This window comes from Taudactylus pleione, unplaced genomic scaffold (assembly GCF_031769625.1).
Source record: "Taudactylus pleione unplaced genomic scaffold, aTauple2 ptg000189l, whole genome shotgun sequence".
In the NCBI taxonomy this organism is placed as follows: Eukaryota; Metazoa; Chordata; class Amphibia; order Anura; family Myobatrachidae; genus Taudactylus; species Taudactylus pleione.
In genome coordinates this window covers 2,646,004-2,718,092 of record NW_028284591.1, presented here as the reverse complement: position 1 = coordinate 2,718,092, position 72,089 = coordinate 2,646,004, and the positions used below count along the sequence as shown (strand labels likewise).

General features: G+C 46.0%; 1 protein-coding gene across 1 annotated transcript; it reads right to left on the bottom strand.

Moving 5' to 3' along the window:
• Positions 1–14,904: 14,904 nt before the first annotated feature.
• Positions 14,905–45,374, bottom strand: ST8SIA3 (ST8 alpha-N-acetyl-neuraminide alpha-2,8-sialyltransferase 3). The gene is made up of 4 exons (XM_088476524.1): positions 45,196–45,374; positions 40,139–40,261; positions 30,527–31,084; positions 14,905–15,210 (listed from the first exon to the last, which is right to left on the bottom strand). Exons 1-4 carry the CDS (start codon positions 45,372–45,374, stop codon positions 14,928–14,930), a joined length of 1,143 nt encoding a protein of 380 aa, XP_088332650.1. The 3' UTR covers positions 14,905–14,927.
• Between the last annotated feature and the right edge of the window lie 26,715 nt (positions 45,375–72,089).

The window sequence follows — 72,089 nt, the reverse complement described above, 5'->3', positions numbered from 1 at the left end:
GGGAACAACGGGCGGTTATTACCTCCATAGAGTGATTCTAGGGGACATGCAAATGCAGGAGAGATTCATTACAGATAGAATAATAGGTAGATATCAGAACCCCCATATGCCCCTGATATGGCCTCAGACCTCTCCAGTTGCCCCTTATATGCCAGTGAAAGCAAAGATTACGACACTGTGCCAGAGTCTTAGCTGTCTTGCGCGCATGCGCCATACTCCTGAATATCACTGGGAAGATGGCGCCGCAGAGTGTTATGTTAAGTCGATAGCTTTCATGCCGATATGCATTAGGTCAACATGAGAATGTCAAAAAACAGAAGTAGGAAACTGCGCTAATCTAAATAAATGGACTGCTCGGGGCTAAAACATATTTAAATCAAAATATAAATGTAATAATAGATATTAACATTGTTATATTGAATATTATCCCATCAACAGGAATTCACAAGGTAGCTAGTCCTTTAAATAAAAAAAAATGAACACTGCTATAAATAAGAAGCAAATATGTATATAAAATAAATACTGAAAAGCTGTTTATAATTAGTATCCATCCATTCCTGAATCAGAGAATTTCAATGAAATGATTTGTAGAACCACAAGTCCCAGAATATAACATGCAATTAGCATAGTCTCGGAACTTTGAATGAGGGAAAGTCACTCAGTGGTCAGAGACTGGGGCTGACGATATTAGTCCCACATCCGGTACCTGTGCAGAAGTAACAATCACAGTCTGGGAGAGCTCAATTACAGGAGAGTAACTAGAATTACCAGCAGCTCCAAAACACAGCAGCTCCAAACACAACAGCTCCGAACACAGCAGCTCCGAACACAGCAGCTCCAAACACAGCAGCTCCAAACACAGCAGCTCCAAACTCAGCAGCTCCGAAACACAGCAGCTCCAAACACAGCAGCTCCGAAACACAGCAGCTTCGAACACAGCAGCTCCAAACACAGCAGCTCCGAACACAGCAGCTCCAAACACAGCAGCTCCAAACTCAGCAGCTCCGAAACACAGCAGCTCCAAACACAGCAGCTCCGAAACACAGCAGCTCCAAACACAGTAGCTCCAAACACAGCAGCTCCGAACACCGCAGCTCCAAACACAGCAGCTCCGAACACAGCAGCACCGAAACACAGCAGCTCCAAACACAGCAGCTCCAAACACAACAGCTCCAAACACAGCAGCTCCAAACACAGCAGCTCCGAAACACAGCAGCTCCGAAACACAGCAGCTCCAAACACAGCAGCTCTGGTTGATATGAATGATACTGAATCCGACACATATAAGGCTCAGGTGCCCCTCACCACTGGGGTTTCTCCTATCCCAGCTGAACAAATGACAATCAGTGTGCCGCTGTGGACAGTAACTGGCATCAGAACAGTTGGGATATAAACGGCAAATTAGATGATACATTCCAGCCGGCAATCAGACCTCGGACATGTTTCGCCCTCACATACATGAGGCAGTCGACATGGTAGAAATGTTCACACACAGCATGTTGACATTCATCATGTTTATATGAATGATAGAATTTTGACCTAACATCCCTGGTAGCCCAGCGGTTACTTACCTTCTCCCAGTGGTAGAGGTGTCTCCAGCATCTCCCTTTCTCCAGGTCCCAGCAGCCATATGACCATCATTATTGGCATTTTGGTGAGTATACCTGCCCTATCCCTAACCTTAACCCTAACTCTCCCTCTAGTGCCTAACTCTAACCTCCTCCCACAGCTTAACCCTAACCTCGCCTCCAGCCTTACCCTAACCCTAAAGTCCCCCCCCACAGCCTCACCCACAGCCTTACGCTAACCTCCCCCCAGCCTAACCCTAACCTCCTTCACACCCTAACCCTCCCCCACAGACTAACCCTAACGTCCCCCCAAATCGTAACCATAACCTCCACCCATTCTAACCCTACCCCTCGCCCTAGCCTAACCCTAAAATCACCCTTACAGCCTAACCCTATCATTCCCCCTAGCCTAACCCTAACCCACAGCCTAACCCTAACCCTAACTGTAACCTTCCCACAGACTCTAACCCTAACCTTCCCCTTGCCTAACCCTAACCTCCCTGACAGCCTAACCCTAACCTACTCCACAGCCTAATCCTATCCTCACCCTCCAGCCTAACTGTAACCTCCCCCTGACAGCCTAACCCTATTGTCCCACCACAGCCTAACTATATACTCCCACCCAGCCTAACTCTAACCTCCCCCTCACAGCCTAACCCTAACCTCCCCCCACAGTCTAACCCTAACTTCCCCCCACAGCCTAGCTCTAACCTTCCCCCACACCATAACCCTAATCTCCCCCCTAGTGTATCTCTAACCTAACCCCCAGTCTAACCCTAACCTCCCCCCAAACCTAACACTAACTTCCCCCACACCCTAACCCTCCCCCCCAGCCTAACCCTAACCTACCTTCACACCCTAACCCTAACCTTCCCCCCAGCCTACCCTTAACCTCCCCCACAGCCTAACTCTAACCTACCCCCACACCCTAAATCTAACCTCCCCCGCAGCCAAACCCTAACCTCCCCCACAGCCAAACCCTAATCCTCCCCCACACCCTAACCCTCCCCCCTCAGCATAACCCTTTCCTCCCCCCCAGCCTGACCCTAACCTACCTTCACACCCTAACCCTAACCTTCACCCCAGCCTAACCCTAACCTCACCCCCAGCCTAACCCTAACCCTAAAATCCCGCCCACAGCCTAACCCTAACCTTGCCCTCAGACTAACCCTAACCTTCCCCTGCAGCCTAACCCTATTTTTCCCCACACAGTCTAACCCTAACCTCCCCCTACAGCCTAACTCTAACCTTCACCCTAACCTCCCCTCTAGCGTAACTCTAACCTAACCCAAAGACTAACCCTGTCCTCCCCCCCACAGCCTAAACCTAACCTTCCCCCACAGCCTAACCCCATCATCCCCCAGCCTAACCCTAACCTTCCCCCCACAGTCTAACCCTAACCAACCTCCCACAGCCTAACTCTAACCTTCCCTCACACCCTAACCCTAACCTACCCTAGCCTAACCCTAACCTCTCCCCAGCCTAATCCTAACCTCCCCCTACAGCCTAACCCCCTCCAGCCTAACCCTAAGCTCAACCCCAGCCTAACCCTAACCCTAAACCCCCCACACAGCCTAACCCTAGCATTGCCCTCAGCCTAAACCTAACCTCCCCCTGCACCCTAACCCTATCCACCACCCCAGCCTAACCCTAACCTCCCCCTACAGCCTAACTCTAGCCTTCTCCCACACCATAACACTAACCTCCCCCCTAGCCTAACTCTATCCCATCCCCCCAGCCTAACCCTAACCTCCCCTCACAGCCTATCCCTGTCCTCCCCCCAGCCAGGGGTTAAAGTGGGCAGGAATGGGGTGAAACTGAGTTCCGTCACCTCTAATGGTAGGTGGAGTTAGTTCTACCTCCACCAAGTGCCTGAACAGAAGTCCAACAGATGGAGAGCCACTCACTGTCTGCCTAGGGAGTCTCAATTTCTTCAGAGGTCCCTTATTTCAGAGAAACCAGCATATAGGTAAGGAAAGAATAAAGTGAAAGCAATACATAGGGGTTGCAAAAAAACATTGGGAACCCAAGTAACATAGGCTAGTTTGTGGGGACCCCATACAAAAACTCAGAGGCACGGCAGAAAAATAACACTGATGATATAGTGCCTAGGCAGCCCCCAGTCATTCACTTTACCATTTCCTATACACAACAGTGTGTGTGTTTGTGTGTGTGTAAAGAACAGTTTTCACACTTGTTTTAGACTAGCGTGGTGGGGGGTGAGGAGTAGGTGGGGGGAGGGATAAGTTCCACCATCTCTACAGGACCACTTTAACCTCCCCCCTATTCTAACCATAATTTACCCATCAGTCTAACCCTAACCTCCCCCGCAGCCAAACCCCAGCCTCCCCACAGCCTAACTCTATCCTCCCCCCAGCCTTACACTAACCTCCCCTCCAGCAAAACCCTAACCTGCCTCCACAGCCTAAGCCTAACCTCCCTCCACAGCCTAATCCTAACCTCCCCCCCCAGCCTAACCCTAACCCAAAAATCCTCCCCAGCCTAACCCTAACCTCCCACCACAGTCTAACCTCCCCCCAGCCTAACCCTAACTTCCCTCCACAGCCTAACCCTATCCTCCCCCCAGCCTAACCCTATCCTCCCCCCCAGCCTAACCCTAAACTCCCCCCACAGCCTAACTCTAACCTCCCCCCTAGCCTAACACTAGCCTACCCCCCAGCCTAACCCTAACCTCCCTCCACAGTCTAAGCCTAACCTCCCCCCCCAGTCTAAGCCTAACCTCCCACTCCAGCCTAGCCCTAACCCAAAAATCCTCCCCAGCCTAACCCTAACCTCCCCCGAGCCTAACCCTAACCTCCCTCCACAGCCTAACCCTTTCCTCCCCCCAGCCTAACCATATCCTCCCCCCCAGCCTAACTCTAACCGCCCCCTGCAGTCTAACCTCCGCCCACAGCCATCTCTAACCTCCCCCTTAGCCTAACACTAACCTACCCCCCAGCCTAACCCTAACTTCCCCCCTAGCCTAACACTAACCTACCCCCCAGCCTAACCCTAACCTCCCCCTACAGCCTAACCCTAACCCAAAAATCCTCCCCAGCCTAACCCTAACCTCCCCCCAGCCTAACCCTAACTTCCCTCCACAGCCTAACCTTATCCTCCCCCTAGCCTAACCATATCCTCCCCCCAGCCTAACTCGAACCTCCCCACGCAATATAACCTCTGCCCACAGCCTAACCCTAACCTCCCCCATAGCCTAACACTAACTTACCCCCTAGCCTAACACTAACCTACCCCCAGCCTAACCCCAACCTCCCCCCCACAGCTTAATCCTAACCTCCCCCCAAAGCCTAACTCTAACCTTTTCTCACACCCTAACCTCCCCCATCCTAACCCTAACCTCCCCCCAGCCTAACCCTAACCTCCCCCCATCCTAACCCTAACCTCAACCCCCCAGCCCAACCCTAACTATTGGCATTCTGAGAATATCGACATTCCACATAGTGACATCTTATTATTCTGTGGATGTCAACCTGGTGCTTGTCAACATTCTAGTGTTGACATTGTGGTGTCAACATTATGAATGTCGACAGGGTCGGACTGGCCCTGCAGGGTGCCAGGTAATTCCTCAGTGGGCACCACTGCTTAAAGTCTCTGTCCATTCCTGTGAAGGGGTGGGGCTTAGCAGGTCACAATCAGGGGTGGGAGGAGTACTGGGAATGCTACCCAGCACATATACTACTGTTCTCTCCTGGTGTAACCCAGGCACATATACTACTGCTCTCTCCTGGTGTAACCCAGGCACATACAGTATACTACTGTTCTCTTCTGGCGTAACCCAGGCACATTTACTACTGTTCTCTGCTGGTGTATCCTAGGCGCATATATTACTGTTCTCTCCTGGTGTAACCCAGGCACATTTACTACTGTTATCTCCTGGTGTAACCCAGGCACATTTACTACTGTTCTCTCCTGGTGTACACAGGCACATATACTACTGTTCTCTCCTGGTGTAATCCAGGCACATATACTACTGTTCTCTCCTGGTGTAACCCAGGCACATTTACTACTGTTCTCTCCTGGTGTACCCAGGAACATATACTACTGTTCTCTCCTGGTGTAACCCAGACACATATACTAATGTTCTCTCCTGATGTAACCCAGGCACATTTACTACTGTTCTCTCCTGGTGTAACCCAGGCACATATACTACTGTTCTCCCCTGGTGAAACCCAGGCACATTTACTACTGTTCTCTCCCGGTGTAACCCAGGCACATATACTACTGTTCTCTCCTGGTGTAACCCAGGCCCATATACTACTGTTCTCTCCTGGTGTAACCCAGGCACATATACTACTGTTCTCTCCTGGTGTAACCCAGACACATAAATTAATGTTCTCTCCTGGTGTAACCCAGGCACATATACTACTGTTCTCTCCTGGTGTAACCCAGGCACATTTACTACTGTTCTCTCCTGGTGTACCCAGGCACATATACTACTGTTCTCTCCTGGTGTAACCCAGGCACATTTACTACTGTTCTCTCCTGGTGTACCCAGGCACATATACTACTGTTCTCTCCTGGTGTAACCCAGGCACATTTACTACTGTCCTCTCCTGGTGTACCCAGGCACATATACTACTGTTCTCTCCTGGTGTAACCCAGACACATATACTACTGTTCTCTCCTGGTGTAACACAGGCACATCTACTACTGTTCTCTCCTGGTGTAACCCAAGCACATATACTACTGTTCTCTCCTGGTGTAACACAGGCACATCTACTACTGTTCTCTCCTGGTGTAACCCAGGCACATATACTACTGTTCTCTCCTGGTGTAACCCAGGCACATTTACTACTGTTCTCTCCTGGTGTAACCCAGGCACATATACTAATGTTCTCTCCTGGTGTAATCCAGGCACATATACTAATGTTCTCTCCTGGTGTAACCCAGGCACATATACTACTGTTCTCTCCAGGTGTAACCCAGGCACATATATTACTATTCTCTCCTGGTGTAACCCAGGCACATACTGTATACTTCTGTTATCTCCTGTATTAAACCAGATGCATAAACTAACTTTTTGGGGGTACATTTTATGTTTGCGAATTACACGCAAGCGCCAACCAGCTCTACATGAGCCCAGTAGTCTGCAACAGCAGCATCTACAAATAGGCCCCTGATTAGATAAACAAACAGAGAGGGGAATTTTTCCTTTTTTTTTCCTTAAGATGTCCCACCTGACCTTAACAATCTCCAATCTCCTCTTGACTGTAGAAGGACTTCAAAGGAGAGTAGAAAATGTAACGCTTCTTCGATTGAGAAAAACAAAAAACATGGAACTTAACTGAAGACCTCAAGAGCATACAAAGCACTAGGCTTAGCAACATTAAACAAATAAGGGCCATGCAAAACCTTAAAGGTCATAAACAGAATTTTAAAATCAATGAACAGCTTAAAAGCGAGCCTGTAGAGAGATTTCAAGTAGTGTAAATGTGATAGACTGATTTAATAATGAGTTTGTACTCACATACCACGCTGTTGCTGTGTTCTCTTCCAGAAGAATCGCCAGAATCTGTGCGAACAATGCACTAAATTAGCCAATTGTTTAGAGAGCAAAGACGGTGATCAGCTCTTCCAGGGAAGCCCTCAGCTCTGAGGCTGACAATGGGGCTTGTAGATAGAGACCAAGAATGAGCATCCGGGGGCAATAGCTTTATGACTTTACAGCAGTGGAAAAATAATGCAAGTATGGGAATGTGAGCAGTGGAGAGATACTGAGGTGATTAGGTTACGTGTGACATTTTGTAAATCTAAGATAAAAACTTTATTTATAAATATAAGAAAATCTAAATAATAGTAATAAAAATAAATCCTCTATTTTCAGTGCCTTATATGGTTGTATATTCCAATGAGCTTATGCAATAAATGAACGAGCACAGCAGAAATGACAAGTCTAATCTTAGGGGCCCATTTCACAAATATTGCGTATCAGCGAATATTGTGGTGGTTTGGTATTTGCTTTCAGGGATTTTTAACATTGCTAATACGCCGTTACACGGCGGATCAGCTACTGCGCATGAGCAGCCATCTTTTGCGTTCTTCTCTGAAAATAAAAATTGCAAAGTGTAGGCCATAGGCTATGAAGGGCTAACACCAGCTTGGTAAATGGGGCTTTTTCACAGTCCCCATACTAACTGCAGTAGCCCTCGTTAAATAGCCCAGATAACACTGCACAACAATGAAAATGTTTCCGATGTGAAAATAGTTACTTCTAATTGATGTCAGCATGCAAAGAATGAATATGACATTTAAAACTCTCAGTTAGCTCTGAGTACCGAGATATAGCCCATCTATGACGATGTAGGGGTATTCCTAGTGAAGTGGGCAGAATGGAGAGAATCTTACCAGCAATCTTTGTTCCGCACAGAGGGGGCGGGGCCTAATGACCCAATTAAATGAATCAGTTATTTGTCCCCTCCTCTATTCAAATATATGCGATTCACAGGATTACCCACACAAGATAACTGTGGTGCACTGAGTGACAAGCATAGTGAGCGATTCCACCAAGACATTTCATGAATGGAACAAAGATATCAGGGAAGGTGATCACTACTGTTTTACAGTGACAAGAGAGGCCCCAGAAGAGGAGGACAAGCGACAAGCAAAGAGAAAGCGCCCCCATGAATATGCCACTATATTACATAGTACTTTCCTATGCTGTATGTTTGTTTCCTATGCTGTATGTTTGTTTCGTATGCTGTATGTTTGTTTCGTTTTGTGTTCTTATTTGTGATTGATTGAATTAAAACAACTGTTATTTATTTTCTATTAAGAAAATAGTTTATTTTAAAATAGCTTTTCACTATGACTATATTACTAATGTACATACAGTATAGTGCAAGTAGTGTAGCTCAAAAAATAGAGCTAGTAAAAACATTCTGAATCATTTTAGTTTTTCTTGACCTCAAATTAGTAATGTATGACTATTTTTACAAAGGAAACAAATTAAAAGTATTAATTTGTTGCACAGTGTAATAGATAGTGTAATGGTTAGCATTACTGCCTCACAGCACTGAGGTCACGAGTTTGATTCCCACTGCGGAATATGTGTGCACTATATAAATAACTGGTAATAAATAATTAAAAAATATGTAAATTCTTCCAAAAAGGATTGGTCCAGTCGTCTGTCTGTCATTGCTCCCATATTGTGCGCACAGAACTAAGGCCCTCATTCAGACCCACTCGCGAGCGGCTGTCCGCTCGCAAGTGGGTCGATGGTCTGCACTGCGCATGCGCATGACGGAGGGAGCTCCGTCGTGCGTATGCGCGAGACGCGACGAGCCAAGGACTTTCTTTCGCTCGTAGTGTCTGATCAAAGGGGGCGTGCTGTCGATGTTGATTGACAGCACGCCCCCTTTGGTGGGCGTGCCGGGGGCGTGACTGCCAGACGGAGGGAACGCCTACCGTCAGAAGCCGGCCCCACTGACATCACTAGTGATGTCAGTGGGAGTGATTTTGGCTCTGATAGAGCCAAAATCACTCCTGGCCTTGCGGTTGAGAAACTCAACCGCAGGCTTCTGCTCGCAGTGGCGATGGTCAAGACCATCGCGACCATCATCCTGCACGCTCGTGTATGCTGTGGGTGGTGACCCACAGCTATACGAGCGTCCAGGAGGACGCTCCATATTTATGGAGGTGGGCCCTGATTCAGAGCGAGCGCTCTGGTCAGAGCGTCCGGCTCTGAATCAGGGCCTAAATGCATATATTTGTCGGTATGCAGAGTATGTACGTATATTCATCCTTCTCCTACCCGTAGTCTTAGTTTGATACTTGTCATCACCATCGTCGTCAGGGCGCACTTGCACCTGCCTATACTTGGTGCAAATGATAAGCCTGTAGAATGGCGTAATAATTAAGTTTCCGTCCGACTCTGATTAGCCCGCAGTTACGGCAACACATGCCCTCTGAGCTTCGCCTATTTGTATTTGACCACGCCCCATTACAGCCCAGATAAGTCCATTCAGGGGCCCATTTATCATCAAGTTTTATCGTACGTTTTAAAACCCGTTGCGTATGATAAATGGTGCTCAAGACAATCAGCAAGGTACGCGTGTGCCCTTATCGGTATCCGAACCTGATTATTTCTACACTCAGACCCTGATTGTTTCTGCTCTGCAAACTGACACCTTCTACAGTCCAAATGCACTATAATAATTTGCAGAGTATTAATTTGCAGAGTATTAATTTGGTTTTCCTTTACATCAATAATCAATAATGATCACCACACCTTTGCACCATGAAACTTTTTTTTATTAAAAACAAAGCATTCGTCACTGTGTTTGGCACACAATTTCAAGTGGTAGGCACGTTACATCGAGCAATTACCAAAACCGAAAGATGTAAAGTGAATCATCGCAGTCTTTATTCACAAAATACAGATACAATTAAATGTGTAGAATACTTCTACAATGTAAGAAATATAGATTCCATACTGGACAAAATATTTACATAAGCACTTTAGCTTCAAATAATACTTAATATGGCCTTTAAATAATTATTATTTTTGTACACATCGCATAGAAAACACTCTTGTGTCTAAATTTACAGATGAGTAGATGGAGATTAGCGGACATTCACAGGAAAGCTGATTGGTGGTGTCATTGTGCTGTGCAATTCAGTATTACTGTAGAGAACCTCCGAGGAAGTTTTGTAGGACAAACAAACAAACACAATTCTAAAATGAGCCAAAGAAATGGGTTTTATATCACTAACTAGAATCTCAACTGTGACATCCCAGTGTAGGCACCTTATGCAAATGAGTCAGCCCCTATTTGCATGAAGTGCTACATGATTTCATAAAGGGGAAATACATTGTTTTCTCAATCTCTACGTTTCATCCAGAGCAAAATTTGGATAAACAAATAATGATCTGTTTAGTCCTTCAAAGTGTTTTTGAATGATAAACTTAAGGTTTGTTTGTCAATATATAATAATAATAATGTTAAAATTATTTTGGCAACACCACTGTACAACATTACCATCAGCTCTTTAAAACTTTTTTTTTTTTTTTTAAAAAGAACAGATATTCAGGTTTCAAGGAAGGTACACTCTTACTTCAATGATTCCGTTTCATCGGCTACCAGGCCTATACATGCATATGCACACAGGTGGAGCAGCCTTTGTTGCAGAATATTTTCCAAACTGCTCACCTTGGCTCAAATATACTGATGGACATTAAAATAAACTTTGAAATTCAGTGTGCGGCACATTGGGACGTTCTGTGAAATGCGATTTAAGGGATACACTGAATGTGCAATAAAGCCCACTCCACTTAATGTTGGGCATTTTTGTGTCACTAGCATTAGCATAATCAGCATCAGAATTTTGAATTGCTGTGTAAAAATAGTACGTTAAATATTGTCAATATTTGACATTTTTTTTACCATGCATTCCCAGAGAATACCCTGTAGTTAATTACAAATCTGCAAAAAAGTACAGTCTTTTTTTTTTCTTTCTTTTAAATCAAAGTAATCATTGTGTCAGGTAGTAGATTTATTGGCAATAAAATGCAAAAAAATAAAATACAACTAGACCTTCATATGGAGAAGATAAGTGGTTGCCCCAAAGATTGTTGTCAAAACTATCATTAAATGTGAGTCTTTTCCATAGCAACATATATGTTATGGCGAGAATGCAACACACTCAATCAAATGATTAGTACTATGACACTCTATAATGCATGTAAGACACAGGCGTGGTGAAAACGTGGTAACTAATAATGAAATATACGGCAAAATCGTCGACAAAGTTCAGAAAATGTTAATGATTTAAAGATCTTGGCACGAATAAAAATATTTTGGGAACATTGTAGTTAGACTGAGCTGATAGGTACACTCCCGCCTCATTGAAGTGGGTGTTGGTGCCGCTCATTTTGGGCAGTGGGCAATGATGTGCAATGCCTGAGTGATTCATGCCTGCCAATCAATTAATCCAACTTTCATCTGATACTGTTTTATAGAATTGTAGCAAACAAATCAGCACATGCACAGAAATCACTCTGTCCGACATTGTCAAATTTAGATTGATAATCTGGTCACCATCAGTGGTATACTTGATACCGCAACTGCACCAAATTACCTTTGGAAAACCATAAATTAAAGTTTGTAGACATCAGAATTGTCTATGTATGTGCACCACTATGGCGATTGAATGTTTTTATTACATTGGTGGAAGGCGCACCTAGAAATCTCATAAAAAATTGCACCTGGAAGATGGAATCTCCATCCCAGTGGTTGGTCCCTGGCTCCTACGTCTCAGATATGAAAAACACAAGCTATTATTCCCAGAAACGTGTCATCTCCAACCCTTGTATCTCAATGAAATTAATAATATTAAGTCAAATAAATATTTTTATGCTACAAAACAAAATCACATTTTACTGTAGGATATGTGCAAAATCTGTGTTACATAAATGCAGGCACAAATAGCGTTTGCCACGTGGGAAGTAAATTTTTGCACAAATGACCCTTATTGACACTTAGCTTGGTGAGATAGTAGACTTTCGACTTAAAATGTTGTACTACAATCTATGCGTGTTGCAGTATTTAATTATAAAATTTAAATCGTCTCTCTGTGTGATTCCGAAATTCTGCACAAGTTGATCACATATTAGTGCAACACAGTGACTTTATTTCACTAAACAGGCCCTGCCCCTAGCTGGATTCTCTTTCTCTTTACAGCCCTGACAGAAAACTGCGGGAGGGGGGAGTGTCAAAAGGACCAATCACAAGCTGCATGCCAGGAACAGCAGCTTGTGATTGACCTTGCTGCTAACACCCCAATCCACACCCCTTCTGTAATTTAAAAGGTATTGACTAATTGATTTGCCAACACTGTGTTACAGAACCAGCTATACATATGGAAAAACGCTTGTGTGTAGCGAACCCCAGGCGCCTGGATGAGGGAAGGTACACGTTGGTATAATTTTATATGCAGGTGTACATGCAGTTTCAATATTTATTTACTAATCATCTTGGATAATTACCAGACAGACGTATGGCATAATTAGTGAGTTCTCATGTAATAACTTAAATATTCATTGGGAAAACTTGTACATTATAAGGAATAATGCACACCCCACTATTACTGATCATGGATGCCAAATCCGATTTTTGTGACCTGTATGAAATTAGTCTATATAAATATATATATATAAATATAAATATATATATATTATATATATGTATTAACTTGCTTTTATATGGTCACTGCACTATTAAGTTACAGTAGCGAGGGCATTATCACTTGTCATAAGTTGTACCGTTAACAATAGATTTCTGCCTTTATGAAATGTTGATTAAACACATCTAAGATTATAGGTAACTATTTACTACAGGCTATTAAAATAAATGGGTACTCGATGTAATACACATTATGAAAAAAATTATGACACATCACATATTATAAGATGACTTCCTACGGCTGTAGCCTATAATAACAACAGTACTTTAGCACCTTATTTTAAATTGTATTTTTTTGGAACAGAACATGTGCTTTTTATTAAAGGGCTATTGGAAAAAATGGTGCAAAGAGAACAGATGTACTGCAACCCACAGCAACTAGACACTTTATAGCGGCCTCACAGAAGCTAATATCTGATTGGCTTCTAGGTGTCACAGCATGTGTGTTTTACGCTACTCTAGTAAATAAGCCTCAATATATTATTTCCATGGACAGTGCTCAGTCTGAAATGTCCTCATTGACCCTTGGAAATAATACTGGTGGTTTGAGCCAAAATCAACCAACATAAGGAAAACAAGCAATATTCTGTAAAGGGTTCATTACTGATCAGTACATAAAATGTACTATTTCCCCAGTCTTCGATGATTGTTTTAGTTATGTTAAGGTAAGGTACGTTGATGATATAAGAATTCACATATATTTAAATACTTTGTCACAGTTCTTTCCAAAAATAGCTCTAACTTGACTATGTTTTTATGTCAACATCACAGTCTTTCAGTCTCTTTTCTATGTGTACGTATTTGAATATTTTTGTGTTGTTTTTTACACATTACTTAAAACTACATTACCTGTATATTTTTATGAAGAATATTTCAAACCATTGTTTGAATGATTTATAAAGGATGTAACAACTGCAATTTTGTTAAAATACTGTATCATCAACACTGTAACATTTATATCTAAGTATGAAATCTAATGCCCTTGTTCTAAATGAATAACTTTAATGCTAGATTAAAAAAATTAAACATATTCCCTTTTACCTTAAAGGCAGAGGTGTAGTTGTATCTAATACATTATCTTTCTTTTGTGACTAGTAAAAAACATAGACATCATTCTATATGTACATCAGTGTTACCCCCTAGCGACCAATCAGATGAAAGCTCATTTTCCACGGTGCAGTCAGAAACAAAAGTTAGCCTCTGATTGGTTGCTATGAGTTACAGCAAATTTGTACACATAGCACTATGGGGGAGATGTATCAAAGCTTGGAGGGAGATGCAGTGTAGAGAGATAAAGTACCAACCAGTCAGCATCTAATTTTCATTTTTTAGACACAACCTGTAACATGACAGTTAGTAGCTGATTAGTTGGTAATTTATCTCTCTCCACTTTATCTCGCTCCAAGGTTTGATATATCTCCCCTCCATGTTTTTTTAATAAGCTCCATATGAAATTTTCCAAGATGTTTTCCACAAACATAAATTTGCTATTTTTGTTCTTAAATTACAATGAAAAGGGAATCCTGCCTGGATGTTGTTTTGGCAATTTCCAAATGACTAACACATTGTCTAGTTAATAATAAATAACATTTAACAGTTTTTACAGAAATAATGGTGTTTATACCCCAGACAATCATTTTAAAGTAAAAAAAAATGCTAAAATGCTAAATAAATATAAAATGAAATGTTCAAATCAGACCTATTAAACGTCTCCACATTAAAGCTTGCATATAATGGTTTGTTCATAAAATATTCACAGTCTGATTGCTATTATAAATATCACCCAAAATAAATACATGTGCTTCACGGCTCGGTTGGATTAACATTGATCTCTCCGGATATCAGGGTGTCACCGATATTCCGGATTGGTCATAAAATACATGAAAACAAATATATAGCAGCGGATGTATGAATGTAAAACATACTTTTTTTTTTCTTCTATAAAATACTTTCAACTACTGTCATTCTCCATTGAGGGAAAAAAAATGAATTATTTCTCTGTTGCTAAAATCTGACAATTACCAAACGTTACACGGTACGGATAAAGGAATCTACATTCTAAGTCATGAAGTACATTTCTGGTTGTTTTGTTGATGAATATTCAATTACATTTGGGCACTTTAATAACAGTTGGCACTTCATGTTTCTCGTTTGGATCTTAGGCACAATGTGACAACGTTAGTTTAGTCAGTCCTTCCCTGTGCATTTTATACAGCAGTTTGAACTCTGCAGGCAGCTGGTGAGATTCCTGCCACTTTGTGGTGAATTTTGTTCCCTTCTTATCGTAGTAATGGTACGGAAGATCCTTCCCTGTATTTGGGTCCCATCCAAATGGCCAAAATCCATAGAGATGTATTTCTTCGCAGATGGAGGAGGCTAGGGTGTACATCAGGATGCCGGTACTTAGCCTTTTAGGCGACAAATGCTTGTTTTTCCAGTACCTATGGAAAAAAAACGTAAAAAACAATTGCATGAACCAATCCAACTGGTCAGAAGTTTTTTTTGTTTTTATTATTACAAAATGATAAAGATTCAAGGGCGCTAAAAAACATACACAGATATACATAATGTTTCTTTGCCATGAAAATTGACCAAATGTCCTCCTGACGGAAAATAATTTCTTCCTTTAATGTATTTCTGAAATTAAGTACATTAAAGGAAGAAATGATTTATTCCTGTAACAGTTCAAGAGGTATCCCTTAGGTGAATGAACTGGAATGTCCTGGAATTAGACCCTCTCACCTAAAAACCCAGATTTTTCCTCTCAACTCCTGAGGCTGCAAGTAAAAAAATCCTTCCTCTCATAGTTAGCATGCGGGGTTCCCACAGCTATACGAATCAGGCAGCGTGATCAATTAGCTGCGGGGAGAACTCCGTGTGTAACTGAATTCCCCCCATCGGTGTAAGTGTATATACATTATGTGTAATTCTGAAAATGATACAGGTGCAGATCTATGTGCAGCTTACGAGTTCTGCGGCTCAGCACATGGCCGTATGCTACAGGGTACACCTCTCCCAGCCCCCTTTCAGTGATTTAGGGGTCTTTTTAAAACCTGACCCTGGTCACTACGGTAACTAACACATGCCACTAATAAAGAGTAGTGGGGAATCTATCTCTTCTCCCATCCCTGTCCATAGACTGCATGGATAATTCTGGAAGAAGAACTTCTAATTTGGGATATGGGCACCCTAAATGGAAGATTTGTACTGGGTTATAACTGCGATACAGATACCGTATTTAATGTGATGCATGTGAATACTAGGGCAGGGAGAATGTTATTATATAGAGCACTGATGTTATCATATAGAGCAGTGAGCATGTGGAGTTGGTTGTGATGCATTGTGAAAGATATGGAGTATGGAGTACAAGGACGTGTCTGTGGAGTATTATACAGTACATATATAGCAGCATTCTTTGAAGTGTATACAAGATATGCACGTGACAGCATATAGCTAGTTGAGATAGACAAGGACAATATAGTGGCTAGAATATATATATATATATATATATATTATATATATATATATACAGAATATATATATATATATATATATATATATTCTTAAAATAAGGGCCCTGGTACAAGTGTCTGAAGCTAGTTTTATTTGAGCGCACAAAATAAGCAAATTAAAAAAATAAATCCTAGCCTGTCCAGCTCTCTGGCTCTAACTAACATACAATTCCCTCGCTCAATGTGGAATGACCTAGTGTCCAACGCAAAACAGTATTTAGCACAGCACTTACAGTACAAGCAATGGTCTCTCTCTCTCTTTCCATCTCTCTCTCTTTCTCCAGGCCTCAACTTGCTCCCCGGGCAGTGAGAGACAGACTAGAGAAACCTGCCCAACTTTTATCAGCCTCTCACAGGTGGCCTGGTAATCATGGTTGCTAATTAGTAAACTGTCTACCAGACAGAAAACAGAAACCTGGGGCATATATATCTCCTCATGACAATATGTATAAAACATCTCAAGTATATAATGTATGTCATCTTTCCTGATATAAGTACTCATTGTGCCTAAAGTGTGTTATGTGTGTTAAGTCCTTTTACTTGTGTATTTCCTTATTGCATAAGTTACAAAGAGCATATAAGGAGACAGTATGTTTCGGTAACATTAAATGCATAGCATTTTGAGTCAATGCCCTTTTGAAAGAATGATAGAGGTTTGAGAAGCAGGACTGTTTCCAACTTGTTTGGTCTAATCAGTGCAGGACAAGTTATTCCAGTGACCATATAAAGAAAATATAAATGTCATCTCGTTTTCAACAATGAAAGATTTACAAGCTATGCACCTTAGGAACAATTTGCAAATAAACCTAAAAAAAAATAAAATAAATAAACCCAGACTTCTGGGTAATACAAAAATACAATATGGACAAATGATCATATGCCCAGGCCAATTCCAATTTATGGATAATTTTTAAAAACTCAACTTACGGTAAGTTTTTCTAGTGTTCAGTCTAACAAGTTGCTAATAAAATTGCGCACCACACAGCCAATTCAGAGTTGCACACAAGTCCGCTGCAATTGCACATGTACTGAATGCAAGGAACTAAGGACCTCATTCAGAGTCGGTCGTTGCGGCCGCACGGTCGTACGCCACCAATGTTTGCTAAACTGCACATGCGTAAAATTTGCAATGCGCATGCGCAAACTAGCTATTACGATCAGAAATTGCTCTCTCCTTAAACACAGCCAGGTCGTTATTTTGAGTGACAGGATGAGGCGTTTGTGGGTGGTAAAAGGGGAAGGTGCTTGTGAATGGGGGAGTGGAGATCCGAACGCAGGCGTGCCTGACTATGCAAACGGCGTTTTATGGGAGTGCATAATTAACTAAGTAGTTTCATGGCACACGTGACATGGGAGGTTTTTACACTGACTTGATCGTAGTGCTTAAGAGAGGGTATGGTCAACCTTAAGCTCTACGACCAGCTCCGATGGTTCCTGATGGTCTCGATTAATCCTTATATGCCCGGAGATGATGTGTAATGGGAACGAAAAGGGGGCGTATTTTTAGTCTTACGGCCGCATCCTCCCCTCGCTCGTCCAGCTAACGATCCCTTCTTAATGACGCAACTTGCCAGCGCTTCATTTGCATATCCGGCCCCTTTTACCTTACAACCGTGCGGCCGCAACGACCAACTCTGAATGAGGTCCTAAGGACCTGATTCAGACCCGCTCGCTAGATGCCATCGCTCGCTAGATGCGTATGCAAATTCGGCAAGGCAAGCGATCGCACAGCAAGGCATTAGCACGCCCACTATGTCTTGCCGTGCGATCGCTTTGTGTATGCAGATGCCCACCAGCCAGCCCCTGTCACCACCCACAAACGACTTCTCCTGTCACTCATTCTGCTGGGCTGTCCATGTGCAGCGAGCGAATGCTTCCCGATCATTTGCACTGGTTTGCGCACGTGCGCGGCGATGCATTCGCATGCACACAATGCAAACATCGGCAGTTTGCGTGCGAACGCTTCCTAGCGAGTGAGTCTGAATCAGGTCCTAAATTTGGGTGTTTGCTCATACATAGAGGCATATACATCTATGCTACCGCATTACGTACATTATCAGCGCACAATTGCACGGCCCTATACCTGCTGAAATTGTGCATGCACAATCCCATCTACATGAACGCAACAAGCAGCTTAGCTCACATGCAATCGCACTGTTATCACCCACTTAGCACCAATTCAGCTGCAAGTAGAGCTGCAAAGTGATAGGCATTTGAATCCCAGTTGTGTACAGATGGGTGCACTTCGACCCCCGGAGCTTGTGCAGCGAGAAAATTCTCAGGATCCATCTGTAAAACTCTGCAACAGACCCTTCATGTTCATGCGCGATTTACTAATACTAATATATGGATAATTAAGATGTGTGCTGACCCATGTGTTTTGGATTATTTATTTTTTTAAATAAAAAATGCACAAAAAGTTTTTATTTTATTTAAAAAAAAAACAGCTAAAATCATGTAATCTTTGAAATCCAAAACCCAAAATTCGGATTTAAAATCCAAATTCCGAACGGCGGGAAGACCAGAATTGCAACTCGGATCTGTACGGATCTCCTCTAGATATTGGAACTGCGACTCAGATCTGTCTCCGGATTTACAAAATTTGGGTGGATTCGGATGTTTGGAGAACCTAAATTAAAATTGTACACATATATATATTTATAGCCTTAAATTTGAGTTAACGTTGTTATTACTACAGTGTGCCAAATTCAATCTCTGCTGAAATTGCGCCATTAGCGGGGCTGATATTACATTTCACATCCTATGTCGGCCACTGTTTGGCAATCTCCGTTAGGCGTTCCTCCAGCTCTGGCAACAGAGACTCAATAAAGGTCGGCCAATGAAATTAGGACCCGCAGTGTGAGAGGGCTATAAAATGTAATAGATGGATATCTGTAATAAAAACTGGCAAATCAGATTTGCTGGGGTTACAGATCTTGATGAAATGCCAAATCACATTTACAGGCTGGAGTCAGAATCTGACAGCGGGAAAAACCGAGGACGGTGAAATAATTCCAGATTATTAAAGTGTCACATAAAGGTTCGTCAGATCGCTGTGGACATCAAAGAAAGTACAGGTGTCAGCCATTATTGCTCCGCTCTCACAGTACAACAAGTAACACACACATATATATATAGTTGTCAAATTTCCAAAATCCTACTGTGTATATATATATTATATATATAATTTTCCAGATTCTCCAGTATTGTATTTGCACCTTCTATAATTTATATTTCGGTGGCAAACCCACATAACAAGAATTTAAAAGACCCTAATTTTTTCAGTCTCCATTCAGTAGCCGGACTATTCTCTCTCTCTCTCACCGTAAAGAATCGCACGGAATTCTACAGGGTCTAACAGGGTCAGACTGGCTCACAGGGGTACAGGGGAAAACCCCCGGTGGGCCCCACTGCCTGAGGGCCCACCTCCTCCTCTAGGAATCAGGTTCCAGACTGTGCACTTGAATTATACTGCACAGGACTACTGTGTATTTGTAATGCACTACTGTTATTAATCTGGTACATTATCATACATTCACTAGCAGTATTTACTAAATAATATATGTATATATTTAAAGTAGGGGTGTGCACCGGCCACTTTTCGTGTTTTGTGTTTTGGTTTTGGATCTGGATCTTTCTTCGTGTTTTGGATCTGGATTGGTTTTGCCAAAACCACCCTTCCGTGTTTTGGGTTCTGGGTTTTGTGTTTTGGATCTGTATTTTTTTTTTAAAAAGCATAAAAACAGCTAAAATCACAGAATTTGTTGGTTTCTCTGCTCCTATGCTATTATTAACCTCAATAACCTTAATTTCCACTCATTTCCAGTCTATTCTGAACACCTCACACCTCACAATAGTGTTTTCATGTCCAAAAGGTTGCACCGAGGTAGCTGGATGACTATGCTAAGCGACACGAGTGGGCGGCACAAACACGTGACCCATCTAGGAGTGACACTGCAGTGGCAGACAGGATGGCAGTTAGAAAAACTAGGCCCCAAACTGTACATAATGCAAAGAAAAAAAAGAAGTGCAAGATGGAATTGTCCTTGGGCCCTCCCACCCACCCTTATGTTGTATAAACAGGACATGCACACTTTAACAAATCAATCATTTCAGCGCCAGGGTCTGCCACACAACTGTGGCTGAAATGATTGGTTCGTTTGGGCCCCCACAAAACAAGCTGGAAATTAATGTGTCCCTGCACAAACTGGCTCTACGGAGGCAAGATGTCATCCTCATCCTCCTCATCCACCGATTCCTCACCCTCTTCAGTGTGTACATCCTCATCCTCACAAAGTATTAACTCGTCCCCACTTGAATCCACCACCACAGGTCCCTCTGTACCTTCTGGAGGCTGGTCTCCCTGGAAGAGCTGATAATTCATTTTGATGAACATCATCTTCTCCACATTCTGTGGAAGCAACCTCCTACGCCTTTCGCTGACAAGGTTCCCGGCTGCACTAAACACTCTTTCGGAGTACACACTGGAGGGGGGGCAACTCAGGTAAAATAGAGCCAGCTTGTACAGGGGCCTCCAAATTGCCTCTTTTTCCTGCCAGTACAGGTATGGACTGTCTGACATGCCTACTTGGATGCTGTCACCGATGTAATCCTCCACCATTCTGTCAATGGTGACAGTATCATATGCAGTGACAGTAGACATGTCAGAAATTGTTGCCAGGTCCTTCAGTCCAGACCAGATGTCCAAACTTGGTCCTGCCTGCCCTGCATCACCGCCAGCGGGTTGCTTAGGATACCTAAGTTTTTTCCTGGCAGCCCCAGTTGCGGGAGAAAATGAAGAAGGAGCCGTTGACGTGTCACGTTCCGCTTCAGCTGACAGTGTGTTCACCAGCAGGTCTTTGCACCTCTGCAGGCTTGTGTCGGCCGGAAAGAGAGACACCACATAGGCTTTAAACCTAGGATCAAGCACGGTGGCCAAAATGTAGTGGTCTGATTTCAACAGATTGACCACCCTGGAATCCTGGCAAAGCGAATGAAGGGCTTCATCCACAAGTCCCACATGCCGAGCGGAATCGCTCCGTCTTAGCTCCTCCTTCACTTTCTCCAGCTGCTTCTGCAAAAGCCTGATGAGGGGAATGACCTGACTCAAGCTGGCTGTGTCTGAACTGACTTCACGTGTGGCAAGTTCGAAGGGCTGGAGAACCTTGCACAACACGGAAATCATTCTCCACTGCGCTTGAGTCAGGTGCATACCCCCTCCTTTGCCTATGTCATAGGTGGATGTATAGGCTTGTATGGCCTTTTGCTGCTCCTCCATCCTCTGAAGCATATAGAGGGTTGAGTTCCACCGCGTCACAACCTCTTGCTTCAGGTGATGGCGGGGCAGGTTCAAGAGTGTTTGCTGGCGCTCCAGTCTTCGGCACGCAGTCGCTGAATGGCGAAAGTGGCCAGAAATTTTTCGGGCCACCCAAAGCGTCTCCTGCACGCCCCTGTCGCTTTTCAGAAAATTCTGCACCACCAAGTTTATTGTGTGAGCAAAACATGGGACGTGCTGGAATTTGCCCAGATGTAATGCCCGCACAATATTGGTGGCGTTGTCAGATATCACAAATCCCCAGGAGAGTCTAAGTGGGGTAAGCCACTGGGCGATGATTTCCCTCAGTTTCTCTAAGAGGTTGTCGGCGGTGTGCCTCTTACTGAAACCGGTGATACACAGCGTAGCCTGCCTTGTAACGAGCTGGCGTTTCTGAGATGCTGCTACTGGTGACGCTGCTGCTGTTGCTGCGTAAGGTGATACATCTACCCAGTGGGCTGTCACAGTCATATAGTCCTTAGTCTGCCCTGTTCCACTTGTCCACATGTCCGTGGTTAAGTGGACATTGTGTACAACGGCATTTTTCAGGACACTGAGGACACTTTTTCTGACGTTTCTGTACAGTCTCGGTATCGCCTGCCTAGTGAAGTGGAATCTAGACGGGATTTGGAACCGGGGACACACTACCTCCATCAATTGTCTAAATCCCACTGCACTAATGGCGGATACCGGACGCACGTCTAACACCAACATAGCAGTCAAGGCCTCAGTTATACGTTTTGCTTCAGGATGACTGCTGTCGTACTTCATCCTCCTCGCTAAGGACTGTTGGAGGGTCAATTGTTTAGTAAAAGTAGTGGTGTTCCTACTTCCTCTCTGGGATGATGAACGACTCCCAGCAGCAGCAACAGCAGCAGCGGCAGCAGTAGGCGTAGCAATGCAGGATCCTCCAGAGGAATCCCGGATAGGAGAGTCAGTCATGCCAGTGACATGGCCTGCAGGACTACTTCCGATCCTGACTAAGGAGGAAATTGACGAGGAGGGAGTTGATGGTGTGGTTTGCAGGCGCTTGGATACAACAGGACAACGGGATTTAGGTGTCCCTGGACTGCTTACGGTCTTAGCCAAAGTTTCTGAACTTGACAGTAACTTTTTATGAACGCGCTGCAGGTGCCGTATAAGGGAGGATGTTCCTAGGTGGTTGACGTCCCTACCCCTACTTATTTCACCTTTACATATGGTACATATGGCAAGACAGTTGTTGTCCGGATTTGGATAGAAATATTGCCAGACCAAAGAGGTGGAATGTTTGGTCTTCTGCCCAGGCATGACCGTGATGGGCTTTTTCATCCCACGGACAACAACTGTCTCCCCCGGAGCCTGATTTAAACAAACCACATCACCATCAGAATCCTCCTCGCCAACTTCCTCCTCAGCGCCAGCTACACCAGTATCCTCATCCTGTTGTACTTCAACAGTGACATCTTCAATTTGCATATCAGCAAGTGGACTGTGGGTGCTCCTTTCAGCACTTGCAGGGGGCGTGCAAATGGTGGAAAGAGCCACCTCTTCCCGTCCAGTGCTGGGAAGGTCAGGCATCGCAACCACCACCACACTTGGACTCTCCTTGGGGATTTGTGATATCTTCTTAGAAAGCACAGTTCTTCGCTGTGCTTTTGCCAGCTTAACTCTTTTGATTTTTTTAGTGGGAGGAGGGCTTCCATCGTCATGTGAAGCTGAACCACTAGTCATGAACATACTAGGGATCGACCTTAGCCGTTCCTTGCCACTCCGTGTCGTAAATGGCATATTGGCAAGTTTACGTTTCTCTTCAGCTGATTTAAATGTCTTTTTCAAGGTCATTTTCCTGAACTTTGCCATTTGGGATTGTATGTGCCCTCTACTATGACATTGGGCATCGGCCTTGGCAGACGACGTTGATGGCATGTTATCGTCTATGTCATGACTAGTGGCAGCAGCTTCAGCACTAGGAGGAAGTGGTTCTTGATCTTTCTCTATTTTATTTTTATCGGAGAAAGTTTGGTCCTCCATTTATGTTATATCGATTTGATATATACGTGCGGCTAAACACAGAAAATAATTTTTTTTTTGGTTTGGACTGGAGTGTACTTTGTGGGTTACAGCACCCTTTAACGGTCAAGCCAGCCGGCCCTTTACTTATGACACAGGCGCACTCTTGGCACTACTTTGTTGATGCACGTGCGGCTACTGCGCACACAATTCACAAACACAGAAAATAATTTTTTTTTGGTTTGGACTGGAGTGTACTTTCGGGGGTTACAGCACCCTTAACGGTCAAGCCAGCCGGCCCTTTACTTATGACACAGGCGCACGCTTGGCACTACTTTGTTGATGCACGTGCGGCTACTGCGCACACAATTCACAAACACAGAAAATAATTTTTTTTTGGTTTGGACTGGAGTGTACTTTCGGGGGTTACAGCACCCTTTAACGGTCAAGCCAGCCGGCCCTTTACTTATGACACAGGCGCACGCTTGGCACTACTTTGTTGATGCACGTGCGGCTACTGCGCACACAATTCACAAACACAGAAAATAATTTTTTTTTGGTTTGGACTGGAGTGTACTTTCGGGGGTTACAGCACCCTTTAACGGTCAAGCCAGCCGGCCCTTTACTTATGACACGGGCGCACGCTTGGCACTACTTTGTTGATGCACGTGCGGCTACTGCGCACACAATTCACAAACACAGAAAATAATTTTTTTTTGGTTTGGACTGGAGTGTACTTTCGGGGGTTACAGCACCCTTTAACGGTCAAGCCAGCCGGCCCTTTACTTATGACACAGGCGCACGCTTGGCACTACTTTGTTGATGCACGTGCGGCTACTGCGCAAACAATTCACAAACACAGAAAATAATTTTTTTTTGGTTTGGACTGGAGTGTACTTTCGGGGGTTACAGCACCCTTTAACGGTCAAGCCAGCCGGCCCTTTACTTATGACACAGGCGCACGCTTGGCACTACTTTGTTGATGCACGTGCGGCTACTGCGCACACAATTCACAAACACAGAAAATAATTTTTTTTTTGGTTTGGACTGGAGTGTACTTAGGGGGTTACAGCACCCTTTAACGGTCAAGCCAGCCGGCCCTTTACTTATGACACAGGCGCACGCTTGGCACTACTTTGTTGATGCACGTGCGGCTACTGCGCACACAATTCACAAACACAGAAAATAATTTTTTTTGGGTTTGGACTGGAGTGTACTTTCGGGGGTTACAGCACCCTTTAACGGTCAAGCCAGCCGGCCCTTTACTTATGACACAGGCGCACTCTTGGCACTACTTTGTTGATGCACGTGCGGCTACTGCGCACACAATTCACAAACACAGAAAATAATTTTTTTTTGGTTTGGACTGGAGTGTACTTTCGGGGGTTACAGCACCCTTAACGGTCAAGCCAGCCGGCCCTTTACTTATGACACAGGCGCACGCTTGGCACTACTTTGTTGATGCACGTGCGGCTACTGCGCACACAATTCACAAACACAGAAAATAATTTTTTTTTGGTTTGGACTGGAGTGTACTTTCGGGGGTTACAGCACCCTTTAATGGTCAAGCCAGCCGGCCCTTTACTTATGACACAGGCGCACGCTTGGCACTACTTTGTTGATGCACGTGCGGCTACTGCGCACACAATTCACAAACACAGAAAATAATTTTTTTTTGGTTTGGACTGGAGTGTACTTTCGGGGGTTACAGCACCCTTTAACGGTCAAGCCAGCTGGCCCTTTACTTATGACACGGGCGCACGCTTGGCACTACTTTGTTGATGCACGTGCGGCTACTGCGCACACAATTCACAAACACAGAAAATAATTTTTTTTTGGTTTGGACTGGAGTGTACTTTCGGGGGTTACAGCACCCTTTAACGGTCAAGCCAGCCGGCCCTTTACTTATGACACAGGCGCACGCTTGGCACTACTTTGTTGATGCACGTGCGGCTACTGCGCACACAATTCACAAACACAGAAAATAATTTTTTTTTGGTTTGGACTGGAGTGTACTTTCGGGGGTTACAGCACCCTTTAACGGTCAAGCCAGCCGGCCCTTTACTTATGACACAGGCGCACGCTTGGCACTACTTTGTTGATGCACGTGCGGCTACTGCGCACACAATTCACAAACACAGAAAATAATTTTTTTTTTGGTTTGGACTGGAGTGTACTTAGGGGGTTACAGCACCCTTTAACGGTCAAGCCAGCCGGCCCTTTACTTATGACACAGGCGCACGCTTGGCACTACTTTGTTGATGCACGTGCGGCTACTGCGCACACAATTCACAAACACAGAAAATAATTTTTTTTTGGTTTGGACTGGAGTGTACTTTCGGGGGTTACAGCACCCTTTAACGGTCAAGCCAGCCGGCCCTTTACTTATGACACAGGCGCACGCTTGGCACTACTTTGTTGATGCACGTGCGGCTACTGCGCACACAATTCACAAACACAGAAAATAATTTTTTTTTGGTTTGGACTGGAGTGTACTTTCGGGGGTTACAGCACCCTTTAACGGTCCAGCCAGCCGGCCCTTTATTTATGACACAGGCGCACGCTTGGCACTACTTTGTTGATGCACGTGCGGCTACTGCGCACACAATTCACAAACACAGAAAATAATTTTTTTTTTGGTTTGGACTGGAGTGTACTTTCGGGGGTTACAGCACCCTTAACGGTCAAGCCAGCCGGCCCTTTACTTATGACACAGGTGCATGCTTGGCACTACTTTGTTGATGCACGTGCGGCTACTGCGCACACAATTCACAAACACAGAAAATAATTTTTTTTTTGGTTTGGACTGGAGTGTACTTTCGGGGGTTACAGCACCCTTAACGGTCAAGCCAGCCGGCCCTTTACTTATGACACAGGCGCACGCTTGGCACTACTTTGTTGATGCACGTGCGGCTACTGCGCACACAATTCACAAACACAGAAAATAATTTTTTTTTTGGTTTGGACTGGAGTGTACTTTCGGGGGTTACAGCACCCTTAACAGTCAAGCCAGCCGGCCCTTTACTTATGACACAGGCGCACGCTTGGCACTACTTTGTTGATGCACGTGCGGCTACTGCGCACACAATTCACAAACACAGAAAATAATTTTTTTTTGGTTTGGACTGGAGTGTACTTTCGGGGGTTACAGCACCCTCTAACGGTCAAGCCAGCCGGCCCTTTACTTATGACACAGGCGCACGCTTGGCACTACTTTGTTGATGCACGTGCGGCTACTGCGCACACAATTCACAAACACAGAAAATATATTATTTTTTTAGCACTTGGGGGGAGCACCCCTGATGGACAGAGCACCCCCTGGACAACACTACAGCACTCCTTTAGGACTGGGACACTGCACAGGACTTTGGAGTGGACACAGCCCCTATGGAGAACTGACTGCACAACACAGTCCAGCCAGCCCCTATGGACTTTGAAGTAGTGGACACAGCCCCTATTAACAACAGCAGCACAACACAGCCAGCCCCTATGGACTTTGAAGTAGTGGACAACAGCAGCACTACACTACACTACACTACACAGCCCTAACTCCCACCCTCCCTCTTCACTGTCCACAGCCGAGTGAGAAAATGGCGCCGACGCGGGTACCTTATATAGGATCCAAAACCCGCGAGACTCGGAAGGCGGGATGATGACGTTTTGCCTCGATTTCAGATCCGAGTCAGGCGGGAAAAGTCGAGCCTGACTCGGATCGGACTCGGATCGGGGGGGCTCGGGGGGGTTCGGATTTCAGAAATCCGAACCCGCTCACCCCTAATTTAAAGAGGCCCAGACCCACTCTGGAGGCTGGCTACACCCATAAGTATGGGCCCCTATCACTGCATTCCCTTCCCCCGGTGGACCCTTCATGCCCCAGTCCGACACTGGGGTCTAACAACTTAATATTATATTTGTCAGAGGGAATCAGATACAACATTTATTGTAGCCTAGTAGTAATAACATCAGCCCTCATAGTTTTTAAATATTAACAAGTAACTTCTCTGGATACCAAGGGCAGAATGTAATAGCCTCTGATTTTGAAAAAATGTCTGATTTTCTTCACTGTTCATAACAAAAACCGCAAAGTGAAGAGGCCCTGTTTCAGAGCCGGACGCCCTGACAGAGCGCTCGCTCTGAATCAGGGCGTCTTTTTTTTTTCTATGGAGCGGCCTCCTGGCCGCTCGCATTGCTGTAGGTGACCACCCACAGCTATAGCGAGCGGCCAGGTTGATGGTCACAATGGTCAAGACCATCGGATTGCCCGTCGCTATTCCAGGTCTCGCGCATGCGCACGTCGGAACCGGCTCCATCGTGCGCATGCGCTCTGGGCCACCATCGACCCGGTTGTGAGCGCTTAGCGCTTGCGACCGGGTCTGAATCAGGCCCAGAGTTCACAAGTCACCATCAAAAAACACACACAAAAAGCCTAACAATGGAGATGCAAGTTATCTGACCTCAAGCATTTTGGGCAAAAAAAATAAAAATTGTGTGAGGCCATTACTTTCCTCCACTGGATCTGAGCTATTCAGCATTGAGTCTGGTCTTTGGGGCCCTTCCTGGTACCAGGCAAAATAATAGTAATAATAATAATAATCCAAGATAAGATACAACGAATCACGAGCTAGGAAGCCACTGATTGATTGCCATATTTTGGAGATAAGACAAAGGGCCTGATTCAGACCCACTCGCGAGCGGCTGTCCGCTCGCAAGTGGGTCGATGTTCTGGACTGAGCATGCGCACGACGGAGGGAGCTCCGTCGTGCGCATGCGCCAGACGCGACGAGCGAAGGAAAGTCCTTCGCTCGTTGTGTCCGATCAAAGGGGGCGTGCTGTCAATGTTGATTGACAGCACACCCCCTTTGGTAGGCGTGCCGGGGGCGTGCCTCCCTGACGGGGGCGTTCCCACGGGAACGCCTCCCGTCAAAAGCTGGCCCACTGACATCACTAGTGATGTCAGTGGGAGTGATTTTGGCTGTGATAGAGCCAAAATCACTGCGGAGCTTGCGGTTGAAAACCTCAACCGCAGGCTCCGGCTCGCAATTTCGATGGTCGCGATGGTCTCGACCATCGCGGCCATCAAAATGCACGCTCGTATAGCCTGTGGGTGGTGACCCACAGCTATACGAGCGTCCAGAAGGACGCTCCATTTTCATGGAGGCCGGCCCTCATTCAGAGCGTGCGCTCTGCTCAGAGCGTACGGCTCTGAATGAGGGCCAAAGCTTCCTAATGTGAATTCTTTGCATTTCAGGGGCTGCATTCTGGTCATTAAAATCTTTTTTTTTTGTGGAGTGGGGGGGGGGGGGGAAGGGGGCACATTTCTTGGCTTTTTTTATTTAAACAAAATGGCCTCACTTATTTAAAAATTTGATTAAAGGTATTTTTGACATTAATAAGGACAATACTTTATTAAAGAGGCAGGCTTTACTCTATGTTGTTTATTGGAGCAATACTTCATTATTCATTATTTTAGAAGGCCAGAATTAAATAAGATTAAGGTAAAAGAGGGCACAATTTACATGATTATTACCCTGGTGCACACAGCACTTGAGATTGTCTCCCATTTCCCCTCCCCCCAGGAGGACCAGATCAGATACTGAATAGCTCAAAGCTATTCGAAGAAGAGGGTGTTCTTCACACTTTACTAATATATATATATATATATATATATCTATATATATAGATAGATATACACATACAGTATAGTCTAATATATATATATATATATATACATATATATATATATATATATATATATATATATATATATAGATCGATAGATAGATCGATAGATAGATATAGATAGATATACATACACACACACAATCCACCTCAGGTGGCTATATATATCATATATACAATGTGTGGGTTCACCGGCAGCTGATTTTCTCACCCTCCTATTTGCTGGCGAACTAGAGGGGAAAACGCAACAGAAAATCACAGCGATTGGTTGGACTCACAAGTCACCAAACATTTGCCGGCTATTACATTCCACCCCAAGTTGATTTGCAGGATATTTGCATATTGAAAACTAACAGAATTGCTGGGCACAACGGTTGGAAACGTCAGCACCTTATGACTAGTTTTGTTTCCTTCAATCTCAAACAATCAACAATTGCTTGTACTATTCAACTGCACACAAACACCATCATGTAAAAGTGTGTAACGTGTAACATTATCTCCGCCATACAAAATGCGGATGAATAAATACGCCTGGTTACACACGTCTTTGGACACTGCAATAGAAATTACTGGTTAAATCATTATCAGGTCTAGTTTATATGGAGACATTACTTACTAAAAAAACAAACATTAATAAAGATTACTTCGGTGTCCCGGCACTGCTTTGTTCAAATATCTTTGTTTGGTAAACCCACAATAGCGCAAAATGATATTACATGGTAAGATGGCCTCTAGGAGCACTGGGCCTGGTTCAGTCTTTGTGTGCAGCAGCTGTGCTACAATATGCAAACACTGCCGAAGGCATCTTGTGTACATAGCAGCTTCTGTGATTCGCTGCTGGGAGCTGGGATGCAGCCATCGGATCACTCTGCATGACCATCGGACATCTGCGTAACCTTTAGATTACTCAGGGTGTCCGGTGTGATCACGCTGCAGAGGCCAGGAAATCTGCATCAGAAGACGCAGCCACTGGCCTCTGCATGCCTGTCGATGCCCCTCCCAGCCCCCCCCCCCTCCAAATGGTTGCAGCATATCAATCATACTGTGGCTTAGGGGGCACTGCGACCATCATTGCTGAAATGTACTGTGCAGATCCTGTGCATGTGCCAATCGGGAAACATCGGAGTTCAACGTACATCATCTGAACATGGCTTACAGTTTCTTTATAGTCTAAGGGAAAGATTTTTCACTGTAACTTGACAATCAGTAGTGACGTAAGGAGTAAATATTGTGCCTTTAGCATGAATTAAAGTCGCTCACCTGTTCACGTGCTGCATGATGTTTCCAGGCCAAGCCAACTGGACTTTTAGCTGCTCACGGTGCTCAACGAAAAAGTCTACCAGTGTTCTTGTAACTGTGGCAGAAGTGTGGAAGAAAAAGGCTGGGATCCATAGTACGGCCTCATCGAGCTTTTTTAAATTTAAGAAGAAATTGTTCCGATCCTGTATGGTCAGGAGGTTGTTGTAATACTTTTCCAGGATGCTCGGGTTAAAGGTGGTCAGGTTGGTTTTCCTCCCGACATCCTTCTGGAAGGCTTCGGTCGGAGCAAAGTTGCAGCGAAAGACAAAGTCGGCCCTGTCTATCTCAGGGCCACACTGGCTCTCTGTGAGGATGCCGCTGTTCCCGATCACCGCACAAATGTTATATTGTTTGTTGACAATGGGCGAGGTGTCTGGAAGAAGCGACCGGAAGTTATTGCTGATGGAGAACACGTATTTATGACTGGAGTAGTCGTAATGCATCAGCTGTCCTGTTCGTACACTGTTTTTTGTCAGAGAAAAATTTCGTATGACGTCCACGTTCTGCAAAATTTCCCTCCTGGAAAAAAAAAAAAAAAGAGCCATGAGTCCCAGTTATGGTTTTATCAATTTTTTTTATTTTGCCAGTTTTGCATATATGAGTCTTAGGGCTTCATTTATCAATGTGTTTTATCATATGCAACGAGTTTTAAAACTCGTTGCTTAGGATAAATGGTGCTCTAGCCATTCAGCTCCCAACTGTCATTTTTTCCAACAGATGACAGTTGGGGGCTGATTGGCTGGAGCACCATTTATCATATACAAGGAGTTTTAAAACTCGTTGCGTATGATAAAACTTGTTGATAAATGCGGCCCTATATGCTAATACCGCTAGAAGCCCTTCCCCGTTGTAAAGCCATGCGTCTTAGGGCCTGATTCAGACATGGTCGCTAAGCTGCGCTCTCTTGCTGCCAAAAGGGGCCGGGTATGCAAATCCTGCGATCACACTGTCTGGCTTAAGGACGCCCTCTATGTCTTAGAGAGCGACGGCAGTGAGCTCACGCTGGTGTTTAAAGACGCCCACTTTTCATTCTTAACACACGTCATCTCAGGGAAGTGTATGAATAATCGGTAACATCGATAGCCATCAGAGCAGCTTGCAGCCCTTGAGGTAGCCCCTACCCTACCGCAAGCACTGCGATCAGTTCAGGTAAAAAACAACCAAGTGACGTGTTCAATGACGCTACTTTGCTAATTATGCACACCCATTAAACTCAGTAGCGTCCAGTCTGTGTACTACGAGCGCACGATTCCGGCTGCAGTGACTGGTTTGCGCATGCTTACTTTGGCACAGATGTGCGATTATCACCCCTAGCAAGCGAGCGCAGCTTAGCCACCGGGTCTGAATCAGGCCCTTAATGTGCAAGGACTGAGAGAACCACTCTGAGGATCGTCAGATGCTGCAATACCGCTTGGTGCATCTTTAGACGCCACCATTGGTCGCACCATAGAAACTTGCGCCAGCACCATGGAAGGTGCAGAACCTGCGATTCTGCACCTGACTTCCCAACCAGTACAGTGACACGCAAACGTCACTCCCATAACACCCCCATAAGACCGTCCATCTCCTGAATCTGAATAACCAGCTCCCAGGAACGCCCAGCACATTTCCAATACAGCCCCGTATTCTATTAGTTTCGCACGCGCTTGACTTTTTCGCATGCCGGAGTTTTCTCCTACATTGCATATTTTAGCTGCAGAAACAGCGTGCAAATAGCCGTATTCAATTCCAAAACACGCGAAAACACAAGCCGGCGAATGCAAAACAGGTGAAAAATGCTGTCAGAATTGGGGAACTCAGCCTGACACCGCCTAAAAGATGCACTAACATTGGGGATCAATGTACATGGCCCCAGATTAGCCCTAATAAAGCTATTTGGGGTACTTAAGGTGTGTCAATATCTTCTAATTAGCGACTTTGCACAAGTGGTGAAGAATAGCATAAATCAGTATTTTTTGGAGAAAATAAGTACTCCTGTCAAATTTGGGGTACTTGAAAATGGGTGCTAGCATGGTTTAAAGTTGCTAAAGTGAAGTTTTAAAAATTGAAAAAAACGCACCTTCAGCAAACACCTGCAATCAAAAAAACACCTCACCCCTACTCGCAGACCCCCCAAAAGTCTATTTCGCTAGTTTAAAAGTTTGTACCCCCACTTTGCCCTTTTTCACCCCCATTTTCAAAGAGCTTATTCGGGGTATTCTTCACTTTTATTTAGTTTTTTTTTTACGCAGTTGTCCTTTGGGGGCTGTCCCAAGGGTGCTGAGTGGTTTCCCCACCTTTGCACCCCAAAATAGCGATTTTGCACTTTTTTTCGACACCTATTCATAGGCGAATCTTTTTCGCCTATTACATTGCATTGCGTTTTCGCGTACACGAAAAGTGTTTGCAATTGAATATGGAGATAAGTTTCCACCTGGCAAAAAGTCGCAATCGGCGATACTTTTTTGCGGATTATGACTTTTCGCGGCTAATTGAATACGGCCACACTTGGGATACCGCACTTCACAACTGGAACTGCGGCTCAGTGTGTACACATCATGGGATATGAATTTTTAATAAATAAGACACATGTGCAGTTGAAAACACTGACAGTATACATGAAAGTCAGCATTGTGCATGTCTCAGAAGCAGCCACTCGGTCCTCAGGACCCCCAACAGTGCATGTTTTCCAGGTCTCCTCACAGAATCGCAACTGAAATAATTAGCTCCACCTGTGGATCTTTTAAAATGTGTCAGTGAGTAATGAGTACACCTGTGCACCTGCAGGGTGAGCTGGAAAACGTGACGTTTTGCAGGTCACCCAGTAGGTGCACAGGTGCATTTATTACTCACTGACTGATAATTTCACTTGAAATTCTGTGAGGAGACCTGGAAAACTTGCAATGTTTGGGGTCCTGAGGATCGAGTTTCAGAACCTGTGCTATAATGATTTTGCTTTATTTGCCCCCAAAAGGAAATACATTTTTTGGAAGCAAAAGTCAGGTCACTGGTTTGTCCTGTGATACATTTCAAACTGATAAAAGCCCCAATTGAAGTTACCATGAAGATGAATATTACACCAAATGGGATACGGTCATAACACCGACCACGCAGAGGCGCTTTAAGAGAGGACTCCTGTGTGCAGGCTCTGATCGGGCCCTCTCCTCTCCAGCGATGCAGTAGACTCTGGCATTGTGCAGGTCTCCGGGAACATGGAGTCCGGTAGATCTCTACTGCGCATACGCGGATCACTGGGGAAATGACCATGGTGGCCATTTTCCTGGTGATTTCTTCAGCGCTACAGCCAGCGCCAGGACGACAGAGAGGTGAGGATTAATTGGGTGCAGGGTGTGTGGTGTGTGGGCTTCCCCTGGACGCAGGGGCCCATGTGCACCGCACACTTTGCACCTATTATAAATATGGCCCTGTGACCGTTGGGATTCCCAGAATGCTAGTGCCGGCATCCCAACCGCCCCCATCCCGAAGGTAAGTAGTGGGGTTAGGGGGAGGGTTTGCATTAGGGGCTAGGGTTAGGCACTAAGGGGGTGGGTTAGGTTTAGGGTGCTGGGAGGGAGGTTAAGTTTACGCACGAGGGAGGGAGGTAGGGGTAGGAAGAGGGGGAGGGTTAGGATAATGACCAACAGATGTCAGTATCAGTATCCTAACCCTGTCGGGATACCTGCGTCGGGTTTCTGACCACCAGGATCTCAAGCACCGCCATCCTGTACCCAACCCCACCAAAAACATTAAAAAGAAAGTGTTTGAAATAAAAGCCATTTTTGGACCAATAATGGAATTATTGGTGGAAGCATAAATATTCACATTGTTACCTGATATAAATTATCGTCCAGGGATGGAGATTTAGTACATGAGTGCACCCAGCTTACATTTAGCTATTAACGCCTCCATCTTTTCAAATTCAAAGACCAGTTGGACGGAATTGCCGATGCAGGCGCAGTTGAACGATTTTTTCTTATACTGTGAATGTGCATGAGTCGCTCTGTGCATGCGCCAAGTTCCATTACCGACGGCACTCGCAGTTTGGACTAGGACGCAGTGTGATTGACAGATAGGGAGCGTTTGTGGAAGGTAACGGGGTGTCGTGGTGACATAACTGCAGGCGTGTCACGACCGTTTTGGGGGCATGTCTGTGTCTGCAAATTCGTATGCAGTGGTTTTGGCTCTGGTGGCTACTTCCCATGGACATTCTGAGATGGGGCCGCTAGTGGGCATCTCAATACAAATCCCAGTGTCTGCAACAATTGCATGTTACTGCACGACCACTACATACGGGATTACGTTAGCATCCACCTCTGAATTAGGCCCAATGTTCTGAGCATGCACATGTGGGCACATCGGTCCTGATTCAGCGGTGGACACTGCTGCGTCTATTGCCGGAGTCACGGCTGCAATAAAATGCAAATGCTAGGTTCTGCTTTACCCTCGTGCAGTAGTCTGCTTCTGAGTGAGAAAGCACTGAGGCGCCTGCTGTCTAGGTCTCTGTAACACCAACAGTGATATGCCAACATCGGTGTACCATCACGTGGACCATCACCACTTGCACCAGCCCTATGACAGGTGTAGTTTCTCCATTTGTGGCCTCTGCGGCTTCGGCTCTGCTTCTGGGAATGCATCCACTTTCACTGACACGGCCATGACACTCCCATAACATGCCCATGACACTCCCTACAACACACCAACAACCCTCCCATAACAAACCCATGACACTCCCATAACACACTCCCATAACACGCCCACGACAATCCCATAACATGCCCATGACACTCCCATAACACACCCACGACACTCCCATAACACGGCAACAACACTCCCATAACACGGCAACAACACTCCCATAACACTCCCACGACACTCAGGTGCAGGGTGTGTGGTGTGTGGGCTTCCCCTGGACGTAGGGGCCCCTGTGACCGTTGGGATTCTCAGAATAACACGGCAACAACACTCCCATAACATTCCCACGACACTCCCATAACACGCCCACGACACTCCCATAACACACCCACGACACTCCCATAACACACCCACGACACTCCCATAACACGCCCACGACACTCCCGTAACACGCCCATGACACTCCCATAACACGCTCCCATAACATGCCCATGACACTCCCATAACATGCCCACGACAATCCCATAACACACCCACAACACTCCCATAACACGGCAACAACACTCCCATAACATGCACACGACACTCCCATAACATGCCTACGACACTCCCATAACATGGCAACAACACTCCCATAACATACCCATGACACTCCCATAACATGCCTATGACACTCCCATAACACGCCCACGACACTCCCATAACACACCCACGACACTCCCATAACACACCCACGACACTCCCATAACACGCCCACGACACTCCCGTAACACGCCCATGACACTCCCATAACACGCTCCCATAACATGCCCACGACACTCCCATAACATGCCCACGACAATCCCATAACACACCCACGACACTCCCATAACACGGCAACAACACTCCCATAACATACCCATGACACTCCCATAACATGCCTACGACACTCCCATAACATGCCCACGACACTCCCATAACATGCCCACGACACTCCCATAACATGCCCATGACACTCCCATAACACGGCAACAACACTCCCATAACATACCCATGACAATCCCATAACACGGCAACAACACTCCCATAACATGCCCACGACACTCCCATAACATGCCAATGACACTCCCATAACATGCCCACGACACTCCCATAACACGCCCACGACACTCCCATAACATGCCAACGACACTCCCATAACATGCCCACGACACTCCCATAACATGCCCATGACACTCCCATAACACGGCAACAACACTCCCATAACATACCCATGACACTCCCATAACATGGTAACAACACTCCCATAACATGCCCACGACACTCCCATAACATGCCAATGACACTCCCATAACACACCCACAACACTCCCATAACACGGCAACAACACTCCCATAACACACCCACGACACTCCCATAACATGCCCACGACACTCCCATAACATGCCCACGACACTCCCATAACACGCCCACGACACTCCCATAACACACCCACGACACTCCCATAACACACCCACGACACTCCCATAACACGGCAACAACACTCCCATAACATGCCCACGACACTCCCATAACATGCCAATGACACTCCCATAACACACCCACGACACTCCCATAACACGGCAACAACACTCCCATAACACACCCACGACACTCCCATAACATGCCTACGACACTCCCATAACATGCCCACGACAGTCCCATAACACGCCCACGACACTCCCATAACACACCCACGACACTCCCATAACACACCCACGACACTCCCATAACACGGCAACAACACTCCCATAACATACCCATGACACTCCCATAACATGGCAACAACACTCCCATAACATGCCCACGACACTCCCATAACATGCCAATGACACTCCCATAACACACCCACGACACTCCCATAACACGGCAACAACACTCCCATAACATACCCATGACACTCCCATAACATGCCCATGACAATCCCATAACACACCCACGACACTCCCATAACATGGCAACAACACTCCCATAACATGCCCACGACACTCCCATAACATGGCAACAACACTCCCATAACATGCCCATGACAATCCCATAACACACCCACGACACTCCCATTACATGGCAACAACACTCCCATAACACGGCAACAACACTCCCATAACATGCCAATGACACTCCCATAACATGCCTACGACAATCCCATAACACACCCACGACACTCCCATAACATGCCCATGACAATCCCATAACACACCCACGACACTCCCATAACATGGCAACAACACTCCCATAACATGCCCACGACACTCCCATAACATGCCAATGACACTCCCATAACATGCCTACGACAATCCCATAACACACCCACGACACTCCCATAACATGGCAACAACACTCCCATAACATGCCCATGACAATCCCATAACACACCCACGACACTCCCATTACATGGCAACAACACTCCCATAACACGGCAACAACACTCCCATAACATGCCAATGACACTCCCATAACATGCCTACGACAATCCCATAACACACCCACGACACTCCCATAACATGCCCATGACAATCCCATAACACACCCACGACACTCCCATAACATGGCAACAACACTCCCATAACATGCCCACGACACTCCCATAACATGCCAATGACACTCCCATAACATGCCTACGACAATCCCATAACACACCCACGACACTCCCATAACATGGCAACAACACTCCCATAACATACCCATGACACTCCCATAACACGCTCCCATAACACGCCCACGACACACCCATAACATGCCCATGACACTCCCATAACACGCCCATGACACTCCCATAACACACCCAGGACACTCCCATAACATGGCAACAACACTCCCATAACACGCTCCCATAACACGCCCACAACACTCCCATAACACGCCCACGACACTCCCATAACACACCCAGGACACTCCCATAACACGGCAACAACACTCCCATAACACGCCCACAACACTCCCATAACATGCTCCCATAATACGCCCACGACAATCCCATAACACGCCCATGACACTCCCATAACACGGCAACAACACTCCCATAACACGCCCACAACACTCCCATAACATGCTCCCATAATACGCCCACGACAATCCCATAACACGCCCATGAGACAGACTTTGCGTTTACTTCAGGCCACCTCCCAATCAGTACCCAGGGACGCCTATCACTTTGCCGGTCCCATATCTGATACTCTCTGTCCCAATTGCAACAGCATATTTGTGCGATTACGCCTGCAGTTGAACTGCGATAGTACGCTAATCCATTACGATCGCTATGCCGCCGCAGCACTACACAAGGACACCCACTTTATCTTACACACATCCGTAATGTTTAGCAAGACTGTGAAACCATCGGTACAATTGAGCACCATCGCAGCCTCACGTACACTTGCACAAGCTCTGACCTTACTCAGAAATTGCTAACTTCAGCGCACGCTATGAGTCCTCAGACTGCGTATGGCATCGCAGTGGTTAATTTATGCACGCCCCTGCAACGGCGTTCAAACGCACTGGCACACCTGCGTTTCTCCGACCACCACCCCTCTCACAACCCACAAACGGCACGTCCTGTCAATCACTCTGCCATGGGTCTGCATAGTCACTGTGATCGCAGCCCCGATCGCAGTGGCCAGCGCGCATGCGCAGAACACAACAATTGGCCAATTGCATGCATATTAGCAACTGCAGTCCAAGCTGAATCAGGCCCTCAGTTCGGCAGCGGCAGCTCTCTTAATACCTTACACTAATGCGAGTATCTGCCCATCTATGCCGAATACCCTTTATGCGGAAGATGGTGCTGCCTATTTTTTTTTTCGGCGCCATGGTGGGTAAAAAGATCCATCAGTAACAGGCACCTCACCCCCATCGGCATACTCCAAGTGAGCACGGAAGTCAGTCTAAGCACCCGCAACACTCCCATGACACTGCCACGAGACAGACCTGCTCCTTGGATCTGCGCGGTAACCACCCTGTTGCCACCCAGAAATGGACGTTTAATGCAAAATGAGATCTGTCAGTAGAGGGATCACTCTGCCTGCACTTACCACCATCATCCGCGTGCGCATGCGCGATAGTGTCCATGCACAGTCCGAAGTCGCGTTCCGCAGCGCACGTGCAGTTTGCAGATATCCTCGAGATCTGTGCGCATTTGGACTAACCTCCGATTCAGAATCAGGCCCAGAATGCACTCTGGCAGGGTGACATTATAGCATCTTTATTTGGTATCTGAGCACAAAATAATGTAGATAACCTTTTTCTAGATTACTTACGTCCTTTGAGGAACAGCACAGCAGGAAGTCAGGAAAATAAAGCAACATGTTTATTAAATCACTTAAAAGAGAATATGCCTAATGATAAATTACGGTTGCCTGAGGGTGGAAAACCTCTTTAACATTAGTCACAGTGCGGTAAAGCGTAACTATTGCCTGCAATGTAGTAAACAAAACTCACTATCAAAGTGTGAATTTATAAATGTATAAGTTTATAGCCATTCAGGACATAAATGGGCTGATTCTGAATCGCACTTAGATGTGACTACGTCTTTATGATAAGGCCACGGCAGAAGCGACTTCTGGGGCTAAAGTTGCGTCTCATTGCGTCTTTAGACTCACTATCAGTGCACCAACAAAATTTGCAACGGCCCTATGGCCCGAGTAGTTCTGCTGTCTAATTATGGCCTTGTGTGTGATCAATTATACATCTTTGAATGCGGCTGCTTACAGCGACACACCTGTGAGACGTCCGCAGCTGCTTAGCCACACCCTGTTTTCACAGACCTTGCATTCGATTCTGTTCTGCACCTTTGAGCGCTAACAATTGGGACGCATGGTCATAATTAAATCATCGGCTAACCATGTGCAGCACTGACACTGCAGCAGGCCCAAAGAGTCTGTAATGATAACTGGTGGGAATTTTTATACATACAGCGTGACATTCCAAAGGTACTTGTGAAAAACTCACTTCTGCCGTGCAAACGCTGTTCGGTTGAATATCCACTTGGCTGGTTTTTCTTGCAGTTCTTGTGTCAGCGAGTTTGTTATAGGAACAAATGAGGGATCCAGAAACTTCATTGCAAACTGCGACCTATATTTAATGTATAACATATAATGAGATAAAATGTATGCACAGATGACTATACAGTAATGGCGAGATATGTCAAACACAGAATAAGCCTGATTATGGGCGGAGCACCCAGGATGGTGGAAAGGCATGCATGATTATGAGCGGGGCACACATGATTATGAGCGGGGCACACATGATTATGAGCGGGGCACACGTGATTATGGGCGGTGCATGCAGGATTATGGGTGGAGCACACAAGATTATGGGTGGAGCACACAAGATTATGGGTGGAGCACATATAGTGACCAGCACATTTTCCCACTGCTGTTGCATACTTACCCAATCTGATGCGGCAGCGTGACATGCATAGGGCTCCTTCTCTTTCTGCAAACCTGACCCCCATCCCTTGTTAAAGTATAAAAAGTGATGGAGCCAATTTTATTGCCAGGGACTACCACATGCTTAGTTGCTCTGGGGCACCCAAAATCTTTATTCTGGTCATAAGAGCAGCAATATTCACTCAGTCACATTCATTTGCTGGACATGTTGCTCTGCAAAGTGGGAAATCAATATTTCGCTACAATGTTTCCCAAGTGTTAAATTAGTCTACCACCGATTGTTTTCCTATGCACATCTATAGGGTGCCAACAAAACTGGCAATGTTGGTGGCCATGGTGAGCCTGTTCCAATGGCGTTCCAAAGGCACTTTGCAGACATCGCCATGAAATGAATACCCACTAAGATTCAATTACATGGGCAGCTCGCGTTGCGCATTTTTTGGCCAGTTACAGTAGGCTGATTCTGCTCGCACCTCTGCAGGCTGAGAACTAAATCAGCCTTCCGAGACGTAACGAGCGGAGCCGCTTCAGTAGCTAATTGAATCCAGTCCTAAGGCGCCTCTGAAGAATCCAGCTCTTTGTCTGCCTTCCTTGACCCACAAGTACACAGCATGAAGAAGCCATGTTCTGAACATCTTAAACTTGTGTTGAGCAGCTCTTATGGTTCTATGGTTGTGTGAGCTATTTGGTTTCATGACAAGTGTCGAAAATATTATCTTGCTGAAAGAGAACTAGATAATTGGAATAAATGTGCAGCATATGCAGTTGAAAAGGGATGTACCAGTAGTAAGGGGACCGGTGGCAATTTCTGTTTGGGGGTTAAGAGGAAGTGAGCAAGCATGTTGGAAGCACAGCCAAAATGGTTTGGCAGCTGTAGCTTCCTGTAGGATAGGCAAGGTCATGGATAATCCTCCAATTAGAGAAATTCATGTTATATGAGGGTTCGGGGGCAGATGTATCAAAACTCGGAGTACAAAACAATCAGCTTCTAACTCTAATGTCACAGGCTGTGTTTGAAAAATGAAAGGTAGAACCTGATTGGTCAGTACATTATCTCCACATTATCTCTCTCCAAGGTTTGATACATCTCCCCCTTCATGTGGCCAGTGACCTCATGCCATCTCTTATATGATAAGGGACCTCATTCAGAGGTGGTCATTAGTTGCAAGCGGTCGCTCTGAATCAGGGTGGCCGCTTGCATCCTGAACGACCGCCTCCTTGTCGACATGGGTTATGGTCGAGATGGTCAAGACCATCGTGACCATCGGGGCTTACGACCAGACCCTAAGGTTGGGTCTGGGCACTCGTAAGGTTGGGTCTGGGCACTCGTAAGCCCCAGGGAGCTTCCTGATCTGATCTAGCAGGAAGGTCCCCACTGACATCAGCAATGATGTCAGTGGGGCCACCTCCAAACGGCAAGCGTTCCGGCGGGAACGCCTCCATTTGGGCAGGCATGCCCCCTGCCCACCTCCCAAACGGGGCGAGCTCTCACTCACCATCGACAGCTCTCCCCGTCTGCTGAGAGACCCCTAGCGACGGAGCGTCCGTCGCTAGCCGGGTCTCGCACATGCGCACGATGGAGCCAGCTCCGTCGTGCGCATGCCCAGTGGGGCAGCATCGAGTCAGTTGCGAGCGTTCAGCTCTTGCGGCCGACTCTGAATGACCCCCAATGTCCTAGAGGAAAGAGTAATCTTGGGTACTAGGCAACTCTACCATGCTTGTAAAAATATTTGGCATAAACTAAAGATGTGCACTGAGAACAAAGCAGTAAAATTGTCACTATGGAGATGAAAGTGGTTGTGGAAGCAGCTATACAACTGCAACTTGAAAACAAAGTTTGGAAATAGTTTGGTGGTGGCTGGCCTAGAAAAAGTGAGCCTGAAGACAGTGAGATGATAAGATTAGGACAAAACAACTACCACACTTCAGAAGAAGACAAAGCCAAATGTATCAGATTCAGTCGTATAAACCGATTTAAAAACCTACATTGAAGTCTTGAATGGCGTTTTATGAAAGTATGTATTTCTGCATTATAATTATAAGGTCAACAAACTTATACAACATTAACAGAATCAAACTAAATGTACCTAAGTGTGGCAATAATATGAGGCAAATCCATTAGTAATACGTCAGTAATACACACACACGCAACAATATAAAGAGATATAAGTGTAATAATTACATGCTGGAGTTTTACATTGTTCCCTGCTTTTCAAATGTATGCAATTACTGTACATTTTGTGTAGTTGGATGACAAGCTGATCAAAATTTCACAGCAGCTCAGCAAATGTACTTGTGGTGCAATCGGCAGCAATTAAATAGTTCTTCGCCAGCTGTTACAGCACAATAACTTGTGTTACTCAGAGGCACTCCAGTTGTTTAGCTTAATCTGTTCGAACCAGAGGATTTATATAATACACGTGATTGGAATAGTGGTCATGCTGCTGGTAAATACTAGCGTTAAACTTAAGCAGGCGCTCCAGCTGCCAAATGCCAGATTTTGACCATTTTAATGATGCATTCTCATAAAGGACAGTTTGGGGTTCATTAAAGGGAAACTGATTTCAATTCTGAGAAATGTTTATTTAGACTGCAAGGTGAAAATAAAGTGCTAACAAAACCAATATGTGAATTTTTATTGTTGACCAAGAAGAAGTGAATTACCCCTATAAAACTATTCAATTTGCAGGGGCTCTCTAGGACCTATAAATAATGCACATGTCAGGTTTACAGGGCTGCTGGACTGAAAAGCATTGACCTTTGTTCATTGTTTATCCAAATATCCTTCAGAATGATCCAAGCAAACAGACTGAAACATCATTCAAAATATAAAAATATCCTTTGAAAAGAATAATATGTAGTTGTTCTTTTTCTTGGATTCAAAATGATATTGTCATTTAAGCAATGGTTTGTACTGATAATAGTGCAAAAGTGGCAAATGGCATCTATTTTTGCATATTCACAAAGTATATTTTTATGCTCACGCTGTGCACAAATGTTATACTTCTGCCTATGGTGATGCCCATATACTGTAGGTGGTGTTGTCAACTGCAGAACTACAGTATTCTCCTTTTCTCATGCAGAAGGAAAACAGAGTATGTTCAATGCTGTCCTTTGATCTCAAGTTTCACAGAGTCCATGTTAGCTTGTTATCTTGCCTGTCCATTGGCACAGGTCTGGGTTCCACCAGAACTATCTAGCAGGCATCCACTAACCCAGATGTGACTTTCCAGGGAATTTACGCCGTCTGTTCATGGATGGTTTTTTTTTTGCAGTCTCCAATGTATGAAATATTTTCTTCCAGAGAAATCTTTTCTTAGAACTTGCATTCTTACCACATGTACCATGCACGCCATGAAATATTGTGACAGTGAGTTAATATTATACCATTATACAATGGATATAAGTGTATACATGAGAGAATGTATATTTCACAAAACTTTTTAGAGACCTAGCAGATGCATGTAAGCATTGCCCAGTCTAGAGGGGGGAATGTAGCACTATAATGCCTACTGTGATTGTTATAGCATTGCATTATAAATACTTACAAATAAATATCAAATTATGAAGCCTAGAGTATAATATACATATATATATATACATATATATATATATATATATTAAATTCATTGCATGTTTTTGGTACTTTGGTCAAAATTGTAAAGTTTGCACACTTCTAAGGAGATAAATAAGAACCCATAGGAAACACTTTATATCCCTTTTTCAGTCCATGAAAACACAGTGGGGTAAATTTACTAAAGTGAGAGTTTTTAGAAGTGAGTTTTAAAAGTGATGTTGCCCATAGCAACCAATCAGATGATAGCTATTATCTTCTAGGAGGTGCTAGTTAAATGTTAAGTAGGATCTGATTGGTTGCTATGGGCAACATCACTTTTAAAGCTCTCTTCTAAAAACTCTCACTTTAGTAAATTCACCCCAGTGTCTGTAGACTACCTGGAACTGTAGGTGCGGGTAAAGCTTTATCAATTGAGGATGTCACTCAGTCAGTACCCTGGAGAGCTCCCTGACGTGTACTCCCGGTGTAATATACATTCAGCACCTGGGACAGCTCCAGACTCGCCTGATAAAACCTGCAGCACGTTGCAAATCTTAACCTCCCCAGTTTTATCTTGCACAGTAATACAAAGCATGTGTGTGGTTTTTTTTCATTCCCTAATTTTTGGCAATTCTGATGATGTTGGAGCTCAGCACTGTCAGTAAGTCATATAATGATGTTATATGTATATAGGAGGCGCTGCAGATGAGTGACATCACGCATGTGGATCTCACTATCAATATGAGTAAATCATGGCCTCTCTATGATGAGTAAATCACGACCTCCTTATGATGAGAAGCAAGGGTCCCCCTGCACTGTGAGACGCATGGAGCTCGGTGCGCTTGCGCAGAGCGGATGGCCCTGGAATATATATCAGGCATGCACCATGATGAAGATGTGCAATCTCAGCAGCACTGCCAGGCCAGCCGGCTACGTGCACAAGGGTGGAATAAACATGCAATTAAAACAATGACACCAAAAAAAGCCCAAATCCCCCCTCCCAAACCCTGAGCCTGGCGCATCCACAGAAGCATGCAATGTTAGAAAGGGGGTGCACTTACCGAAATCCAGCATGGAACATGTACATTCTGGGGCCCCCGGCGCTGGCATACTTAGGGGTGGTGAATATATTCTCTTTCTTCAGAGACACATAGCTGATGAGGGATAAGATGAGCAGTGCGACGCTCAGCATGACCAGACCCAAGACACTAGCCACCCGGACCATCTTGCAAATTCTCATCCCTGGGGAAAGCCAGCTCAGTGCAAGCGCCGGAACTAGGTCGGCTGGGGGGAGATGCACAAGCGGGGGGTTAGAAAAAAAAAGCAAATTGCAGCAAAGATAATCCACATAGGACGAGGTAGAGCCACAGCCAAAAGAAGAATTACAAATAAAATGGAGGGCTGAGCTGCAGAGTGGAAATGGCAGCTGGTTGCGTTTGTGATACGTCTGTGGTCATATCCCCCCTTATTGTGCACACTCAGCTAACAGCCTTCCCTCACTCTCCAAGACAAATGTGACTGGAATAATGGAACAGCTCGACGGGGGCGATTGCATTAGTGCACTGGCTCTAGTCTAAGGGAGAAAAAGGTCGTAAAAATCACCCAGGAATTCCTCACTCACTGCTATTACTTAGTTAATACATAGCTCAGCAGCAGCAGCTATCCATATGCATCAGGAGGCTGTGCGCATGCGTACTGCATCCCATACACAGTGCTTTCCTGTGCCAGGGATACCACAGGGAGCAGCCAAGAGAAAGCTGTGTGTGACAGCACCAGGAAATACACTCTAATATTTCATATTTAACGTCACAGAATATTCCTCACACAGCCATGCCAGAGATATGCACATAGGGGACTGAATAAAACAACTGCAGCCAAATGACGTCTGCTTACATCATTCTCAGGTGGTATATAGAAGCCTGGAAACCTCCTCTTATTCCATGTATAATATAATAATTAGGAGGCTGGAATGCTGTAGTTGACAGATTCATTGGTAGAATGGTCTATCCCCACAGATTAAATCGATACTGTGCTGAAAATGAATGAAGCACTGTTTGTGTGTCAGAGCCAGGGGACCTGATTTTGAGTTGCTCACAAAAGTGTGCATGCTGCAGCGTCTATTGGTTATATCTGCATGTGAAATGCTACGTTGTAGTGTCAGCAGCTGTGACACTGTAATGTAGCATTTTGCGGGCAGATATACCCGCAGTCACACATATAGGAATGCTGCGTATCATTTTAATCAGCATAAGCTGCTTGTGCATCCTATTCACATCACTTTGTGAATAAGAGGCATTTAAAAGGAAAAAAAATCACACAAATTAGACAATCAGCGCTACATGGCGCAACTACAAGGGCTGTTTAACACAAAAGGAAGCTAGATGTATGTGGACACATTAATATACAGGTTTTGTATGGCACACCCAGGTTCAATGGAAATGGGGTTGAACCGGGAATAACCCAGGTCCAAAGTGCAGTGTAAACAGGGTCTGAACTGGGTTTGAATCGTGTTCTAAAAACCCGGGTCGGACCCAGGTTTTTGTTGGAAAAGGTGTATAAGTAGAATCTACAGATTTGTTGAATAGGCCAATTCACATGTAAATCTATTTCCCATAGTGCTGTTAAAGTATGTTTATGTGCCCTTGTGACAACCCTCTTTTTATGGTCGAGGATATAAAGTGGACTATACATTTATCTAGTATGCTCATTCCGAGGGAGGCCCATGGGATGTACATGAAACGCATATAGGGCCTGATTCATCACGGATCGCAATTGCAACAGTGTGTGCAGATCGGCCGATGGTGCATACTGCACATGCACCACAGTGTGCAGGTCAGGATTGCGATAGCACTGCGATCACGTACACAGACAGAAAGCCATCACAGAGTGAGTGACGGGATGTCAGTGTTTGGGGGTGGTGACAAGGGAGTGGTCAGAGAAACGCAGGCGTGCCTGTCCATTTCAATGCTGTTTCCTGGGTGTGCATAAATTAGCCACTGCGATGGCATACACAGATTGAGTACTCACTGCATGCGATGAGACTTGCTGTAATTCTGCATGAGGATCCAATGCTACTCAATGTTACCGATGTATATGCAGGATTGTGAGGTCTTCCGGAAGCGATTGGGAGGTGGCATTCCTGAGAAGTGATTGGGAGGTGGCATTCTTGATAAGTGATTGGGAGGGGCCATTCCTGAGAAGTGAATGGGAGATGGCATTCCTGAGAAGTGATTGGGAGGTGGCATTCCTGAGATGTGATTGGGAGGTGGCATTCCTGATAAGTGATTGGGAGGTGGCATTCCTGAGAAGTGATTGGGAGGTGGCATTCCTGAGAAGTGATTGGGAGGTAGCATTCCTGATAAGTGATTGGGAGGTGGCATTCCTGAGAAGTGATAGGGAGGTGGCACTCCTGAGAAGTGAATGGGAGGTGGCATTCCTGAGAAGTGATTGGGAGGTGGCATTCCTGAGAACTGATTGGAAGGTGGCATTCCTTATAATTGATTGGGAGGTGGCATTCCTGATAAGTGATTGAGATGTGGCATTCCTTATAAGTGATTGGGAGGCGGCATTCCTGATAAGTGATTGGGAGGCGGCATTCCTGATAAGTGATTGGGAGGCGGCATTCCTGAGAAGTGATTGGGAGGTGGCATTCCTGAGAACTGATTGGAAGGTGGCATTCCTTATAATTGATTGGGAGGTAGCATTCCTGAAAAGTGATTGGGAGGTGGCATTCTTGATAAGTGATTGGGAGGGGCTATTCCTGAGAAGTGAATGGGAGATGGCATTCCTGAGAAGTGATTGGGAGGTGGCATTCCTGAGATGTGATTGGGAGGTGGCATTCCTGATAAGTGATTGGGAGGTGGCATTCCTGAGAAGTGATTGGGAGGTGGCATTCCTGATAAGTGATTGGGAGGTGGCATTCCTGAGAAGTGATTGGGAGGTGGCATTCCTGATAAGTGATTGGGAGGTGGCATTCCTGAGAAGTGATAGGGAGGTGGCACTCCTGAGAAGTGAATGGGAGGTGGCATTCCTGAGAAGTGATTGGGAGGTGGCATTCCTGAGAACTGATTGGAAGGTGGCATTCCTTATAATTGATTGGGAGGTGGCATTCCTGATAAGTGATTGGGAGGTGGCATTCCTTATAAGTGATTGGGAGGTGGCATTCCTGATAAGTGATTGGGAGGTAGCATTCCTGATAAGTGATTGGGAGGTGGCATTCCTGATAAGTGATTGGGAGGTGGCATTCCTGATAAGTGATTGGGAGGTGGCATTCCTGATAAGTGATTGGGAGGTGGCATTCCTGAGAAGTGATTGGGAGGTGGCATTCCTTAGAAGTGATTGGGAGGTGGCATTCCTGAGAAGTGATTGGGAAGGGCCATTCTTGAGAAGTGATTGGGAGGTGGCATTCCTGAGAAGTGATTATGAGGTGGCATTCCTGATAAGTGATTGGGAGGGGCCATTCTTGAGAAGTGATTGGGAGGTGGCATTCCTAAGAAGTGATTGGGAGGTGGCATTCCCAATAAGTGATTGGGAGGGGCCATTCTTGAGATGTGATTGGGAGGTGGCATTCCTGATAAGTGATTGGGAGGTGGCATTCCTGAGAAGTGATTGGGAGGGGCTATTCTTGAGAAGTGATTGGGAGGTGGCATTCCTGAGAAGTGATTGGGAGGTGGCATTCCTGAGATGTGATTGGGAGGTGGCATTCCTGATAAGTGATTGGGAGGTGGCAGTCCTGAGAAGTGATTGGGAGGTGGCATTCCTGATAAGTGATTGGGAGGTGGCATTCCTGAGAAGTGATTGGGAGGTGGCATTCCTGAGAAGTGATTGGGAGGTGGCACTCCTGAGAAGTGAATGGGAGGTGGCATTCCTGAGAAGTGATTGGGAGGTGGCATTCCTGAGAACTGATTGGAAGGTGGCATTCCTGATAAGTGATTGGGAGGTGGCATTCCTGATAAGTGATTGGGAGGTGGCATTCCTGATAAGTGATTGGGAGGTGGCATTCCTGAGAAGTGATTGGGAGGTGGCATTCCTGAGAAGTGATTGGGAGGGGCCATTCTTGAGAAGTGATTGGGAGGTGGCATTCCTGAGAAGTGATTGGGAGGTGGCATTCCTGCGAAGTGATTGGGAGGGGCCATTCTTGAGAAGTGATTGGGAGGTGGCATTCCTAAGAAGTGATTGGGAGGTGGCATTCCCGATAAGTGATTGGGAGGGGCCATTCTTGAGATGTGATTGGGAGGTGGCATTCCTGAGAAGTTATTGGGAAGTGGCATTCCTGAGAAGTGATTGGGAGGGGCTATTCTTGAGAAGTGATTGGGAGGTGGCATTCCTGAGATGTGATTGGGAGGTGGCATTCCTGAGACGTGATTGGGAGATGGCATTCCTGAGAAGGGATTGGGAGGTGGAATTCCTGAGAAGTGATTGGGAGGTGGCATTCCTGAGAAGTGATTGGGAGGTGGCATTCCTGAGAAGTGATTGGAAGGTGGCATTCCTGAGAAGTGATTGGGAGGGGCCATTCTTGAGAAGTGATTGGGAGGTGGCATTCCTAAGAAGTGATTGGGAGGTGGCATTCCTGAGAAGTGATTGGAAGGTGGCATTCCTGAGAAGTGATTGGGAGGGGCCATTCTTGAGAAGTGATTGGGAGGTGGCATTCCCGATAAGTGATTGGGAGGGGCCATTCTTGAGATGTGATTGGGAGGTGGCATTCCTGAGAAGTTATTGGGAGGTGGCATTCCTGAGAAGTGATTGGGAGGGGCTATTCTTGAGAAGTGATTGGGAGGTGGCATTCCTGAGAAGTGTTGGGAGGTGGCATTCCTGAGACGTGATTGGGAGATGGCATTCCTGAGAAGGGATTGGGAGGTGGAATTCCTGAGAAGTGATTGGGAGGTGGCATTCCTGAGAAGTGATTGGGAGGTGGCATTCCTGAGAAGTGATTGGAAGGTGGCATTCCTGAGAAGTGTTTGGGAGGTGCCATTCCTGAGAAATGATTGGGAGGTGGAATTCCTGAGAAGTGATTGGGAGGGGCCATTCCAGAGAAATGATTGGGAGGTGGCATTCCTGAGAAGTGATTATGAGGTGGCATTCCTGGAAAGTGATTGGGAGGTGGCATTCCTGAGAAGTGAATGGGAGGTGGCATTCCTGGGAAGTGATTGGGTGGTGGCATTCCAGAGAAGTGAATGGGAGGTGGCATTCCTGAGAAGTGAATGGGAGGTGGCATTCCTGATAAGTGATTGGGAGGTGGCATTACTGAGAAGTGATTGGGAGGTGGCATTCCTGAGAAGTAATTGGGAGGTGGCATTCCTGAGAAGTGATTGAGAGGTGGCATTCCTGAGAAGTGATTGGGAAGTGGCATTCCTGAGAAGTGAATGGGAAGTGGCATTCCTGAGAAGTGATTGGAAGAGGCCATTCCTGAGATGTGATTGGGAGGTGGCATTCCTGAGAAGTAATTGGGAGGTGGCATTCCTGAGAAGTGATTGGGAGGGGCCATTCCTGAGAAATGATTGGGAGGTGGCATTCCTGAGAAGTGAATGGGAGGTGGCATTCCTGAGAAGTGATTAGGTGGTAGCTAAACAGATGCACGGAGATGATCTGACTTATGGGCGTATTATAGGAGTGTCACAGGCGTGCCGCTAAAATGTTTGCTTTCACAGAAGCTCAATTATTCACTTTGCAGGCCATACTCAGGCTTTACAGCTGCACCTGCCATAGGCCTGGTGCAAGTGTTGATGGTGCAACCGATAGAGGCGTCTAAAGACGCATCAGGTGGTATTACAGTGTCTACAGTTACTTGCAGTGGGAATGCCCATCTTTTCACATTCACACACATTATATAGACCAGGGAAGGGCTTTGGAGCTGCATTTGCATAAAGTCATGGACAGGTGCTCACCTAAAAAGGCAGAAGCCCCTGGTGTGCATCCAACTCTGAATCATGCCCAGAGTGTAACTATAGACTCATTGGTGCATGGCATGTATTGTGGGCGAGGGGTATAGCCAGCATATGAGGTATTGCATGAGTGTTGTGCATTGTGTGTTGTTGTTATGTTTGTTTCTGAAATCAGGTTTTTTTATAGTCATAAACTACTCTACATATGGAAGTGTGTGCTTTCTCCTTCCTCCCACCTCTCTCTGTGACAGGAAGTCGCACTCAGCTGAATGCAGCTTCCAGGTAAAAGCCATTATAGAGGTTAACATGAGGAGAGACTCATCCAGGGCTGATGCTCCCATTATGCAGCTTTAGGGGTGCTGGGATCTGGGGGGTGAGGCTGGGTGCCACCCAGGTCATATTGTAGAAAAATGAAGGATGTCTCTTAAAGTTTTCTGCAAAAGTGCAACTATCCTGGGCAGCAGTGGAGTCTGGACAGTGTTTCGTATTTGGGCAAAAGTGCATTTGGACTGCAGCCAGCCAGGAGGAGGTAACAGGTTTTCTATTTTATAATGTCTGTAGGTACAAAATATGTAAGTTTGGGAGTAGGAGATGTGGTATGCTGAAGCTTGGCCTATGGTGCCAAGAAACTTTACACCAGCCTTGCATTCATCATTACCATACACACTCCCCTTAATTAACATTGCTTGTTTCTTATTGTTACTGCAAGAGTCCTCCAACGCATTTCATCCCTCAAGGGGACTTCTTCAAGGGTAGGATATATTATAATTAATATTATTATCCTTTACTTATGTTGCGCCAGAAAGGTTCTGCAGCACCTAACAAAGCGCATAAACAGTTGAACAGAACAAGAGAACAGTGACTTACAGTACAAATCAATGCAGGATAAGTACATGGTATATAAACATTGCTGCAACAGCGATCATAACACTCAAATAAGTAGCAGGGTGGCATAAGTCAATGGTTAGGTGCCATTGCAAGGACTATGGAATAGATTATAGTATAAGTAAGGAAAGGGAAAGCACATGGGGGAAGAGGGCCCTGCTTGTAAGAGCTTACATTCTAAATGTTAATATGTTTACCCCCAAGGTTAACCAAAAGCTGAATACAACTATGCTAAATGCATCATGGCCAAATGGTGAATGACGGCCTCAGCACTATACCACAAAAATCCATTGTGATATTGGACCTGTTCCAGAGGTGGATGCAGTGTCGATATTTGCGCAGTTGAGCGATTATTTGCTACTGCGGCGCATAGGTACCACTGAGTGAATGCTGAGACCACTGTTGCAAATGAAGTCGCTTGTAATAGAGCTGGAGGAGGACAGCCATGGGCATTCCTGGGAGGTGGCTTGATGCACAAAACGGCCATCTCATGGGCATGTTATAGGAGCGTCATGGGCATGTCAGTGAATGCTGCCGTGTTCTCAAATGCTGTGCCGCAACCACAGAGGCCGTGATTAGAGGAAGTTACGTCAGCCATAGGGTGTCGTAAGTAACGGTGATCGCAATACTGTGCTGATAGTGGAGTGTTTGAGTCCACCACCGCATTTGCACTGTCCACGGACATTGTAAGTGGGCGTCTCATGGCTTGCACTGTCTGACGCTCGCAAGTACACAGGGGGAAGACTGAGACTAGCATTTGCATATTTTTCGCAGCAGCGGATCTAAAAGAAATCGCAACCATTCCTGCGTTAGCGCCCATCTCTGAATCAGCCCCATTATTACATAGTTTGTCATAGTGATCAATAGATCACTTTCAGTAAATGCCACGCAGGGTAACTGTAGTAGGAAATTCAGGCGATTTCCTTTTCTCCATTACTAATCATAACAGTAAGACAAATGCCATCGATCTTATCAATAATTCATCTAATTATTGTACTATTGGCATGGTCCCCAGGCGGTTGGCTGACCTGTCCCTATAATAACCCACTGCTGTGTCCATGTTTTTTTTTTTTGTTTGTTTTGATCCGACTATTGTAGCAGAACCCAGAAGTACTAGATAGGTGGCCACCACAGAAACTGGTTGCTTTGGCCGAACACATTGAATAAAGTCAAAATTAACCAAATTTCCCAACATGATCAGCCTGTCTGTGGCCTGCATAGCAGCAAGCTCAGGGAGTAAAGCATATTATTCCATTTCTGATCCTGCAGTGTAATAACGCTGGGCCTGGCGAGGAGTTGATCGCTAGGTGACTGTTGCAGAGCTGTACATGTCTATGTGAGTGGATCACTGCTATACGTGCACGTGGTCAAACACCCGTCATCGTCATCAATGCGGAATTGCTCCCATCCCTTTCTTGATACAAAAGATGAGTCTGTGAACAGGTGCAGTTACGTTTGCCGACAGCTACAGTCATGGCCATCGGACACTACTGGCAAATTCCACACAGGCCGATGGCCTGATGATCCTGTGCAGCCCGAAAGCCTAGCCGAGCAGCTCCACCTCCTGGTGCCCTGCTCAGCCAGCAGAGAGAAGGGTGCATGCCGCAATGCAACTGAGGTGTGACCATGCCATCATTAGGGGGGAGGCTTCCAACGGTCCCTGACTGCAGCTGATGTAGTCACACCACTGGTGGACTAAATGTCACAGGCTTAGATGTTTAGTGGTCATTACATATCACCGGTCTGCTTACAGTGCAATGAGCACACCGTCTGTTCCGGTTAAGGGCTGACTAGGTTCATCAGCATGTTCTGTACTAATTATGATAACACCAGACAAGGTTTTATCTGGAAATCTGGAACTACACATTAAGCAATGTTGCAAGTGATTACATTGCCCAATGCTCATTCTGTTTGTAACCACCATGCTAAGAGTGTTTTATACAATGCATACTATGATAAAAGTGATAAAAGTGATGATATAACACAATGGACCTGATGCTGAATCGCACGCAGAACGCACACTGCAGCGTGTACCGGGGTCCGCCCGTCTGGGTCTTTATGGAAATGTCGCTACAAACTCCTTCCCTTGTGTACATCTGTACGGCTGAATGTCCACTTTTAGCATCCGTGCAGGCTGTAATACTGATTGCTGTGTCCTTATAATCCACCATAGGTCGCACCCTATGGTACGTGCAGTTTCTCGGTCTGACCATGGCCTCCTATATCTGTGGCTATGAACGCAGCCGGACCTTTTTTGCATTTATTTCTAGTGACCTCCCAGTCACGGGATGCAGTCGAGATGCCAACGGTCTAAATTCCGACTGTTTAATCCCAGCAGGTGTCTAATGACCGGCGTCAAAATCCCGACGCCTTTCATTAGACCTATGCCGGGAGCCTGACACCCTGCTTACCGATCAAAGGTAAGCCAGCGCAGACAGCCGTGCGGGGGGGGGTCGGGTTAGGTTAGGGGCTCCCGGTTGGGACATAGGGTTAGGCACCCCCCCGGGAGGTTAGGTTTAGGCTAGGGGAAGGGGAGGTTAGGGTTAGGCAACCCCCCGGGTGACAGCGTTAGGCTGCAGAGAAGGGGGGGGTTAGGTTTAGGCACTTAGAGGGGTGTTAGGGTTAGGCACTTGGGGGGGAGGTTAGGGTTAGGCACCCCTAAGGGAGGGTTAGGATTAGGGAGGGGAGGTTAGGTTAGTAAATAGAAAAAATACTACCTGTCGAGATCTCACTGCCGGGCTTTCCGCTGTCAGGCGGTAAATCATACTGATCCCCCAGTCACCACCCAGGGACGCCAATCACTTTTCCACAGCGATTCTAATACCACCTGCCGCGGTGGCAGCAGTGCCTTTTTGCATGCACTGTTTAACGCATGCACTGTAGGACTTTTTACAAATGTTCGCTTATGCTGCAAAACATCCCTCAACGACGTGATCATCGGCATTGCAATGCAGCTCTGTGTTATGTTACATCATTACATTTATCATACTGCACATTGTATAAATAGCAACATCCGCAGAAGTACAATCAATTATAGGAGCGATAGTAACCACAGGGTTTTTATTTTAAGACATCTAAAGAATATTTAGGACAATAGTGTGTAGAGTAGACTCATTGGATATATTGACTATTGGGCTGTGTGACTTATTCCTGAAATCACAGAACGTGTATTCTCAACAACATCTAAAAAAAATGTTCCTGTTTTATTCTTCAAAAATCTTTAATTTGTTGATCAATAATTCCCGTGTTAACAACACTTTGAAATATATAGTATCAGTTTCAATTCTGAGTACGTGAAGTGTGTTATCTTACAGTTACAGCAGCACGAGCGATGTTCTGTTCTGTGTTTTTAAAAAGAGTTTGAAAGAATTGAACGTTTTTAAGGTTTTACATTTAATATCTCCAATAGCTGCCCAAAAAGGACATTTACTATTTGTTTAGTGGTTACATTATTATCATTATAAATGTAGCATGATACTTTTTTTAATGCAGGATTATATGTTTGTGGTTATGTCTGGAATGAATGGAGTAAAACCTTAGGGGTAAATTTACTAAGTTGAGAGTTTTTAGAAGTGGAGATGTTGCCCATAGCAACCAGTCAGATTCTAGCTATTATCTTCTAGAAGGTGCTAGTTAAATGTTAAGTAGAATCGGATTGGTTGCTATGGGCAACATCTCCACTTCTAAAAACTCTCATCTTAGTAAATATACCCCTTTGACTGGTCACTAAATGGATTCATATGTTCATCACTGATTTCCATCTCCCTGGATTCGATTTAATCTCATAGAGGAAGATTCAAGTCTATGCGATAGATTGCAGGTGATGGGCTGTAGTTTATCTCAGTATGGGACAGTTCGCCCTTAAGAGGATAAGGTTTATGTTTGACACTTGGGGGAGATGCACCAAGCCTTGGAGAAAGATAAAGTGGAGAGAGATATTTTAACAGTTTTCAGCTTCTAACACAGGTCTGCGGATCAAGATAGTTCCGGGAACTATAGTTTCTGCCAACAAGCCCCCACCATTATCATTGCAATCCCCTCAGGGTCGTAAATAGGGTTGTGCAACCAGTGCTGTCACACAGGGCTCAAAGCCGAGGGGGCGGCACTGTTGCTACCCTGGTGGCACTTAAATGTGGCTTGCAGGGTGCCTGGAACAGTACCCTGAAGCCTGCAGAGCTGTCCAGCATGTCCTTAGGACACGGACTGGCGCTCAGCTACTTGTTCCTAGCCCCTTCTTCCGTGATGTCATATGTGCTGGTGGCATAGGGCACATTGATGTCCAGATACAGCATTGCAACCAGCAGACTTTGGGCCTGATTCAGAGGCGCACGCTATTTGCATGCACTCACTCTGAATCAGGCCTCCAGGCCGCTCGCCCACCATCGACCCGCTTGCGAAGGCTGTGCGCTCACGAGCGGGTCTGAATCAGGCCCTTTGTTTTATAATCACAGATACTGATTTTACTTTGGAAATACAGGGCTTATTATTTTTTGCTATGCAGTTAGGTATAAGTTTTGGTATAGGGGGTTAGATATTTTTTTCCCAACTTGACCACAGTAAATACCACAAACACTAATTTGAATGTTAACATAAATGCCAACCTTAAAGAAGACTTCAGCTCAAAACTTAAAATCTAGTGGATGGTGAAGTATGATATGTTCAGACTGACGGGCCTATTTATCAACAAGTTTTATCATACGCAACAAGTTTTAAATGCTGCTTAATCCAGTCAGCTCCCAACTGTAAGTTTTCAAACAGATGACAGTTAGGAGTTGATTGGCTGGAGCACCATTATCATACGCAACGAGTTTTAAAACTTGTTGCGTATGATAAAGCTCGTTAATAACTGAGCCCCTAAGGGTCCGACCTGCTAAGCCTTGGAGAGAGATAAAGTGGACGGAGATAAAGTACCAGCCAATCAGCTCCTAACTGCCATTTTTTTAAAAAGCCTGTAAAGTGACAGGATCTGATTGCTTGGTACTTTATCACTCTCCACTTTATGTCTCTCCAAAGCTTAGTACATAGGGCCTGATTCAGACCCTGCCGCAAGGCTGCTTTCGCATGCAGCTGTCTGCATCCAAAGTATGCAAATCCCGCGATCGCACGGCAAGGCATTAGCACGCCCACTCTGTCTTGCCGTGCGATCGCGGTATGAAGTTAGACGCCCACCAACCTGTTATAAGATGCCCACTTTCCCTTAGTAACACACGTCATCTCCAGGAAGTGTATTAAACAATCGGTAACATCGAGTAACATCGGACCCATACGCAGCATTTGTGGCTGACCATACCCTACCGCAAGCAATGCGAGTGCTGCTGTGTTTAAATCAGCCATGTGACGTGTATGCTAACGATGCGTCTTAATTATGCACGCCCCTGAAGTGGCGTTTAAACGCACAGACACGCCTGCGTTCGCACCACCACACTCCCGTTACCATCGACCACCCCCTGACACCACCCACAATCGGCTCATCCTGTCACTCATGTTTGCAGTGCGTCTGTGTACAGTCTGCGTACGCTTCCCGATCGCATCGACTGGTTCGTGCATGCGCACTGCATCTTGTACGCATGCGCAGATTGCAAACATCGGCAGGCTGCGTGCGAATACAGCCTGTGACCGAGTCTGAATCAGGCCGTCAGACCCCTAAATCCGGAGTTTTAATGAACTTTGCCGTATAATGTATTTACACTAATAGTCCCCTGCCGCCCTGTTCCCCTGTGACCTGAATAAAGCATATGAGATGTTGTTATGCCCCAATCTATTTCCCAGCGTACATTAAAGATGACTATGCTAGGGGATGGGCATTGACAACAGCCCTGTCATCAATGAGCAGTCCTAGAGTACAGGAAAGCAATGTTGGACTCCTAGCGACTCCACGGACCTGGATGACTTATCAAACAGGGTATCATAGATGAATGAAACTCTGGATTATATCTTATCATCATGAATTCCATCCACAAATGTTGAGTAGAGATTATCTTTACCATAACACTTATACCGAAATTGCCTCTTAGCCCGGATCATAAATCTAACCCTTACAGCTATTTGGAGAGGGATAGAAATAGTGTTATCGCTCCATCCACTTCTTGGCAGACTGCAATTATGCAGTGATCCCATAGGTGTGGGGTTACAGAGGCACGATCCAGGGTGTCCTCACTCAGGTGTTGATCCAACCTTCTAATGAAGACTAGTGGAGAGGGTACCCATAGCAACCAATCAGATTTGGTCTATCATCAAGAAAAATGATAGCTACAATCTGATTGGTTGTGCTATGGGCAACACCCCCAATTGTCCTCTTTACAAGGTTTGATAAATCTCCCCCACAAAGAGGTGCAAAACTGAACTTGAATCTGGTTGCATGTATGACAGACCCCTATGGCAAAATCAGATCTCCTCATATAGACGTCATATTTTTACATGGAGACTACGTGTCAGTGATAACACAAATTTTCTAAGAAACGTCTTAAATAACTGTGACCATGCTGTAAACTAGAATCTTCCAATTATCCCAGCTAACAAGCAAGCCTGGGCATAGCATTCTGGGATGGAAAGGAGCAATGTAATTGGCTAACTGCATATTAATTAGAAAACATTCTAAATTGGTCAGTGACCCCTGAGGACTGAGCTGGACGTGACTGATTACGGATGAGTGCCTTAGCTTACAAATAGCCCACTCCAGGTAAACACAATTCAGACAATTCAGATGCTAAACGATTGTTTTGCCCTTGCTGGCTTCCTGAAAGAACAGTTACAGAATAATAAAGGCTCAAATGTTGCATTTAAGTCTGAGTCTGTTGTGTAAAACTGGGCAGTAAATGAGATGAAGAACCTATGGACACCAGACCTGACCCCTCCAGCTAAGGGTATTGTTGCTTAGCAACCAATTATCCAGAGATTTTGTTCCGGCCTCCATGTACTTCGTCTTCCTTTTGTAGCCTGCAGTATCCTTCAATCAATTCGGACTCTTCAATACATGATTAGATATTTGTGGGATGATTTTCTTAATTTTGCCTTCAACAGATCATTCATGTGGTGCACTCGGAAATTTGTATTTTGTGGGCATTTCCTTTATAGTCTGTCATCTTTGTTATACCTTTTTGGAATTTGAGCATTTTTAGAATTCTTTTTCTTTTTTTTGGCATTCCTTCCACCACGCCCATATTTGTATTTGTTTTGTAGTTGAAACATTTACCCTGATACAGAGATGTACGCAAACCCAATGGTTTGACATGCTGCAGCCGTTTGGGGGTGGGATGGAGGCAGTAACCTGGACTATTTTACAAAACAGGGGCATGTCAACTCCCATTTTGTAGGCATGGTCCGTGTCTTCCGAGGCAGATTTCCTGGCCCCGGCAGAGGAGTTCCAGAGGCCATTCTAAATAAGCTTTATGGTGCATACACACAGTCAGATATTACTGGTCGATTTGTTCGATAACGATATCGATCCTATGGTTATCATTAAAATCGTCCAGTTTTTGGCCCTTTGAAATGACCAAACGATGGTCGATATCGATATCGACCATCGCCCGTGCATGCAGGCCAACCTGGTCGATATTGAGCAGGTTGGGCTGGTTACTATAGGGACATTATATAGTCGTTGGGAGGCTGGTGCATGTGCTGGATGTCCGATATCGAACTTCCAGAACATGCAGGACGATCAGACAATGATCATCTGATCGTTGTCTGATCGGAGGAATTGCTCCATGTGTACGGAGATTTGTTTTGTCTTAATTCATTTCCGCTAGTCATGTACTGTAGTTTAAGCACCAAGAGTAAAAAAAAAACAAATATAGGGGTAGATGTACCTAGCATTGGAGAGAGATAAAGTGGAGAGAGAAAAAGCACTCACTGATGTCAGAGGTTACCAAACGCGGTCCTCAAGGCACCCTAACAGTTCAGGTTTTAGACATATCCATGGTTGAGCACAGGTAGTTAAATCAATTTGACTGAGGTACTAATTAAGGGCCTGATTCAGACCCACTCGCAAGTGGCTGTCCGCTCGCAAGTGGGACGATGGTGTGCACTGAGCATGCGCACGACGGAGGGAGCTCCATCGTGCGCATGCGCGAGACGCGACGAGCGAAGGACTTTCCTTCGCTCGTTGTGTCTGATCAAAGGGGGCGTGCTGTCGATGTTGATTGACAGCACGCCCCCTTTGGTGGGCGCGCCGGGGGCGTGCCTCCCAGACGGGGGTGTTCCCAAGGGAACGCCTACCGTCAGAAGCCGGCACACTGACATCACTAGTGATGTCAGTGGGAGTGATTTTGGCTCTGATAGAGCCAAAATCACTCTGGGCCTTGCGGTTAAGAAACTCAACCGCAGGCTCCGGCTCGCAGTGGCGATGGTCGCGATGGTCAAGACCATCGCGACCATCAACCTGCACGCTCGTATAGGCTGTGGGTGGTGACCCACAGCTATACGAGCGTCCAGGAGGACGCTCCATAATTATGGAGGTGGGCCCTGATTCAGAGCGAGCGCTCTGGTCAGAGCGTCCGGCTCTGAATCAGGGCCTAAGTCACCTGTGGACAAGCCTGGATATCCTTAAAACCTGTACTGTTAAATGCCTTGAGGACTGAGGGCCTGATTCAGACCCGCTCGCGAGCGCTGAGCTCTCGCAAGCGGGTCGATGGTGCCCTAATGCGCATGCGCACGACGGAGGGAGCTCCGTCGTGCGCATGCGCGAGACCCGCGTAGCGACAGCCAAGCTGTCGCTATGGGTCTCGCACCAAAGGGGGCGTGCTGTCGATGGTGAGTGGGTGTGCCGGGGGCATTGCTGCCCAGATGGAGGCGTTTCCATGGGAACGCCTACCGTCTGGGGCCGGCCCCACTGACATCACTAGTGATGTCAGCGGGAGTGCTTTTGGCTCTGATAGAGCCAAAAGCACTCCAGGGCTTGCGGTCACCGAGACCCTACCGCAGGGTCTCGTCGCAAGCCCTATGGTCGCGATGGTCTTGACCATCGCGACCATCTTTTTGGCCGCTCGCATAAGCTGTAGGTGGTCACACACAGCTATGCGAGCGGCCAGGAAGCCGCTCCATTTTTAGGTAGGAGGGCCCTGATTCAGAGCGAGCGCTCTGGTCAGAGAGTCCGGCTCTGAATCAGGCCCTGAGTTTGGGAACCTTTGGGTTATGTCATCCTTTCAATATTTAAAAAAAGCGGTAATATAAGATTTGTCACTGCATCACTCTCACCATCATTAGATGGCGAGAGCGATATGGCCCCCATTGCCAGAAATGGGGACCTGACTGCAGCCTATCCGGCTTCAATGAAGCCTTGCAGGCACTGCCGGGTCCCAGACTGACCGTTGCGCATGGGCATGATAAAAGTCCTTCGCTGGCAGCGTTAGGCTGCCAGCATCTGAGCAGGGGATGCCGACGACAAGAGGGGCGTCTGTAGACCTCGCTGAGGTAAGCAATGATGAATACTAGTGACATATTTGTTTGTACCACTGCATTACTAAACAAAATATGCTGCTGGTATCCATTGATAAATGGTGCCAAAAGTATCAGCACCTAACTGCACCTAACTAACTGTGGCCCAGATTTATCAATGAGTGATATTGTTGTTATCACTCATTAGTAATCTTAAATGGTGCTCCAACCAATCAGCTCCTGACTGTCATGTGTTTGAAAAATGACAGTTAGGAGCTGATTGGTTGGTACTTATCAACGTACCTTATTACCAGCGCCATATTTCATTTAGTATCACAGTGATGCTAACGAATATGTCACTGGTATTCGGCATTACTCACCTCCCCAGCGAGGTCCTGTAACGATCTCCCTCCTCAGCTGCGTTTTCTGCTCTGTTGCTGGCAGCCTATCGCACCTGCTGCAGACTCGGCAGTGTCTGGGAGGCTTGGCTTTACCCGGAAAGGCTGCTGATGTGTCCCCATTGTCTTTCACCTTATATATGAAATGTTAGAGGACTGTTAGAGGACTGATCACCATCTTTTATTGATGGAAAGTTGTGACATTTATTTAGATAATATTGTGTGTTTGTACATGGAATAATCATCGTTATGTTTTCTTTTGTGTAGTTGTCTGTTTTAAAATAAATGCATTTAAATTAGAGATGTGCGGGTTCGGATTTACTCGGTTCTTATCGCCATTTTACCGCAAGTTCGGATTAGTTCGGATTTATTTTATTGGCTATCCAAAACACGTGATAGCCGATAGCCAATAAAATGCCGTTTTGAGATCCGAGTAAAACAGAGTAAATCCGAACCCGCTCATCTCTAATTTAAATAAACTTAAAAGTCCTCCCATACCACTCAGTTATAATGCTGTTTATCAGTGCCCCATTGTCTTTCTTTTGTACTGTTTTTAGTGGATTGCAGTTCCCACTTTGTGAGCTGCTTTGCAGACGGTATGCAGTCAGAAAGCCGACGCCAGCTTCCCGACTGTGCAATCCCGACAGGGGACTAATGATAGGCGTCAGGACCCCGATGCCTATCATCTGTATACTGGGATCCCGACGCCAATCATCTGTATACTGGGAGCCCGACGCCCGGCATACCGAACGAAGGTAAGCCGGGGGGTGGGCGCTCACAGCCACTTAAGTTAGGGGCTCTCGGCAGGGACTTAGGGTTATGCAATCCCCGGGAGGGTTAGGGTTAGGCTAGGGGAAGGGGGGGTTAGGGTTAGGCTAGGGGAAGGGGGGGGGGGGGTTAGGGTTAGGCACCACACTGGGAGGGTTAGATTTAGGCTGTGGGAACAGGGGGGTTAGGTTTAGGCACTTATGGGGGGATGTCAGGGTTAGGCACTTGGGGGGGAGGTTAGGGTTAGGCACCCCTAAGGGAGGGTTAGGGGGTGAGAGGGTTAGGTATAGTCATGGCCGGCCCTAGCCCAAATTTTTTGGTAAGCAAGTATATTTTTTGGCACCCCCCCTATGCAGTGCCCCCTTTTACAGTACCCCTCGTAGTGGTCTCCTCTGTGCAGTGCCCCTTGTGCCCCCAGTAGTAAGCCCCTTATATAGTGCCCCCAGTAGTAGTCCTCCTATGCAGTGCCCCCAGTAGTGGTACCCCATATGCAGTGCCCCTTATATAGTGCCCCCAGTATTGGTTCCCCTCTGTGCAGTGCCTCTTGTGCCCCCAGTAGTAAGCCCCTTATATAGTGCCCCTAGTAGTACTCCCCCCTATAAAGTGCCCCCAGTAGTGGTACTCCCTATGCAGTGCCCCTTATATAGTGCCCCCAGTAGTAGTCCCCCCATGCAGTGCCCCCAATAGTGATACCCCTTATGCAGTGCCCTTTAAACAGTGGCCCCAGTTGTAGTTCCCCCCCAATGCAGTACCCCCAGTATTGCCCTTTATACAGTGCCCCCAGTAGTGGTCCCTCGATGCAGTGCCCCCAGTGGTACTCCCTCCCTTGTAGTGCCCCCAGTGGTAGTCCCCCCCCTTTGTAGTAATCCTAGTAGTAGTCCCTCCTTGTAGTAGCCCCCCCTTGTTGTGCCCCCAGTGGAGGTTCCCTCCCTATGCAGTGCCCCAGTAGTAGCCACCCCCTTGTAGTAGTACCCCCTTTGCTGTAGTCCCCCCTTTGTTGTGCTTCCAGTGGAGATTCCCCCCCTATGCAGTGCCCCAGTAGTAACCCCCCCCCGAGTAGACACACATGTAATAAAAATAAAAACACTTACCTGAATTCCCGCTCGGCCGCCGCCATCCGCTCCTCAGTCCATCCTCCTGGGCCGGGCTGCTCTGCATTATGGGAGAGACGTCATGACATTATGACGTCTCTCTCCCATTACTCACTGCGGGAGCCGAAAAGCTCCAGCCCGGCTCTGGCAGTGGGCGCAGTAGCCAATGAGAGTCTGACTGACTCTCATTGGCTGCTAATCAAAACAAACACACAGTTGACGGCGCCGGCGGTTGTGTGTTTGTCACTGTGTAGAGCTGACCGAACTCCGTCCGGTCAGCGCTACACGCGCGGTGCAGCTGTGTCACAGAGACACAGTCTGTCCGTGGCCAGCATGGTCGCAGCTGAGGCGCTCTCCACTATGTGGCGCCCTACTCGCGTACCATGCGTAATGGTAGAACCGGCCCTGGGTATAGTTAGTTTACTTACCCATCGGGATCTTTACTGGTGCCGGTCTTCCAGCATCGGGATTTGAACTGCCGGACATAGGTCCGGCGGTCATTCATTCTGATCCCTTGTAGACAATGGAAAATTCTACTACACAGACTGACACACCTGCATCTCCTTATAGGTATGCATCATTTCATATCGCTCCAATATGTGACATTAGGCAATTATATAGCTAAATTCCGGCGCTGTATACCTGATAGATAGTTCATCAATGATCAGGGGTCTAAGGGTTGCAGCAATGACTAACAACAAACTCTGGGGGTCATCCAGACCCACTCGCGAGCAGCAGTACGCATGCGCACGACGGAGGGAGCTCCGTCGTGCACATGCGCGAGACCCGGGGAGCGACGGGCATCCCATCGCTCCAGGCCTCGCACCAAAGGGGGCATGCTGTCGATGTTGATTGACAGCACGCCCCCTTTGGTGGGCGTGCCGGGGGCGTGCCTGCCAGATGGAAGCGTTCCCATGGGAACGCCTACCTTCTGAAGCCGGCCCCACTGACATCACTAGTGATGTCAGTGGGAGTGATTTGGGCTCTGATAGAGCCAAAACCACTCCAGGGCTTGTGGCAGGGAGACCCTACCGCAGGGTCTCGGTCGCAAGTCCGATGGTCGCGATGGTCAAGACCATCGCGACCATCTTTTTGGCCGCTCGCATATGCTGTGGGTGGTGACCCACAGCTATGCGAGCGGCCAGGAGGCCGCTCCATTTTCATGGAGGAGGGCCCTGATACAGAGCGAGCGGTCTGGTCAGAGCGTCCGGCTCTGAATCAGGCCCCCTGTGTAGGTTTGCAAAATACAGACAAATAAATACACACACTAGTCTGCGCTACCATTAAATAACTCATAACTCTCCCTGAACAACCGTTCATAATAATGACTGATATAACAGTTATAGAGACGAGGGTTCAGTTCTTGATGTTCCCTCTAAACTAGAGATGTGCGGGTATGGTTTTATTCGGTTCTTATCGCTAAATTATCACAAGTTTGGATTAGTTTGGAGTTGTCTTATTGGCTATCCAAAACACGTGACAGCCGGATAGCCAATATGATGCCGTTTTTGAGATCCGAACATATCCGAATAAATCCGAGTAAAACCGAACCGCACATCTCTACTCCAAACAGGTGCTAGTCATATGAGACAACAGTGCTGCCCTTGTAAAAATATCAGCTAATTAAAGAATGAATAAAGATGTGTCTATCCCTAAAATATAATTAAATGCATTTAATATGGTACATATAAATATTAAAATGCTCAGTCAACATACAAATAATACAAAGTACCAGATTAGTTGTACAGTGTGACAAATAGTAATGATTCTGTTGCAGATCTCTTGTCCCCATGATATTGTAAATGGCTCAAACGGTTCCTCTGGACCTTCATCAAGTTGAGCCTCAAGATTAGAAAACGGAGGAGAGAAAAGCGGGCGCATTCAATTAGAGGTGAAAAGTCACGGCCGGCAAAAAGTCTTCGCCGTTGCAATTTTTTTGTCTCATCCACCTGTTTGGTGGCGATGTTTTGACGTACTTTCGCTATACGCGCTCCTGCTTTTTGCCCTATTCAATTGCAAAACAGGCGAAAACGCAGATGTGCGAATGCTGCGAATGGCAAAACTAGCGAAAAGGACAGCTTATTTTGGGGAAATCAGACTGTACCCCAAAAAAACCCTAACTGAACCTGTAAATCAATATAGAAGTGTATTAATAGTCCTAATAAAAGTATTTTGAGTTCTTAAATTTAGCCAAAGGGCTGTTATATGCATATTTGCAGAAGTGTTGAAAAATGATCTAAAGCAATTTCTTTGGGGAAAAATAATTGCTGTAGTTAAATTGGGGGTACATTTAAATGGGTACTAGTATATATTTGGGTCTGTAAAGTGCCGTTTAAAAACTTTTAGAAAAACACCTGCTGCAGCCACCTGCAATCCTAAAAACACCTGTCCCCCCAAAATACCAGACATAGCATCGGCGAACGCTTTTCACCGATTGCGACTTTTTGCCTCTAATTGCATCTGTGTGTCCAGTAGATTTCAATAATGGAACATAGATACACTTTATGTTGGCAGGATGCTAATAAACCAAAAACAGTAAAATCCAATTCGGCCACTCCAATAATAGCTGTATAAAAAATGTGGTTGGCTCTCTTTGAGTTTACAAGTTACTGCAACACACTGATATTCTGTGCCAATAACTGGTTAATAACTGCAGATGGCTTGTTGTAAGTATTAAGCTTACTCCCGTATGAGTGTCTTAAAAACTAGGGGCATATCTACCCATTGGCCAGGATGGCACTCGCCAGGGGCGCCGCCCAAGGGGGGGTGCCGTCGGGCAGTGTCACCAGCAGCCAAGGGATGGACTATCCCGCTAGTCCCCATGCCCCACAATTGTAGGGCAGACCGTAGTGAGAGCGGTTTGCCCTACACAGTTTACAAACACACAGCCGCCAGCGGCGGCTGTGTGTTTGTTATAGCAGCCAGTCAATGAGAGTCACACGGACTCTACCGGGGGCACTTTAGGGGGGGTGGCCGCTACTGGGAGCACTGTATAGGGGGACTACTACTGGGAGCACTGTATAGGGGGCACTACTGGGGGCACTGTATAGGGGGACTACTACTGGGGGCACTGTATAGGGGGACTACTACTGGGGGCACTGTATAGGGGGACTACTGCTGGGGGCAATGCAGCATAGGGCTGGCTACTACTGGGGGCACTGTAGGGGGGCACTACTACTGGGGGCAATGCAGCATAGGGGTGACTACTACTGGGGGCACTGTATAGGGGGGACTACTACTGGGGGCAATGCAGCATAGGGAGGACTACTACTGGGGGCACTATTACTGGGGGCAATGCAGCATAGGGGGGACTACTACTCGGGCACTGTATAGGGGGGACTACTACTGGGGCAGTGCAGCATAGGGGGAACTACTAATGGGGGGCACTGTATAGTGTGGACTACTACTGGGAGCACTGTATAGGGGGACTACTACTGAGGGAAATGCAGCATAGGGGGACTACTACTGGGGGCAGCATAGGGAGGATGGGGGTAGCGGCGATGTGTTTGTTTTAGCAACCAATGAGAGTCAGACAGACTGTCACTGGCTGCTGCATCCACGGAGGGAGCCGGTCTGGTGCTCACTCATGAGCTCCGCCTTCCAGCTCCCGCAGTGGTGATGGGAAAGATGTCATGATGTTTCTTCCATAGTGCAGAGAGGGAGGACAGAGGAACGGACGGTGGTGGGCGCAGGAACGGGGATTCAGGTAAGTAATCTGTCTGTGTCTGTCTTGAGTTATATATGTAAGGGGCACAGCAATGGGGGACCACTACTGGGGGCACTGTATAGGGGGATCACTACTTGGGGGAACTGCAATGGGGCGAACTACTAGTGGGGGCACTACATGGGGGGACCCACTAATGGGGGCACTGTATATGGGGCACTAGTGGGGCACTGTATAAGGGGCACTGCTGGAGGCACTGCATAGGGGGACCACTACTGGGGTCACTACATAGGGGGACACTGCATAAGGGGCACTACTGGGGCACTTCATTGGGGGACCACTACTGGGGGCACTACATAGGGGGCACTACTGGGGGCACTGTACAAGGGGCACTGCATAAGGGGCACTACTGGGGGCACTGCATAGGGGGACTACTACTGGGGGTAATGTATAAGGGGCACTATTGGGGGCACTGCAAAGGGGGACCACTATTGGGGAGACTACATAGAGAGCCATCAACTATGGGGCACTGTATAAGGTGCACTACTGGGGACACTGTATAAGAGGAACTGCATAGGGGGGCGGCAGTAGCTGGCATAAGTGCTGTAGGTTGGGACATTTTAATTTGTGGGGGGGGAACCAACTTTTATCTTGCCTCTGGGCATCTGGGATGAAGTTACGCCACTGATGTGTGTGGAGTTTGTATGTTCTCTCATGCTTCCATGGGTTTCCTCTGGGCGCTCCAGTTTCCTCCCATAATCAAAAAAAATTGGCTTCTGTCAAAAAATAACTAGTGTTAATGTGGTAGAGAATATAGATTGTAAGCTTCTCTGGTGCAGAGGCTGATGTGAATGACTAAAATATTCTATGTGAAGTGCTACAGAATCTGTGTGCGCTATATATATAATAACTGGTAATAACTGTTAATAAATAAATAAGGCTTGGAGGTTTGAAGAAAGTCTTGGTGTGTGAGGGAGGGCACTTAGAAAGGTAAAACCAAACAAAATCTATTTGATATAGTTCTAGGAATGAAAACAGCATTGTTATATAGCAAGCATACCGTATAGTAAATGCATAAATTGCACATAAAAATAATAAAAAATGGAATTACCTGGTAAGTTGACAGCACGGGTCATTTATGAACTCAATACAATGCGATTGCTGTTACATATGAGTGATGTCACCAGTCCCTAGTGAATTGGAAATGAATTGAATATGGATTTGGCCAGCAAAATGCTGCCTAAACGGGTGCAGCTGAGAGATACCCAAACTGCTCTAGAACTTACAGTGGAGAGTTAATTTTATCCTTAAGCCTTTATTTTATGGAACATTCCAGACACTTATTTCACCCTCCCCCATAATTTGACTTTAGTGTTACCATAGTGTAGTTGGTGAAATAGAGACAACGCATAGACAAACAGCAGCTAGAACAACTTCAAGAGTGCCACCCCCAAACCGAGAACACTGTAATGTACAGTAACTATGAGTAATTACGTTAAGTGCTGCACCTCACACTTCTCAAACTATCTTTGCTAAACTCATTATTTGAAAGAATGCCTAGGATTTAGTATTTCTTACAGATGTGCGGTCCGGTTTTCCTGAAGTACGAGCACACCCGAGCTTAGGGGATCCGAGTCAAATCAAGTCACTTTGGGGTTCCGAGTTGCACCGAGTCCCGGTTCGGTTCTGCAGTCAGTTTGGAACTCGGATTAAAAAAACAAACTCTGGTTTTGGATTACATGTAAACAGTTCCAAATTACATGATTTATACATTTTTTTATTGATTTTCATAGCTTTTTAAGGAATCCAAAACCAAACCAAAATAGAATCCGAACCAAAACACTTGAGGGTGGTCTTGCCAAAACCAAAACATGATGATGAATTAGCAGGGGTGTTTCTAGAGAGGAAGGGGCCCGTGTGCCGTCTCCGACATGGGCCCCCTCCTCTCCGTCCGGCGGTCGACAGCGCACTGAGCTGTGCGCGGCCAGCACTGGAGTTATAGACTCTGGGCACTAGAGTGTACCCAGAGTCTATAACGTATGCACAGGTCACCGGGAAAATGGCCGCGGCGGCCATTTTCCCTGTACTGCGCATGCGTAAATGACGGGAAGATGGCCGCCGTGGCCATTTTCCAGTCGTTTCACAGTGCCGGACCCCCGCACCTACGTGGGACTCCGGAGAGATAAGTCATATTATGGGTGCAGGGTGTGCGGTGCAGGCCCCACTGGACCCAGGGGCCCGTGTTCCCCGCACACCCTGCACCCATTGTAGATACGTCCCTGTGAATTAGAACCAAAACCAAAACACTGGGGTCCACACACATCTCTAATTTCTGTGGCATCATGGCATAAGCCATGTCTGGGATTCAGTACCTTAGACGGGGCAGCGCTGATGTGAAGCATGACCTGAATGCGCTACTACACATGTGCAGCCTGTCTGTGCATCTTCTCTCTCTCCGTCCTCCATTAGAAGAAGATGTGCTCCTGAGTATCTCCCATATGGAAACTGTATGATACAGCGGAGAGACCACGAATACCACAGTGTCACCACTGCTCACCGCTGAAGGACCGCTGCCACCACGGAATGTATATACAGGCACGTGCTACTGCAAAACACACGCCACCTGCATTAACCCCATAGGCTCCTGGCTGGATCTGTTTGTACCTGTTGTATGTGCACACCTGCATTAGACCAGTGTCGCCCTGCATCCTGTTATCTGCCAGTTACTAAAATCACAAACCTGGGTATCGGTCTGATTCAGAGATGGATAGAACTGCAGAGCTGCACACAAGCGGCTGTGCAAATCCGTCCATCTCAAGCGCAAATGCAGCAGGATGTGTCTGTAGGAAGACACCTCCATTCTGCATCTGCGATCCAAGAGCTGTGACCGAGATCAACATTAAAAAGGTCAACATTCAGAAAGACTACAGCAGAAGGTCGACACATTCTGAATGGTGACAGTCAGAAGTTCGACATGTTAATTAGGTCGACACAATATGTAGACATGTATTTAGGTTGACCTGGTTAAATGGTTGACCCATTTAAAAGATAGACATTTAACATGATTTAAGGTTTTGGTAGGGGTTAGAGTTAGGTTTATGACTAGGATTAGGCTAAAATAACAATAAAACCATATGTCGACTTTTTTGTGTCAACATGTTAAATGTCAACCTCTTGAATGTGTCAAGTCGACATTTAGACTCTGTAGACCTTTTGGTGTCAACCTTCTGAATGTCGACCTTCAGACTGTCGACCAGTCATACCACATCCGATGAAGCCCTATTAAAAAACAAACCATTTGTTATATCTCCTTCGGGAGATCCGAGAGAGGAAGCCCAGCGGGCAATTTAGGGGATACTGATGACGCGATTTCCCACCAGATCACCTGAATATATCATCAAGCCCCTCCCATTACACTAAGCAAGTGGATGGGATACAGAAAAGTGGATGGGATACAGAAGTAGGGAATATACATGTAAAGTGAGAACGATGACGATATCTACTTAAAATGTACCTGTTGAACACAAACAGCTGGACAGATTTACTATTGAAGTGCAAAGTGACATTTACTTTCTCTAGACCAGACTGTCTTTTACCAGGGTAGGTTACAGTATATCCAGATGGCATTTTGTTTTCCCTCACACCGCGTGATGGAGCTTACAAATGAGGTGGTCCTAATTTCTCACAACTGTCTTTACTATTTACTCAGAATCACTTTTGAATAAACGTTGATGTGTTTTAGGAATGTGTTAGGAGCCCATTGTAATTATTGGGTCTAGTGCTGAGTTGAATGTATGACTATGGAGCTTATTTTCTGCCTTTTCACGCTGCGCATGCTCCGGACTCAAGCGTGCGCAAGTATGAGTGATGCTGAATCATAAGCATTACAATCGCATCTCCACTTGAGGAGGTGTAAAGCGGCCTGGAATGGGGCTTTCTCACATACAGTAGATACAGTTCAGAGAGGGTGTGTATAGGCAACTGCGGGTTATGCAGAGCTGGATGTAAGCATAAATATGTATCTTTTGCACCATGTACTGGTTGGGAAAAGTGTGCCACGATGTTGATGACGACAAGCAGTAAACCAAGCGCACGGGTAGTGGACGGGTGTACAGTAAATATGCTGACTCACCTCCTCTCTCTCCACCAACTGCCTGCTTGCCACTCTCCAATCTGTCCATTCTCCATTCAGCCCTCACCAAAGTCACTGACCACCTCTCTGCCTATTCCAACCATCACGCCTATTTACTGAACCTTCTTGAGGGATACACTCCACTCCATTGGCTTCTATCATACTACACACTTGTGGTTCCCTTCCTACTTGTCTAAGTACTCTACCTCCATACCAACCTCAGCTTCTGCCCCTTGCCTGTGGTGTCCTCCTCTTCCCCCTCTAAAAATCCTTGGGCCAACTCACTTGCCTCATTTGTATCCATTGTCACCACATTTGCCTCTCTTCCCCTAACCACTCCCATCTAGTCACCTGATGGTATCTGAGGGCTTTAAAGTGATTGTCACTCAGAGCAGTTCTAAATATAAATGCAACATTTATTAACAAAATAGACACATGAAAAAACAATATTAAAAATAACAGCTATGATAGCAGATTGCAACAATGTAAAATCAAATGAACATGCAGTGATGCTTCAGTAATCAATTAATCCTGGAGTCCAAAACCCTAAACAAGTGATGGCTATAATAGTGTTCCTTAGTTAGGAAAGGATTTCCATATGGGATATATTAGAAAATAGTGGACGCACTAAGGCCCTCATTCAGAGCCGCTCGCTATTTGCGGTCGTTCGTTTTCTAAAAAGGGGTGGCTATTCAAATGAACCGTTCGCACTTTGCGGTCTGTTCATGCCTCTAAGTCTGAACGAGCGAGCAAAACATGCGAAC

Coding starts and splice junctions, on each gene's coding strand:
- ST8SIA3 (XM_088476524.1), bottom strand. CDS start 45,374: ATGAGAATTTGCAAGATGGTCCGGGTGGCTAGTGTCTTGGGTCTGGTC. Junction 40,262..45,195: donor ATGTTCCATGCTGGATTTCG/GTAAGTGCACCC, acceptor CATTAAATATAG/GTCGCAGTTTGCAATGAAGT. Junction 15,211..30,526: donor ATCATGCAGCACGTGAACAG/GTGAGCGACTTT, acceptor TTTTTTCCATAG/GTACTGGAAAAACAAGCATT.